Raw genomic sequence first — 71822 nt, forward strand, 5'->3', positions numbered from 1 at the left:
AGGTTAGATGGGGAGCGTCGCTGCACAGCTATTTTCAGGTCTCTCCAGTGATGTTCGATCGGGTTCAAGTCCGGGCTCTGGCTGGGCCACTCAAGGACATTCAGAGACTTGTCCCGAAGCCACTCCTGTGTTGTCTTGACTGTGTGCTTACGGTCATTGTCCTGTTGGAAGGTGAACCTTTGCCCAAGTCTGTCCCTGCCACTGAAAAACATCCCGACAGCATGATGCTGCCACCACCATGCTTCACCGTAGGGATGGTGTCAGGTTCCTCCAGACGTGATGCTTGGCATTCAGGCCAGAGAGTTCAATGTTGGTTTCATCAGACTAGAGAATCTTGTTTCTCATGTTCTGAGAGTTCTTTAGGTGATTTTTGGCAAACTCCAAGCGGGCTTCCATCTGGCAACTCTACCTTACAGACCTGATTGGTTGAGTGCTGCAGACATGGTTGTCCTTCTGGAAGGTTCTATCTCCCCAGAGGAGCTCTGGAGCTCTGTCAGAGTGACCGTCGGGTTCTTGGTCACCTCCCTGACCAAGGCCCTTCTCCCCCGATTTCTCAGTTTGGCCGGGTGGCCAGCTCTAGGAAGAGTCTTGGTGGTTCCAAACTTCTTCCGTTTAAGAATGATGGAGGCCACTATGTTCCTGGGGTCCTTCAATGCTGCAGAAATGTTTTGGTACCCTTCCCCAGATCTGTGCCTCAACACAATCCTGTCTCAGAGTTCTAAGGACAATTCCTTCGACCTCATGGCATGGTTTTTGCGCTGACATGCACTGTCAACTGTGGGACCTTATAGACAGGTGTGTGCCTTTCCAAATCATGTCCAATCAATTGAAAGTCCACATGTGGACTCCAATCAAGTTGTAGAAACACCTCAATGATGATCAATGGAAACAGAATGCTCCTGAGCTCAATTTCGAGTCTCATAGCAAAGGGTCTGAATACTTATGTGAATAGGGTATTTGTTTTTTAATACATTTGCCAAAAAATTCAAAAAATCTGTTTTCGCTTCGTCATTATGGGGTGTTGTGTGCAGATTAAGGAAAAACGTTTTAAACATTTTGTTACGTTACAGACTTATTCTAAAATGTATTTAAAAAGGGAAGGTGTCTGAATACTTTCTGAATGTATTGCGCCGTACCTTGATACATACATACAGTCTACTCCGCAATGGGGAGGGCATGAACGGCAACAACATGGCCACATCAGCAGGACACAGTGCCCTTCGCTCCCGTTTGACAAGCTCTACTGTCCGACAATGGCGTGGGAAGTAGTTACCTACTAGCCAATTTCAATACACCCATTCAATACACAGTACACCCATCATCAATACTTGTTATAAAAAAGAATCGTCAGTTTTATAACTGAAAATATACAATTATGTTGCGAAACGCAGCATTATATGATGCAGGGATGATTTCTGTATTTTGAAAGTATCTTGAAAACTTAATTGCTGATAGGCAAAACATTTTTGGACTATGACAACGATGGACTTATTTAAAAAATACCAAAATATAGTTTTAGGGTGGAGTTTTCCTTTAAGTATACACCACAGGAGTTTTTATTTTTTACATTTTATTTACCTTCTGTGTAGGCGAAGGTTATAATGCCTGTATTGAAACAACCACAACCGATTCACCACATTATAACAAAAACATGAACAACAACATAAATCAAGTAATATCTTATAGAAATACTTGTAACTATTCTTTCTATGAAAAGCAGCAGACAATATATGAATAACTGTACACATTTTACATAATTTTTGCCCTAATTATTTACAAAGTATACAGGATGGGACACTTATTCTGAAAGATATACCAAATCCGTGACCCGGAAGTACTTCATTATTCTTGCTTGTGTCATAGAAGTCTTTGTTTTTATTTTGCATTCAAGCTTGTGTGGAGTAAAGACTTACTGACTGGACTGACTAGGCTACCCAACTCTTATTCGACTGAAAATGTTTAAACTACAGTTGTTGCGTGTGTTTTTAAATGAGCGTTTAACGGCGGCTGCTGTGGAGATTTTTGGGGCAGTTGAGAAAACGGTAATGGAGTACCAGGAGGAGAATGATCGGCTACGGAGACTGCTGCGGATCACACCGGAGCTCATTACACCAGAGATACAACTATGTCGAACTGGTGCGTTCAGTTCTACTCAATTCCTAATTTGTGCTGTACGTTTGATACCGGAGCATCGAGGCATGCGTCAAAACCGCAAAGCAGTGTACCGATGCGTGTATCACTTGATCAGAAGGACGTCATCGATGACGTCCGAAGCTTCGTTTGATCACGTACTTTTTGAAACCGTGCGCTTTCTTCGATTCCAAGATCAAATCAAATGTATTTATAAAGCCCTTCTTACATCAGCTGATATCTCAAAGTGCTGTACAGAAACCCAGCCTAAAACCCCAAACAATGCAGGTGTAGAAGCACGGTGGCTAGGAAAAACTCCCTAGAAAGGCCAAAACCTAGGAAGAAACCTAGAGAGGAACCAGACTATGAGGAGTGGCCAGTCCTCTTCTGGCTGTGCCGGGTGGAGATTATAACAGAACATGGCCAAGATGTTAAAATGTTCATAAATGACCAGTATGGTAATTTTAAATACTTACCTCTACTGGACACCGTACTTACAAGTATAGTTAGGATTTTGTAATAAAACGTTTCACCTGACTGGTATCATAGCAGGTACAGTAGGGAACTCTGGAACAGTCGGCGATGTTAGGGTATGCGGTCAAATCCCTATATTAAAACACATTTATAAATAATCTATGCGAAATCACACTATGTACTGTTTTTCAAGTATTTTATTTAGTATAGTGTAAGCTTCTGTCTTAAGCATCCTATATAATGCCATAGATTCCGTTTTCGAAGACATAAAAGGGAAGCATAATGTAACATTTGAACCTGGTATTCCAACTGATTTATGAGCTACTAAAGCCAACGACTTACCACTGGCTATGGAGTTTAAGAAAACAATTTGAGAAAAAAGGCGTTGTAGGAGGACGGGCTCATTGTAATGGCTGGAATGGAATAAATGGAACGGTATTGAACAAAGCAAACATATGGAAACCACATGTTTGACTCCGTTCCATAAATTATATTCCAGCCATTACAATGAGCCTGCCCTTCTATAGCACCTCCCACCATCCTCCACTGTTGTGAACAGGTAATGGAGCTCTGAGAAATTAATCGTTTTCCGGAACAATTTGGTGAAAGTGCCGAAGCCTTCAGAAATCCTCGGTTTCCCATCACTATTAATAATACACTGTTTTTAGGGATTCAGTGATCACTATTCAAACACATACGTCATTATTTACTTTTCCGTGCATGGATAAAAACATTGTCTGCGTCACTAAAACCAGGAAGTGATTTGATTGTTAATTTTTTATCCACAGTAATTCCATTTACAACAATACGCACAATAGTTTCACAATATCAAAAGATTTGAATGTAGCTATAATTCTGTTGTGGTTTTACCAAAGATTATTATATTTCCCCTTTCATCTGTGATTTTACTGTAAAGTTAAATGTTGAGCTATTAGCTAGCTTGCTTGTAGGCTAGGTTGGGCCAAACTAGCAACCCATTTTTAATTCTCACAGGAGGTGTAGAACAAATAGCATACGACAACAACTGGCGTCAATTCGTTTTCACTTTGGATATTCTGAGTTCTCTTGTCAATGGCTCTCTGAGTCCGACGGAATGTGTCTAGAATCAGATGACCCCCCGCCCACCTCAGCCATGCTACATTCAGGTGATTCCTCACAAAACTAGAACAAAACAGGACCCTGATCTTTTGAATTTTTACAACAACAACAAAAAATATCCAAAGAAGGATCATTTGGAGGAAGGATTGTTTACATATATTCTACATGTGTATCTTAAAGCATAATTGAGAAATAATTAATTGAAGTTTGAACATGTGTGAGATTTGGACCATGCCCAGGCCTCCTTTAAGACACCATAATGTTTCATCTTTTGGTGTCATATAATGCTTTACCACTTGCTCTGTGATATGAGTAGTATTTTTACTTCAATTTATAAAAATTGAAAAATATAAACATGGATATTGAAAATGTCTTATTTGGCTATATTTTCTATAGATTGTTGAACATAGTATACTCAACCGGCATGTCAAAATTCCAGAATGGGATCTCTAAAAGTTTTAGAGCTAAACATCTTAAATTCATGTTGAAAGGAATTCAAACGAGGAATTTTGCCAAAGTAGAGGGAACAGTACTTGTCAGTAGATCTTTTGCACATGTAGATATTAAGCTATTAAAAAACATCATTATTTCCCAAAATATTAATTTAAAATCAGTGAACTTTAAATGAGGAATTATTATTATTATTATTTTTCTTCCAATTTCGTGGTATCCAATTGGTAGTAGTTACAGTCTTGTCTCATCGCTGCAACTCCCGTATGGACTCGGGAGAGGCGAAGGTCGAGAGCCATGCGTCCTCCGAAACACAACCCAACCAAGCCGCACTGCTTCTTGACACAATGCCCATCCAACCCGGAAGCCAGCCGCACCAATGTGTCGGAGGAAACACCGTACACCTGGCGACCGTGTTAGCGTGCACTGAGCCCGGCCCGCCACAGGAGTCGCTAGTGCACGATGAGACAAGGATATCCCTACCGGCCAAACCCTCCCTAACCTGTGCACCACCCCATGGGCCTCCCAGTCGCGGCCAGCTGCGACAGAGCCTGGACTCGAACCCAGAATCTCTAGTGGCACAGCTAGACCACTGCGCCACTCGGGAGGCCCTTAAATTAGGAATTCTAATGGATGTTTCATGAATTAGGTACATCAGTGACCTTGCTTCGAGTGATTTTTATCTCTCTATGTAATGCAAGTGGCTGCAGTAGATTGTATCCAAGTTAGAAGATGGGTGTATTCATATTTTCTTTACCTCGTAATTTTTTTACACAAATCCTTTAAAAAATAAACAATATCAAATTTCATAATGTAATTGTTGTGGGAAAAACAACATAAAATTGGTTTAAGATCTCAAGATCATTCAATTGAGACCACAGGAGGCTGCTAAGGGGTGGACAGCTCATAATAATGGCCGGAACTGAGCGAATTGAATATCATTAAACACATATAAACCATGTAGTTGATGTATGTGATACCATTCCACTTATTCCGCAGCAGTCATTACCACGAGCCCGTCCTCCCCAATTAAGGTGCCACCAACCTCCTGTGATTAAGACAAACATTTTTTTCCTGTAAACACCAGGTTCTGCAGATGGCACTTTTAAGACAGTCCCTTAGAGTGCAAACATTCCCCCATTGAAACCAATGAAAAGTCACTTTATGAATACAGAACTTAACTTAAAAACAAAGGGTGTAGCTTGCTCTCTACCATCTTCTGATTCTAGACATATCACTTTCATCATCCTAGGATCTCCCGTCAAAGAGAGGTTGACAAGGGAAATCCAAATATGAAACCAATATCCAAAGTGGAAACACATTTATGGCCGTGACAATGTAGAATAACTGTCTGGAGTATCTGGTTTATTGTTCACCCTTGGTTGTACAGGCAGTTGCTCTAGCACAATGGGAAATTATCCACCGTAATGCAGAGCCATGCCACAATCATTTTACCATTATACAACTGGGTATTCAAGTCACCAACAGACTGGACACAGCAGGTTATAAACCCACAATAACACACATTATTGAACCAATTCAAACATTTTTTTGTTTATTTTTTACAAAAAATCTTCTCTTCACATTATAAAGGAAGTAATTGAAAATTGATTCTAGTCTTACAATCATAGAATTTGAATTTCAGTTCACCTTTTGAAATGACCCCAACAATGATGTCTAAAGGCTTTATAAATAACTTATGCTGCTCTCCTTCCCTCCAGACTCCCTGCAGCTCTCTCTCTCTGTCTCTGAAGAGCAGGTTCCCCCTGAGCAGCAGCACTGTGAGCAGGAGTGGAGCCCCAGTCTGTGGCAGGAGGACTTAGAGACCACACAGATTAAAGAGGAACAGGAGGAAGTCAGGACCAGTCAGGAGGAAGAGCAGCTTCAAGGGTTCTTTGACACCAAAGACTCCATATTTACTCCTTCCTGTGTGAAAAGTGAATGTGATCAGGAGGAATCACTTCAGTCCCTGACTCTTCCCCAAACCCGGACTGTGGAGAACAGAGAGAGTGACTCTAAACCAATGAATCTCAAACCTTTTGGCATTGTGACCCGCCTAAAGGATCTCAACATTCTGTATGACCCTCCAGATTATCAAAACAATGCTTTCATCCTCAGCTCAGCCGTAAGCAGCGACCCAGTAGGACTTTACAGCAGCCCACCATTGGATCCCAACCCACCAATGGAGAAACAGTGTTTCATACCCAGCACATCTAGAAAAACTCACCACTGCCGTGACTGTGGTGAAACATTTGCACTGAAAGCTGACCTGCAGAGGCATGTGACTCACACCAGGAAGAGACCCAGTGAATGCCTCTTCTGCAAAAAACTCTATAACTCCACCTGTAAACTGAAGGCCCACGTCAGGCTCTGTCATGGTGGGAAACCCTGCACCTGCCCCTTTTGTGGAAAGACCTTCAAACAAAAAGGACATCTGTCCAGGCACATGAGTATTCACACAGGAGAGAAACCATTTTGCTGTGGTGACTGTTGGAAAAGCTTCAATCGTAAGGAGCACCTTACCAGGCATATACGCATTCACAGAGGAGAGAAACCTTTTAGCTGTGGTGACTGTGGGAAAAGCTTCAATCGCAAGGAGCACCTAACTGAACATAGACAGACTCACACAGGAGAAAAACAACATGGCTGCTCAGTCTGTGGTAAAAGATTCACTCGGAAGACTCATCTGCTGAAGCATGTGGATAATATCCACAAAGAGAGGAAAACAGACAGAAGAAAGAAAATCTTCAGTCAGAAGATGGGAATAAAAAGGCAGGATGTGGACAACACTCTTGGGAAAGGAAAGCAACTCCAGACCATTCATACTATGGGCCTCAGATAAATAAATCTTTGAATGTAAATTAAGTTTGATCATTACCTCATCATTCAAATCAAACAGTACAGAGTATTGTAGGAAATTCACAGGTCTGCTGTAATAATAATAATAATAAGTAATAATTCATTACATTTGTAAAGGGCTTTTAATTATACAGAATAATCTCAAAGTGCATAAAATGAAAACCCCCAAAATATATATTAATGGACACAATTACACAGGGCAACTGACAGATGACGCTACAAGGGACATGGACAAGGAGGGATATTGCCATGAATACACTGGAAAGTCAGCAGGAGGGGTTTGAATTCAGTCTGGAATGAGACGGGGAGCCAGTACAGAGATGCCAGGATGGGGGTGATGTGATGGTGTTGAGATGGGGAGCCAGTACAGAGATGCAAGGATGGAGGTGATGGTGTTGAGATGGGGAGCCAGTACAGAGATGCCAGGATGGAGGTGATGTGATGGTGTTGAGATGGGGAGCCAGTACAGAGATGCCAGGATGGAGGTGATGTGATGGTGTTGAGATGGGGAGCCAGTACAGAGATGCCAGGATGGAGGTGATGTGATGGTGTTGTGATGGGGAGCCAGTACAGAGATGCCAGGATGGAGGTGATGTGATGGTGTTGAGATGGGGAGCCAGTACAGAGATGCCAGGATGGGGGTGATGTGATGGTGTTTCGCACTCTCATCAGGATCCTGGCAGGGCTGTTCTGGATGTACTGGAGACTCCTGACAGGGATACTGGTGAAGACTGTGTTGTAGTCCTGGAGACTCCTGACAGGGATCCTGGTGAAGACTGTGTTGTAGTCCTGGAGACTCCTGACAGGGATCCTGGTGAAGACTGTGTTGTAGTCCTGGAGACTCCTGACAGGGATCCTGGTGAAGACTGTTGTAGTTCTGGAGACTCCTGACAGGGATCCAGGTGAAGACTGTGTTGTAGTTCTGGAGACTCCTGACAGGGATCCTGGTGAAGACTGTGTTGTAGTCCTGGAGACTCCTGACAGGGATCCTGGTGAAGACTGTGTTGTAGTTCTGGAGACTCCTGACAGGGATCCAGGTGAAGACTGTGTTGTAGTTCTGGAGACTCCTGAGAGGGATCCTGGTGAAGACTGTGTTGTAGTCCTGGAGACTCCTGACAGGGATCCTGGTGAAGACTGTGTTGTAGTTCTGGAGACTCCTGACAGGGATCCTGGTGAAGACTGTGTTGTAGTCCTGGAGACTCCTGCGAGGGATCCTGGTGAAGACTGTGTTGTAGTTCTGGAGACTCCTGACAGGGATCCTGGTGAAGAGTACGTTGCAGTAGTCCAGCCTTGCAGAGATAAAGGCATGGACAAGCTGTACAAAGTCTTTATCATGTTTTTATATCATTACAAATAGGAATATCTGGTCGTTTGATTCAGAATGTCTCTCAGGGTGATGAGATAATAGTCGGATGGATGTTATCGATACATGAAATGAAATAAAATTCCAGAAAAGGTCTCCTTGCATTTGTCCAAGAGTATTTCTCATCAATTCTGACATAATGCTGCTCATTCATGATTATTGATGTAATGCTGTGTAGAGTAATGATAAACAGTCGACTCCTGATGAATCATTGATTATGTAGGCTGCCTTCCACAGTAGTAAACTCCCATCCAGCTGGCGGCGCTGTTATGTGTTTCTGGGTTCGCCAGCCAATAACACAACGGATTTTCTAAGATTCCTTGACTAAAACACGGAAGTAGAATTGGAGTAAAGAAATACCCACTGACAGATCTGACTAGGCTACCCAACTCTCATTCGACTGAAAATGTATAAACTACAGTTGTTGAGTGTGTTTTTAAATGATCGTTTAACGGCGGCTGCTGTGGAGATTTTCGGGGAAGTAGAGAAAATGTTAGTGGAGTACCAGGAGGAGAATAATCGTCTACGGAGCCTGCTGCGGATCACACCGGACATAAAACTATGTAGAATAGGTTCGTATGTGGATCTACCGATAGCTTGCTTCGTCCCCAAATGAGCGATACACACTGAGGGGGTTCGATTAATCCCGCCGGACGCCTGTGTACGCGTGTTTTGCATCGGCTGAAAGTTGATTACATTCGATTTGGAACTGGGCTGCCTCCCGGTGTTGTGCCGAAAGCTCCCCACTGCCAGAATCCTAACAAGCAAGTTGCAGCAATGAAGAATTGAGTGCGTGCCCGTTCACGCGAAGGGAGGGGGGGGCTTTTCGGCACAACACCGGGCGTGAGCCAGGTGCCCAGTTCAAAGGGCACAGCGTAAAGTTGTGGCTCAACAACAACAAAAAGGGACTTAATTAAGCACGTGTAGTAATTACTAGGATTCTGTGAAAACACCAAATACTACTCAGTGTATGTAGATTAACCAGCCAAATAGAAAAAGGAACCAGCCAGGCCTTCCTGGTTCAACATTTTTGCTTAATGAGCTTTATATTGGTGGCCTCTGGCATAGCCTGCCGATTGCTGCAGCCCCCTTACTTTTTCTTTGCAACTTAAGTGCGACTCGAGTTTCCATCTTCTCTGAGAAAGACTTTACAATATAATTGTCTGAATATTTAGGAATTCAGTGTATTGTTTCGTTGTTTTGGATATGATCTAGGCCTATACGATCCAGACAATCTTCTAAGTGGAGAACATGACACCTTTTAATGTTTAAACATCTTCTCTTGAGAAGAGAACTTATTTACAGTTTACTGCAAGATATTAATTGCCACAATGATTTGTCCTCCAAATTATGTATTTTATTAAAACAAACAAACTTATTAAACAACTAATTGACTGACGGTTCATTAACTTAATTTCCATTTAGTGAGCTCAACGTGCCATTTCTCTAGAGAGAAATCAAATCATTCAGGAGAGAAATGAAGTCACGACCTATGTCGATTGGAAGTTGTAGTTTTCCTTAGGCAAATGTTCAACCTAGTCGAAGATTATCTATTATATTGACAAGATAGTTGAGTGAATGCTCTAACAATGGAAATACGTGGCCTCAAAGATGGAAGGCAGGCGGGAGGAGGCGAGATCGGGTGGGACCATTCTAGCCAGAATCTCTAGTTCTCGTCCACTTATATCTTTTTTTTTTTTTTTTTACCCATTTTTCTCTCCAATTTTGTGGTATCCAATTGGTAGTTACAGTCTTGTCTCATCGCTGCAACTCCTGTATGGACTCGGGAGAGGCGGAGGTCGAGAGCCAGCTAGTGCGCGATGAGACAAGGATATCCCTGCCGGCCAAACCCTCCCTAACCCGAATGACGCTGGTCCAATTGTGCGCCACCCCATGGGCCTCCCGGTTGCGACAGAGCCTGGACTCGAACCCAGAATCTCTGGTGGCACAGCTAGCACTGCGATGCAGTGCCTTAGACCACTGCGCCACCCGGGAGGCCCGTCCACTTATATTACTGCATTTGTAACATAACCATCACACAACTTCTATTAGATCAAATAAAAGTCACGTATCAAAATAGAAATTCAATCTGTAGTTGACCAAATTCGACACTCATTGACCTCAAAACAAAAATTCCTCACTTCGTGTTCTTATGTTTGTGGACAAATTTTGGGCGGAGTAAACCCTCTCACTTCGCCTCTTCATCTCTGACCTAGTTCAGTGCAGAAATGTGGTAATTAACTACAATGACCATAATCCATTGTGCCTGTTCTTTCCGGCCAGAGGCGGATAAACCCACAGATCATATGAAACCGCATGAGAGAGAAATGTAGTCTACACAACGACGAGAGGGATAGAGATAGTTTGTGAGGTAGCTCTGCCTTATTGATAGTTGAAGTAGTTGCTAATAGTGGTGAGGAGGAGGAGTCTCGTGTCCGGAAGCGACTTCAGTATTCATATTCAGGGTTCATCCAAACACCGTTTTAAGCTTTGTTTGACTATTTATTGACAGTTACAGTTGATTTCGGGATTGTATATCTATTAGAGGTCGACCGATTATGATTTTTCAACGCCGATACCGATTATGGAGGACCAAAAAAAGCCGATACCGATTTTTTGACAATTGCAACAATACTGAATGAACAATACTGAATGAACAATACTGAATGAACAATGAACACTTATTTTAACTTAATATAATACATCAATAAAATCAATTTAGTCTCAAATAAATAATGAAACATGTTAAATTTGGTTTAAGTAATGCAAAAATAAAGAGTTGGAGAAGAAAGTAAAAGTGCAATATGTGCCATGTAAAAAAGCTAATGTTTAAGTTCCTTGCTCAGAACATGAGAACATATGAAAGCTGGTGGTTCCTTTTAACATGAGTCTTCAATATTCCCAGGTAAGAAGTTTTAGGTTGTAGTTATTATAGGACTATTTCTCTCTATACCATTTGTATTTCATATACCTTTGACTATTGGATGTTGTAATAGGTACATTAGTATTGCCAGCCTAATCTCAGGAGTTGATAGGCTTGAAGTCCTTAAACAGCGCAATGCTTGAAGCACAGCGAAGAGCTGCTAGCAAACGCAGGAAAGTGCTGTTTGAATGAATGCTTACGAGCCTGCTGCTGCCTACCACCGCTCAGTCAGACTGCTCTATCAAATCATAGACTTAATTATAATAACACACAGAAATACGAGCCTTAGGCCATTAATATGGTCAAATCCGGAAACTATAATTTCGAAAAACAAAACGTTTATTCTTTCAGTGAAATACTGAACCGTTCCGTATTTTATCTAACGGGTGGTAACCCTAAGTCTAAATATTCCTGTTACATTGCAAAACCTTCATAATACGTCATAATTACGTAAAATTCTGTCAAATTAGTTCGCAACGAGCCAGGCGGCCCAAACTGTTGCATATACCCTGACTCTGCATGCAATGAACGCAAGAGAAGTGACACAATTTCCCTAGTTTAATATTGCCTGCTGACGTAAATTTCTTTTAACTAAATATGCAGGTTAAAAAATATATACTTCTGTGTATTGATTTTAAGAAAGGCATTGATGTTTATGGTTAGGTACATTCGTGTAACGATTGTGCTTTTTTCGCAAATGCACTTTTGTTAAATCATCCCCCGTTGGCTGTCTTTGTTAGGAAGAAATGGTCTTCACACAGTTCGCAACGAGCCAGGCGGCCCAAACTGCTGCATATACTGACTCTGTTGCACAGAACGCAAGAGAAGTTACACAATTTCCCTAGTTAAAAGGAATTCATGTTAGCAGGCAATATTAACTAAATATGCAGGTTTAAAATATATATACTTGAGAATTGATTTTAAGAAAGGCGTTGATGTTTATGGTTAGGTACACATTGGTGCAACGACAGTGCTTTTTTCGCGAATGCGCTTGTTAAATCACATGTTTGGCGAAGTAGGCTGTGATTCGATGATAAATTAACAGGCACCGCATCGATTATATGCAACGCAGGACAAGCTAGATAAACTAGTAATATCATCAACCATGTGTAGTTAACTAGTGATTATGTTAAGATTGATTGTTTTTATAAGATACGTTTAATGCTAGCTAGCACCTTACCTTGGCTCCTTGCTGCACTCGCATAACAGGTAGTCAGCCTGCCATGCAGTCTCCTCGTGGAGTGCAATGTAATCGGCCATGATCGGTGTCCAAAAATGCAGATTACCGATTGTTATGAAAACTTGAAATCGGCCCCAATTAAATCGGCCATTCCGATTAATCGGTCGACCTCTAATATCTATTTTCTCTCCTTAAATAAAGTAATCGGATTTATTTGTTCGTCTATGAATTTTTTTATTTAACATTTCCATGCCAGCTCCTGATATCAGGGCATAAAAACTACAATCTCTCCTGAATTAGTCTAGTGCACGTGTGCGCCCAGCTATATCATGTCCCAAGGTTGTTTTCCCTGGGTTTCCCTGGCTAAACTAGCTGGCTAGCTGAACTATGCTAGTTTTCGTCCTCATTGCCAAACTTCATAAATACTGCACCCTCAACTTCAAAACTAATTTGCTAGTTATACAATAAGACATTCGCTGTAAAAAAAACTTGAAAACTATGTTTTGTTTTGTTGAATAGTCACGACTGGTTTGAGATATCTGTCTTAAGACAATGGTGGCGAAGGATATCATAATTGCTACTTAACACGGATCCAAGTTTAGTTTTGAGATCCACCGGCTCGTTGGGATATGTAGTGATTTTGCCAACACAGCCAGATATGTACACAGTCGTGTACCCTTTAAGCTTTTTTAAACTCACTATTGTATTTGTTGGTTAAATTAATATAATATGTAATGCAGGAATGTCACGAGTTAATTGACATGAGAAAACTCGAGAAAATAGCAACTCTACAGAGCGCAGTGACTAATGACATCTGGACATGGAAAAAAACACTCCAAAAGGCAAATTAGGGAGACAAATTAACATCTCTCTCAACGATGCGATTCGTTAGGCTACACTGACGAGTCACTCACTTTAGCGTCACTGTCTGGCAAGTCCCGACATGGGCTTCATATCCTAGGAAAATACAAAAGAGATCTTTGGTTATTTGAGCTGTTCTTGCCACAATATGGACTTGGTCTTTTACCAAATAGGGCCATCTTCTGTACACCACCCCTACCTTGTCACAACACAACTCATTGGCTCAAACGCATTAGTCAGGAAATAAATTCCACAAATACACTTTTAACAAGGCACACCTGTTATTTGGAATGTATTCCAGGTGACTACCTCATGAAGCTGGTTGAGAGAATGCCAAGAGTGTGCAAAGCTGTCATCAAGGAAAAGGGTGGCTACTTTTAAAAATCTAAAATATATTTTGATTTGTTTAACACATGTTTTGGTTACTACATTATTCCATATATGTTATTTCATAGTTTTGATGTCTTGACTATTACTCTACAATCTAGAAAATAGTAAAAATACAAATAAACTTTGAATGAGTAGGTGTGTGTGTGTGTGTGTGTGTGTGTGTGTGTGTGTGTGTGTTAGGTTTTGAATTGGAGGGGGGGGTGGTGGCATCTAATAATTGGATTGAATAATTTCCTTGGCACCAATCGGCAATGCAAACTAAGCATTATTATCAGAACTGTCCACTGACCACTGATATACCCTCCAATGTGGGAAAAGCATTGCCAAACGGGCACAGGCGGTATATACTTCACACAGTGGGTTAGTTTTATACTGCTAGACCGAGATACAATGTCTGTCTAGAAACGGGCCCTAGCTGAACTCAGGGCACATCTAAAGAGATACAGTCTCTGTCTAAAGGCTGTTTAGATCGTAGAAATCTATCATTCAAATGTATGATTCAAGTGTCTGCACCTCCTCTCCTCCTCTCCAGACTCCCTGCAAGTCTCTCTCGCTGACTCTGAAGAGGAGGTTCCCCCTGAACAGCAGCACTGTGAGCAGGAGTGGAGTAACAGTCTGGGGCAGGAGGACCCTGAGTCCACGCAGATTAAAGAGGAACAGGAGGAACTCAGGACCAGTCAGGAGGAAGAGCAGCGTCAAGGGCTGGAGGCTGATATCATAGAGTTCAATTTCACTCCATCCTTTGTGAAAAGTGAATGTGATCATGAGGACCCACTTCAGTCCTTGACTCTTCCCCAAACCCAGACTGTGGAGAACAGAGACAGAGACTCTAAACCAGTAGATACTGAACCTTTTGGCACTGTGACCCACCTAAAAGGTTTCAAAATTCCTTGTGGCCCTCCAGATAATCAGAACATTGCCTACTGCCACAGTTCAGCCATATGCAGCGACCCAGTAGGACTTGACAACAGCCCACCATTGGATCCCAACCCACAATTGGATCTTAATCCACCAATGGGGGAACTCTGCACCTGCCCCTTTTGTGGCAAGACCTTCAAACAAAAAGGAAATCTGTCCATGCACATGAGGATTCACACAGGAGAGAAACCATTTAGCTGTGGTGACTGTGGGAAAAGCTTTATTCAGAAGGGGGACCTAAGGAGACATATACTGACTCACACAGGAGAGAAACCATTCAGTTGTAATTTTTGCTGTAAAAGCTTCAATCAGAAAGGGGACCTAAGGAGACATATCCTGACTCACACAGGAGAGAAACCATTTAGCTGTGATTACTGTGGTAAAGGATTCATTCGCAAGGAGCACCTAACTGCACATATACGGACTCACACAGGAGACGTGTCGGTCTCAAGCAGAACCTAACCACGCAGAAACTGATAAATAGATCTATGATCGATTTTAATGTTGTAAAACATTGTATGTAAATAAAGTTTGATTTGAATGATGAGGTACTTATCAAGCAGTACAGAGTATTGTAGGACATTCACAGGTCTGCTGTTCAAAGTCTGTAGAATCGTTGTCTTTGTTAGAAACAGGAATATCTGATCGTTTGATTAGGATCTCGTGCTGATAAAGGGGCAGGCTGATGTTATTGATGTCATGAAATACAATTCCAGAAAATATCTCCTTCCGTTTTGTCCCAAATAGTTTTTTCTCATCAATTCAGACCTAATGCTGCTCATTCACTATCTGTATTGCGATTCGATATTGTGATGTTATTGCTATTTGATGTACATAAACATATTACTCCCTATATGTCTCCTGCAGAGAGACGAGAGAGCATCAGAAAATGTGTTTTGATCATGGAAATAAAAGTGATGAAAATATGTTGGCTCACTATTTTAAAAAGTAGATGGAGAACGAGCTATAGGTTGAAAAATACTTGAGTTTTGGTGCTGGTACAGCTGACTAGCGGTAGCTAACGCCATCTAGCAAAACACATATATATACTTGATACATTTTTTACAAATCGATACTTGGAGTCAGAGTATCAATATAATATCGTCCCCAAAAAATATTGCGATATGTATCTGGATAGACAGCTCCTCTGTGGCTGCAGGAGCCTAGGACTGGGTTGACGGAGACTGTACTATATTGCACAATGTAGTGTTCTTACACCGCCATCTAGTGGTCACTTGAAGCTATTACCATAGATGGATAGGGGCTTATTTATTGGTACAGCTAGCTATACAGCATTTGCTATTACTGCACTGATACAGTAAATTGAGAAATAGATCTGAAAGCAGAAGCAGGTGAAGAGGAGTTTTATTAGGAACATGCTAAAGGGGCAGTCTGCAATTGGAACATCAATGTTTTGGACATTTAAATGAATCATGTACACTGAGTATACAAAACATTGACAACACCTGCTCTTTCCATGACATAGACTGACCAGGTGAATCCAGGTGAAAGTTATGATCCCTTATTGATGTCACTTGTTAAATCCACTTCAATCAGTGCAGATGAAGGGGAGGAGACGGGTTAAAGAGGGATTTCTTAAGCCTTGAGACTATTGATACATGGATTGTGTATGTGTGACATTCAGAGGGTGAATGGGAAAGACAAAATACTGAAGTGTCTTTGAACAGAGTATGGTAGTAGGTGCCAGGCACACCGGCATCAAATCAAATTTTATTGGTAACATACACATATTTAGCAGGATGTTATTGCGGGTGTAGCAAAATGCTTGGTCTACCAATATTTGTTTTAGTAGGGGACAGCCCTAGAGAGTAATGTTATGAGTAAAGTAGGAAGCATACTTTATAAATGTGCCATAAAAGAAGTGTGTATCTGGCGACACTGTTTTATGTGTTGACTGAACAGAAGTTGATGATTGCGTTTACTCAGCTGGTCTCGGGAAGAAATTACGAGACCGCATTGTCTAAGACCGAGACAAGACCGAGTCAAAATGTATCTGAACTCGAGACAAGACCGAGTCACTCAATACATGGTCTTGAGACCACAATCCAGTACTACAACACTGTATTTTGTATACTCTCATAACAGTACTGCAACACTGGTATTTTGTATAGTTTCATAACAGTACTGCAACACTGGTATTTTGTATACTCTCATGACAGTACTACAACACTGGTATTTTGTATACTCTCATGACAGTACTACAACACTGGTATTTTGTATACTCTCATAACAGTACTACAACACTGGTATTTTGTAACAACACTGGTATTTTGTATACTCTCATAACAGTACTGCAACACTGGTATTTTGTATACTCTCATGACAGTACTGCAACACTGGTATTTTGTATACTCTCATGACAGTACTACAACACTGGTATTTTGTATACTCTCATGACAGTACTACAACACTGGTATTTTGTATACTCTCATAACAGTACTGCAACACTGGTATTTTGTATACTCTCATGACAGTACTGCAACACTGGTATTTTGTATACTCTCATTACATATTCCAACATCTGTGTGAAAACTGTGCGGTCACACAGATACCAAACAACATATGCCTACTTTTCCTCAGACAAGTGAGGGTAATGCCTGTTAATTAGTGAGGATAATACCGGTTAATTAGTGAGGGTAATACCTGTTAATTAGTGAGGGTAATACCTGTTAATTAGTGAGGGTAATGCCTGTTAATTAGTGAGGGTAATACCTGTTAATTAGTGAGGGTAAAGCCTGTTAATTAGTGAGGGTAATACCTGTTAATTAGTGAGGGTAATACTTGTTAATTAGTCAGGGTAATACCTGTTAATTAGTGAGGGTAATGCCTGCTAATTAGTGAGGTTAACACCTGCTAATTAGTGAGGGTAATGCCTGTTAATTAGTGAGGGTAATACCTGTTAATTAGTGATGGTATTGCCTGTTAATTAGTGAGGGTATAACCTGTTAATTAGTGAGGGTAATACCTGTTAATTAGTGAGGGTAATACCTGTTAATTAGTGAGGGTAATGCCTGTTAATTAGTGAGGGTAATACTTGTTAATTAGTGAGGGTAATACCTGTTAATTAGTGAGGGTAATACTTGTTAATTAGTGAGGGTAATACCTGTTAATTAGTGAGGGTAATCCCTGTTAATTAGTGAGGGTAATGCCTGTTAATTAGTGAGGGTAATACCTGTTAATTAGTGATGGTAATGCCTGTTAATTAGTGAGGGTCATATATCATTCACATTCTAAATACAAAATCCTATTACACACACCTCGACACTTTAACAATATAATGTTCAGTTCATTTAAGCGGTTTGCTTGAGGAAATAAGAGAGTTTGACGCAGTTCCTTGACTGAGCTGTAGTCATCCGCAGTCTTCATCGGAACCCTGCTGTGCCCATGTCTCCAGCAGGCCATCTGAGCACCATATGGTTAGAATGGCCGCCCTTGATGCTGATTAGGAGAGGCTTTGAAGTAGACAGGCGATGTGAGAGAAGGTGTAGGGGATTAGGGTTTACACTCATCTCGTTGCAAAGTTAGCTTTCAGTTTATCTAAAATCTCACGGGAGTGGTCTGTACTGATGATGACTGAACATAGTTGAGCAGTGTAGGGAAATTACTGTTTTATCCCTCCCCTGTAGACCCAAATGAAGTCCATTCAACTGATTGAAGATGTCACTTAAAAACAAAAAATAATCAGATAGGAACGGACCTCATCAAGACATTTTCGCTAGATGTGTTGGATTTCTTTTGGCAGCAATCACGGAGAAAAGCATCCACGTCCTCCCTCAGCTCACATAGGCTGCTCTCCAGAGGACTCTGTGCGCAATAATGGTGATTAACATGACTTTTGAATGACTTCTGTATCCCACACATACAGATAATTGTAAGGTCCCTCAGTCGAGCAGTGAATTTCAAGCAGAGATTCAACGACAAAGACCAGGGAGGTTTTCCAATGCCTCGCAAAGAAGGGCACCTATTGGTAGATGGGTCAAAAAAAAAAAAAAAAGCAGACAATGAATATCCCTTTGAGCATGGTGAAGTTATTCATTACACTTCGAATAGTGTATTAATACACCCAGTCACTACAAAGATACAGGCGTCCTTTCTAACTCAGTTGCCGGAGAGGAAGGAAACCACTCAGTGATTTCACCATGAGGCCAATGGTGATTTTAAACCAGTTACATAGTTAAAATGGCTGTGATAGGAGAAAACTGAGCCTGGATCAACAACATTAGTTACTCCACAATACTCAATCTAAACTAGATGGTAACTATGTATTATTTTTGCGATAGTCAAAGAAGTTCAAAAAGTTGTACTTTGTATTATTCAAATAGTGAAATAATTTTAAATTCCCATCGATAGTCAGTAGATTTGATCAGAAGGTGTGGTCAGTAGTTATGTGGTTCAGTAGTTGTGGTCAGTCGTGTGGTTGTGGTCAAAAGTTGTGTATATGGTCAGTATTTAGATGTGTGATCAGAAGTTGTGTGGTTGTGTTCAGTAGTTGTGTGGTTGTGTTCAGTAGTTGTGTGGTTATGGTCACTAGTAGGGATGCACGCTATAAAATCGGTAAGCATATCGGAATCGGCTGATATTAGCTAAAAATGCCAACATTGGCGTCGGCCCGATGTCTAGTTTAACGCCGATGTCAAAGCTGACGTGCATACCTATATAACATTTAATAGGTGACGTAATGACGCCACGAAAAATACAGCGCTACACGTGCAACACAGCATTCCTAACCTGGCCCACAATGTCTGCTGTGTGGATGTATTTGGAAGTTTCAAAGGAAGATAACAAAAAGGCCATATGTCATATGCAACGTTTGTGCTGCTATTATTTCCTGAGGGGAGAAAGTGAAACCTTTCAATACCACAAACCTAATGACTCATTTGAAAGTGCATCACTCCCAGACGTTCAGCGACTACTTAGAACAAAAGCAGTAAAAACAACTAAGCAAGTTCAAGTCCAGCAGTCATTTGAAAGAGTAAGAACATTTCAGCGAGACAACTCAAAAGGTGAAATCCATTAAAAAAACACCAGGATAATGGAATTCATTGCCCTTGACAATCAACCGTTCTCTGTCGTGGATGATGTTGGCTTTCGCCGACTGGTGCTAGGTACAAGGACCGCTACCTCAATGCAGACAAAGAAACAGGGTTTACATGAAATGTTACAGACACAGCTGGACAAGATGGAAACGGACACAGTGGGCACTGAGGAGGACCCACGACAGAAGAGGCCACGGACAGACAGAGCTGAAACTTCCCTGCTTGACATGTAGGCCCTCGGAGTGCGGTGTCAGGAAAATAACCTCTCACTCAACGTCAACAAAGGAGATGATCGTGGACTTCAGGAACAGCAGAGGGAGCACCCCCCTATCCACATCGACAGGACAGTAGTGGAGAAGGTGGAAAGTTTTAAGTTCCTCGGCGTACACATCACGGACAAACTGAAATGGTCCACCCACACAGACAGCGTGGTGAAGAAGGCGCAGCAGCGCCTCTTCAACCTCAGGAGGCTGAAGAAATTCAGCTTGTCACCTAAAACAATCAAACTTTTACAGATGAACAATCAAGAGCATCCTGTCGGGCTGTATCACAGCCTGGTACGGCAACTGCTCCGCCCACAACCGCAAGGCACTCCAGAGGGTAGTGAGGTCTGCACAACGCATCACCGGGGGCAAACTACCTGCCCTCCAGGACACCTACAGCACCCGATGTCACAGGAAGGCCAAAAAGATCATCAAGGACAACAACCACTCGAGCCACTGCCTGTTCACCCCGCTATCATCCAGAAGGCGAGGTCAGTACAGGTGTATCAAAGCTGGGACCGAGAGACTGAAAAACAGCTTCTATCTCAAGGCCATCAGACTGTTAAACAGCCATCACTAACTCAGAGAGGCTGCTGCCAACATACAGACTCAAATCTCTGGCCACTTTAATAATGGACTTAATAAAGGTATCACTAGTCACTTTAATAATGTTTACATACCCTACATTACTCATCTCATATGTATATACTGTATTCTATACCATCTACTGCATCTTGCCTATGGCGCACGGCCATCGCTCATCCATATATTTATATGTACATATTCTTATTAATCCCTTTACATATGTGTGTATAAGGTAGTCGTTGTGAATTTGTTAGATTACTTGTTAGATATTACTGCACGGTCGGAACTAGAAGCACAAGCATTTCGCTACACTCGCATTAACCTCTGCTAACCATGTGTATGTGACCAATAAAATTTGATGAAATCCTGGTTGAGAAAGAAACGACTGAACGAAACAGCACAGCAAGTAAGTGAAAGAAATTGGTTTTGATTATGTTGTACTGGTACGTACGTAAATTTACATACGTAAATGCCAACAAAATAACTTTTTGGTCAGTGTGTGTGTGTGTAAGTGTTTCAACTATTTCACTGTACTAGAATGTTTAAAAGGCCGCAATTTTTTTAAATTTTGGTATTGAGTTTTTTGGCAAGGAAAATATTGGATATCGGTATCGGCCAAAAATGTCATATCGGTGCATCCCTCGTCACTAGATGTGGTAAACAGTTGTGTGGTTGTGGTCAGTTGTTTTGGTCACTCTCCTCATAATTCAAGCCGTTGCTATAAGAGAACAGGCAATGGGTTACTAAAACAGCTCTAGTTACAGATTGGTACACAACGTTTCCAATCCATTTTCGGGTTTGACAAGCAGAGAAGTAGGGCTGACTGGTGAAAACAGCAGTTATTTGGGAAAAGTTGGAAGATTTTTTTTTTTTTTTACCTTTATTTAACTAGGCAAGTCAGTTAAGAACAAATTCTTATTTTCAATGACGGCCTAGGAACAGTGGGTTAACTGCCTTGTTCAGGGGCAGAACGACAGATTTGTACCTTGTCAGCTCGGGGATTTGAACTTGCAACCTTTCAGTTACTAGTCCAACGCTCTAACCACTAGGCTACCCTGCCGCCCCGGCATGTGGTAATGCAGTTACTCAAACAGCTGTACCATAAGATCCGTGGTGAATATGTTGATTATGCTAACAAATACGAATATCAGAGAAGTAGCCAAATATCCCATAAGCTCTAACGGTTTGTCTAACTTGTTGGGGTAGTGGTCAAAACGGACATTGTTTGCAAAAATGTTACATAAAATGTTGTTGATGCAGTTACTTAAACTGCTCTAACTTTTTCCCCAAAATGCCGAAAAGTAGACGAATGCTTGAACTTTTTGTCTAAGTTGTTGCAAAGTGGAATAATTAGCTAATTTGCGTCAAAAGTCACATGATTTCACTGTTGGACGTGATGATGTCACAATGGGGAGCCTTAGAATGTTGAAGAAATGCCATAAAAGCCAACGGAGGACAACAACAAAAAAGAGGACAAACAAATGTAGAACGTAAACAGTATAACAGATTTCAAAAAGTTGTATACAAGCAACTCGAGTGAGACCATTCCGCACGTTTTGAAGTTTGTGAACAGCGTTTCTAGCTTAAACGGTGTAGGAGGTGTAGCGAGCTAAAGAATAACAAGTAGTATGTTGAATATATAAGATTGGGTCTCTTGCCGTGCAAGCCCCACAATGACTGAGTAAAAAGAAGGAAGCCTGTGCAGAGCAAAAATATTACAAAACATGCATCCTGTTTGCAATAAGGCACTCAAGTAAATACTTAAAAAAATATGGCAAAGAAATGTACTTTTTTTGTCCTGAATACAAAGCATTATGTTTGGGGTAAATCCAACACAACACATCACTGAGTACCAGAGGAAAACCTGGTTCAGTCTGCTTTCCAACAGACACTGGGAGACAAATTCACCTTTCAGCAGGACAATTACCTAAAACACAAGGGCAAATATACACTGGAAATTACTTACCAAGACGACATTGAATGTTCCTGAGTGGCCGAGTTACCTTTTTTTACTTAAATTGGTTTGAAAATCTATGGCAAGACTTAAAAATGGCTCTCTAGCGATGATCAACAACCAACTTGACAGAGCTTGAAGAATTTTAAAAAGAATAATGAGCAAATATTGTACAATCCAGGTGTGCAAAGCTCTTAGAGACTTACTCAGAAAGACTCAAAGCTGTAATCACTGCCAAAGGTGATTCTAACATGTATTGACTCAGGGGGTTGAGCACAGTTGAAGTCGGAAGTTTACATACACTTAGGTTGGAGTCATTAAATCCACTCCACAAATTTCTTGTTAACAAACTATAGTTTTGGCAAGTCGGTTAGGACATCTACTTTGTGCATGACACAAGTAATTTTTCCAACAATTGTTTACAGATTATTTAACTTATAACTCACTGTATCACAATTCCAGTGGGTCAGAAGTTTACATACACTAAGTTGACTGTGCCTTTAAACAGCTTGGGAAATTCCAGAAAATTATGTCATGGCTTTAGAAGCTTCTGATAGGCTTATTGACATCATTTGAGTCAATTGGAGGTGTACCTGTGGATATATTTCAAGGCCTACCTTCAAACTCACTACTTCTTTGCTTCACATCATGGGAAAAATCAAAAGAAATCAGCCAAGACCTCAGAAAAAAAATTGTAGACCTCCACAAGTCTGGTGCATCCTTGGGAGCAATTTCCAAACACCTGAAGGTACCACGTTCATCTGTACAAACAATAGTACGCAAGTATAAACACCATGGGACCACACAGCCGTCATACCGCTCAGGAAGGAGACACGTTCTGTTTCTTAGAGATGAACGTACTTTGGTGCGAAAAGTGCAAATCAATCCCAGAACAACAGCAAAAAGGACCATTTTGAAGATGCTGGAGGGAACAGGTACAAAAGTATCTATATCCACAGTAAAACGAGTCCTATATCGACATAACCTGAAAGGCTGCTCAGCAAGGAAGAAGCCACTGCTCCAAAACCGGTTTGCAACTGCACATGGGAATACGGTTTGCAACTGCACATGGGGACAAAGATTGTACTTTTTGGAGAAATGTCCTCTGGTCTGATGAAACAAAAATAGAACTGTTTGGCCATAATGACCATCGTTATGTTTGGAGGAAAAAGGGGGAGGCTTGCAAGCCGAAGAACACCATCCCAACCGTGAAGCACGGGGGTGGCAGCATCATGTTGTGGGGTTGCTTTGCTGCAGGAAGGACTGGTGCAAACTCCAAGCGGTCTGTCATGTAACTTTTACTGAGGAGTGGCTTCAGTCTGGTCACTAACATAAATGCCTGATTGGTGGAGTGCTGCAGAGATGGGAGAACGTTCCAGAAGGACAACCATCTCCACAGAGTAACTTTGGAGCTCTGTCAGAGTGACCATCGGGTTCTTGGTAACCTCCCTGACCAAGGCCCTTCTCCCCCGATTGCTGTTTGGCCAGGTGGCCAGCTCTAGGAAGAGTCTTGGTGGTTCCAAAGTTCTTCCATTTAAGAATGATGGAGGCCACTGTGTTCTTGGAGACCTTCAATGCTGCAGAAATGCTTTGCTCCCCTTCCCCAGATCTGTGCCTCGACACAATCCAGTCTTGCTCTACAGACAATTCCTTCGAACCCATGGATTGGTTTTTGCTCTGACATGCACTGTCAACAGTGGGACCATTATAGACAGGTGTGTGCCTTCCCAAATCCTGTCATTTGAATTTACCACAGGTGGACTCCAATCAAGTTGTAGAAACATCTCAAGGATGGTCAATGGAAACAGGAAGCACCTGAGCTCAATTTTGAGTCTCATATCAAAGGGTCTGAATGCTTTTGTAAATAAGGTATTTCTTATTTATTTAGCAAAAAATTCAAAAAAACTGTTTTTGCTATGTCATTATGGGGTATTGTGTGTAGATTGAGGACTTATTTTTATTCAAACCATTTTAGAATAAGGCTGTAACGTAACAAAATGTCGAAAAAGTCAATTTTATGGGGGATTGGAAATTATGTAGACAATTACATTGATGGAAGCCACTGTACAATCTGCAATATTAAAGCTGAAATAAATAAATAAATAAATAATAAATAAACAATTCACTGGCTAACTTGACAAATATTGAATTGTAGTTCACAATTTACAAGTTTCCGATTGCCCCTTTAATGAAGAAAGTAGCAACAGGCAACTCAATAGATCAGTCTATTTAATATGAGTGTTTACAATTCTCCAACCCTATCCCTCAGTTGTTTATAAAAAACACTTTGTTGTCTGAACTGCAGATTGCCCCTTTAATTAACAAAGTAGCAACAGCCAACAGAGGTACATTATATCATTACTGTGACATTGGACTGAGCAGGATCAGCAGGACCAGTTGGTCCACGGGGGATCTTGGGTGTATCTCAATACTCTCGTAGTCCCCTCTCTGTGTCCTCATTTACTTTCTTTGTTCCTTTGTCTTTCTTTGTGGTTGTTTTTCACATATTTCAACAGATTAGTTTTACGAGTGAAGCTTTTCCCCACAGTCACCACAGCTAAATGGTTTCTCTCTTGTGAGTCAGTATGTGCCTCCCTAGGTCTCCCTTCTGACTGAAGCTTTTCCCACAATCACCACAGCTAAATGGTTTCTCTCCGGTGTGAGTCAGTTTATGCCTGGTTAGGTCCTTCTTGATACTAAAGCTTTTCTCACAGTCACGGCAGCTGTGAGTTGTTTTAGATGTGGTGCTGTGTTTGGAATGGTGTTTCCTCAATGGTGGGCTGGGATCCAATGGTGGACTGGGATTCAATGGTGGGCTGCTGTCAAGTCCTACTGGGTCGCTGCTTACGGCTGAGCTGAGGATGAAAGCATTGTTTTGATAATCTGGAGGGTCATACAGAATGTTGAGATCCTTTAGGCGGGTCACAGTGCCAAAAGGTTTGAGATCCACTGGTTTAGAGTCACTCTCTGTTCTCCACAGTCTTGGTTTGGGGAAGAGTCAAGGACCAAAGTGGGTCCTCCAGATCACATTCACTTTTCACACAGGAAGTAGTGAATATGGAGTCTTTGGTATCAAAGAGCCTTTGAAGCTGCTCTTCCTCCTGACTGGTCCTCAGTTCCTCTTTAATCTGTATGGTCTCTGGGTCCTCCTGCCCCAGACTGGGGCTCCACTCCTGCTCACAGTGCTGCTGCTCAGGGGGAACCTCCTCTTCAGAGACAGAGAGCTGCAGGGAGTCTGGAGGGAAGGAGAGGAGGAGCAGAGGTTACCATCAATACACCACATAATTAAATAAAACACTTGAATCATACACATGAACTATAGATCTCTGTGATCCCTGCAGGCTCAAACCTCCAGTGGCATAGTTAAAGCTTTTGCCTGATGTCAAGAAGAGGTTCCATTGCCAATAAAAGGTACAACAACTATCAACCAGCCATACTTGGCGATACTTACTACATTCTAGTTTTGGAAGGCAACAGTGTCTTAAAAACATCTGTCTTTTTAGTTACACAATGTTAGCTGCTGGACTTCTCACATTTCCCAACATCTTTGCTCGGATTAGTCATTTCAAGCGATGCGGCCATTATGTAGAAGAAGACGACAGCGTCACTCAGCACGACCCAAACAAGACACATGAAGAGTTACACACGAGAGGCCATTTTTCACTTGATACAAGTGATTAAGGGGATTCGATTAAGATCGCCTGGTTGAGCAGGTTTTGGGTGAAAAGTGACTGCATTTGTTTTGGAACTGGGCTGCAGCCCGGACGTGAGCCAGGTGCCCGGGTCTGGTCGACGGCGAAGTCGTCTCAAAACAAGTGACGTAGAGCAGGTGGGTTAAAGCAGAGTCTAAAGTACGATGGCCCATTGTGACATACGTCCGTGGGTGATGCACAGCCAGTGGTGTGTATATACACAGTATACACACAGTATATACACTCACTTCTTAATCATAGCAGAGTAGTGGAGGTATAGGCCGAATCAATTAATCAATTGATCAATCAATTAATAAGGCTGATGGAACAGATCAGAATGTTTAGCTTAAAAATGTTGATCGACTATTATTTCTTCACTTTCTAGGCGCAGCAATGTGAACACGGCGGCAGGCCGACGCACAAATATAGGCCTAACCTTCTAAATTCAATGTAAACTAGCTACAAAGTAGCCTATGCCTACCAGGTAGAATGATGGCATGATTATTTGAGTCAATCCAGTGACCATTTCTTTTGCAAACTCCAGTTCATGTGCGCTACAGAAACACCACTAACCAAACAGTGCTAAGTGCCTACGCAGTTGAATTAATGGGTAACTACACTAAAAAAATATATATATACAGTGAATTCGGAAAGCATTCAGACCCCCTTGACTTGTTCCATATTCTGTTACGTTACAGCCTTATTCTTAATAAAAAATATATAAAATCATTAATCTACACACAACACCCCATAATGACAAAGCGTAAACAGGTTTCTAGAAATTTTGGCAAACGTATTAAAAATAACAACGAAAACAGCTTATTTACATAATTATTCAGACCCTTTGCTATGAGACACGAAATGATATCAACATAACCTGAAAGGCCGCTCAGCAAGGAAGAAGCCACTGCTCCAAAACCGCCATAAAAAAAGCCAGACTACGGTTTGCAACTGCATATGGTGACAAAGATTGTACTTTTTGGAGAAATGTCCTCTGGTCTGATGAAACAAAAATAGAACTGTTTGGCCATAATGACCATCGTTATGTTTGGAGGAAAAAGGGGGACGCTTGCAAGCTGAAGAACACCATCCCAACCGTGAAGCATGGGGGTGGCAGCATCATGTTGTGGGCATGCTTTTCTGCAGGAGGGACTGGTGCACTTCACAAAATAGATGACATCATGAGGATGGAAAATTATGTGGATATATTGAAGCAACATCTCAAGACATCAGTCAGGAAGTTAAAGCTTGGTCGCAAATGGGTCTTCCAAATGGACAATGACCCCAAGCATGCTTCCAAAGTTGTGGCAAAATGGCTTAAGGACAACAAAGTCAAGGTATTGGAGTGGCCATCACAAAGCCCTGACCTCAATCCTATAGAACATTTGTGGGCAGAACTGAAAAAGTGTGTGCGAGCAAGGAGGCCTACAAACCTGACTCAGTTACACCAGCTCTGTCAGGAGGAATGAGCCAAAATTCACCCAACTTATTGTGGGAAGCTTGTGGAAGGCTACCCGAAACGTTTGATCCAAGTTAAACAATTTAAAGGCAATGTTACCAAATACTAATTGAGTGTATGTAAACTTCTGACCCACTGGGAATGTGATGAAAGAAATACAAGCTGAAATAAATCATTCTCTCTACTATTATTCTGACATTTCACATTCTTAAAATAAAGTGGTGATCCTAAATGACCTAAGTCAGGGAATGTTTACTTGGATTAAATGTCAGGAATTGTGAAAAAAATGAGTTTAAATGTATTTGCCTAAGGTGTATGTAAACTTCCGACTTCAACTGTATGTATGGATGCAGACAATTCCATTGATGGAAGCTACAATCTATCCGCAATATTAAAATACAAAACAAAAATAAATGATTATCCAACTTGAAGGATGAGGAGCAGTGGTGAAGTCTACGGCGATACGGATATCACTTATCATTGATATCTACATAGCGCATTGGGCAGGTGAATCACACTGCTGCTCTCTCATTTAGCTATTTGCGCCTTACGGATTGTGGTTGTTGTGGATGGCTGTTCACAAATCTAAATGTGTATTTGAACCCAATAATGGTTGAATTCCAGAAGTTTAAGCTGCCTATCAATCATTGTTTTTGAAACCAGTGGACAGACAGCCAGTGAAAAATGCACTCTTGCAACAACTGCATAGTGTGGATACTAGCCTATGGAATAAACGTGGGGCTTTTATTGCTCAATCTAATTCATGCTGGGGAAAAAATAAAATAATCCTTAGGCCTAATGGACACACGTTCAAACTTGCACACTTTTGATAGACTTACAAAGGGGCAATCTGTAGTTGCTACATCCATTTTTGGACTTACACACACACACACAGATAGTATTAAAAAAAATACTATTTTCCACGTTGTAGAATAATAGAAGACATCAAAACTATGAAATAACACATATGGAATCATGTAGTAACCAAAAGTGTTAAACAAATCAAAATATATTTCTTCAAGATTCTTCAAAGTAGCCACCCTTACTACACGGTTATCAAAACATCACGCCAATGTAAGGCTACACCAAACACATATTTTATTTTAAGTGTTTGTACAATTCACGCTGTGAAAAATGTATGTCGAAAAAACTATTTACAGCCATTTCCGTGTTTTACCGCTAGCTTTTATGGGTATTATGACGCGTCCACTGTGACAGACTATAAATTAGTTTGATGCAAACGTCTCAGTTGGGAAAATGCGCATATTATCTTATGCATATTTTTAAAAATATTCGCATGAAAACTGTCTCAAATTTAATGCAAACCTTGCTACAGGTTTTGTTGTTGTTGATGTGACGTCATTACGTCCAGCTGTTTTTATCGTCACAAGATAGTTAAATGGAAATGCACTGCAGCAGACAGTTGCCGCATCTATTTTCTATATGACTTTTCTAAATGTCGACAAAAAAAATTCACTGTACAAGTTCATTGAAACATAGCTTATTTTGCATGAGAACCGAGAATCCTACTCATTAAGCTCCACGTGCTTAATTAACCTATGTCACTTTTGTTTTGAGCGGATTCGCCATCGCTCACGCCAGGGAGGCAGCCTGGTTCCAAAACGTATGCAGTAATTTTTCACCTGGCGCAAACTGCCCTCAGAGGCAGCTCGGGCTATAGCTTAGCGCAACACGACAGAAGACTGCTGTCAGACTGAGTGATCTACAACTCACCTTGCATACTAAATAACTATTTTTATTTTATTTAACTATGCAAGTCAGTTAAGAACAAATTATTATTTACAATGATGGCCTACCTCGGCCAAACCCAGACGACACTGGGCCAATTGTGCACTGCCCTACGGGACTCCCAATCACAGCCGGATGTGATACAGCCTGGATTCAAACCAGGGACTGTAGTGACACCTCTTGCACCGAGATGCAATGCCTTAGACTACTGTGCCACTCGGGAGCCCAAATAGCTACTCATTATTATATGTTATTATTACTAAATTATACGATTTTGGTTTTAGATGTTTTTTTGTCTGTATAACTTCCAAAAAGTGGAGAGAGGAAATCAGATCATAAAACTACACTTTAGAGTCTACTTATTTTTTGTATTTTCATTTAACCTTTATTTTTAACTAGGCAAATCAGCTAAGAACACATTCTTATTCTTCAATTTACCGACTGAATATAATTTATAGACTTAAAGATACAACTCAACCAACCATAACATTTACAGCTTCAAGAGCAGAACTTAAAATTCTGAACAGTTCTTTAATTTGGAGACCGTTCAATGTTCTTGAACACAGAAATCTGAATATCCCGCCTATGGAATGCCTCAGTGGGCCGGAGACCATTTCTTCATCCCGACGCTGCGGATCCCAGCCGTCTGATTGGCTTACACAGAAGGTGTCAAACTTCGAGAACTGGCGCGGGTTTTGTATTTTATATACTACGGTGGCGGGAGATGAGAAGTTGGACAAGGAGACATTTGATTAGTATCTCCACTACTTTTGAACATTAATCAAAATTAGCTTAATGTTTTGAGTTTATTTCTGTCTCCAAATATCAAGTTTGCTTCGGGAGGAGAAGGACAACGCACATGGATGATTTTGGGGTCTACGTTGTTTTGGGAGAGAACGATGCGCCCCTAAAGCTCCTATGGTAAATTACCTAACGTTAGCTAGCCAACCGTGTAACGATAGTTTGATGTTTCTTATTCGATACTAGATGGCTATTTATCGCTTTTTTAACTTATTTTTGTTTGTTACTCGATAACACGAATGTGTGAGTTGCATGTTTTTATAAATGCATTTAGCTAGCTATGCTATCACAAAATTCCATAATCACGCATGGTGCAGCAGTCAAAGCTAGATTCTGGTATGGTTACCCCAACACATGTCTTGTCAAAGTGTAGGAAAATGCATGATATAAAGTAGCTCAAGTGTAAATGTTTTTTTGCACCAGCTAGCTAGTTACGTTAATAGGTAACGTTAAGTAGTTTAATATTTAACTCTCCTTTTATAGCGCAAACGGGTCAGCCCAGTTTTCCGTTGCAGTACCACCGAGTTCCCAGCAGGTGGTGCTGTTTTCCAGGGGGCGATGGGGAGACCGGATATGCGTCAACGCAGAACTCAACGACGTCGACAGAGTTCCAATCACCATAGGAAAACTGACACCTTATAACAGGTAACGTTCCTATATTTCCAGGGCCAGGACACGTTCACAAAAACACAACATCGAGGAAATGTCATGAAGAACAAAAAATGCCTCGCTGACATGTAGCACAAGGAATCACTCTATTCGTGATATTGCTATCTGAAAACGTTCCGCAACATTTGCTTACTGAACGTGGCCCAGCGAGCTATGATGTAGACAAATACATGGAAGGATATTTTTGGGATGTCCCACAAGAAGGCACACACACACTGACTGACTTGTCCCAAGTTAAAGTTTATTTTGCATGTCTCCTAGACCAGTATTTGTCAATCCTGGTCCTAAGGAAAAAACTGAAATGTGCACCCTTTGTGTTGCCAGGATCAGTATTGAGAACCACTGTCTTAGACGGTAATAATGGGATGTAAAGTGTTGTAGTGTGATTGTCACATTATCTTGTTCCTGGTTCAGGTGTTTAACATGGGAGCAGTGGGAAGAGGAGAGCTGGACTGAGGGAGTGATGTTGACTGTCAGCTTGGAAGGAGGACACCTGGTGAGTGGACAGATGGGACAGAGGGAGTTGTTGACTGTCAGCTTGGAAGGAGGACACCTGGCTACTTTTTGTAAGGATTACTGTGGTTTTTAGCGACTTCAAACTAAAAATGACTTCGCAATTCCTACTAAATATAATGAACAAAGGTATAAACGCAACAATTTAAAAGATTTTAGAGTTACAGTTCATAGAAAGAAATCAGTTGATTGAAATCATTTCATTAGGCCCTAATCTATGGATTTCACATGACTGGGCAGAGGTGCAGCTATGGGTGGGCCTTCAAGGGCATAGGCCCACCCACTTGGCAGTCAGGCCCACCCACTTGGCAGTCAGGCCCACCCACTTGGCAGTCAGGCCCAGCCAATCAGAATATGTTTTTCCCCACAAAGTCTTTATTTCAGGAGTATGAGGAGTATTTATGTCTGAAATAAAGACCTTGTGGGGAAAAACTTATTCCACTTGGCTGGGCCTGGCTCTACATTGGCTGGCTCTACATTGGCTGGGCCTGGCTCTACATTGGCTGGGCCTGGCTCTACACTGGCTGGGCCTGGCTCTACACTGGGTGGGCCTATGATCCCACCGGTGGAGAAGCTGGTTATCGAGGTCCTGGGTCGGCGTGGTTACACGTGGTCTGCGGTTGTGAGGCTTGTTCGACCGACTGCCAAATTCTCTGAAACGATGTTGGAGGCAGCTTATAGTAGAGAAATTAACATTCAATTCTCTGGCAACAGCTCTAGTGGACATTCCTGCAGTCAGCATGCCAATTGCACACTCCCTCAAATTGAGACATCTGTGGCCTTGTGTTGTGTGACACAACTGCACGTTTTAGTGGCATTTTATTGTCCCCAGCACAAGGTGCACCTGTGTAATGATCATGCTGTTAAATAAGCTTTTTGATATGCCACAACTGTGAGGTGGATGGATCATCTTGGAAAAGAAGAAATGCTCACTAACAAGGATGTAAACAACATTTTACAGAAATAAGATTTTTGTGCATATGGAACATTTCTGGGATTAAAAAATAATAATAATCAGCTCATGAAACATGGGACCAACACTTTACATGTTGCCTTTATACTTTTGTTCAGTTTTAAAAAAATCTACATCCAGTTGATTTATTGTTAGCGGCAGTTTAAACAGACACTTCCGTTCGCTGCACGCTACCTTCTCCGACTGTTCGCTAACGTTAACGGTCACCGCTAACAAAATAACTAATGGACTATGTTAGCCAACGTTCACTAACTTTTCCCCTTGTTGGAACGCACCTCTGGGGAGTACTGCCTAAACTACTACGGTATCTATAGAGATGGAGAAAGTGGGATGGTTAGATACAGATAAATAATTCCTGGTTTAATATATTTTCTAGACTGGCAGGAATACCATCTCTAAAGCAGATATACAGAACTGTGTATTACATTTGAGACGATCCAAACAACGATGGACTTGACTCTGTTTGTTCTACAGGCCAAAGGGGATATGATGGACCTTGACCTCACCTTGTCCATGAAGGAATACACCCCGGAGGTGAGATCAACACGCCTGGCTCGTCACAGTCCTTCTAGGGCAGTGTTTCTTAAAGGGTACACATTGTAGTTGTTGCCCTAGCGCTAACACACCCGAGTCCACTAATTAAAGGTTTGATGATGAGTGGATGAAGGTGTGTAGTGCTAGAGTTTAAAATCTAAAATGGAGAGACGGAAGTTCTTCTACACCAGTGAATGTTGGGGACAGGAGAGGACGCCATCTTGTAATTCAAAAGAGATAAGCCCATTGTTACTTTAGAACCTCGTTAAATGATGTCACTCAAAGGTAGAGTCAGTATTGCACGAAGTAGACTGCAATATCGGGCTCAAGTCCAAAGTATCTGCAGTACATCCTGCTTGTGACGTCATTGCTGAGTCACAGTTTAACTTCTTCCATTCCGCCCTCTCTGTCCTCCCTCTCTTTCTCCTCCCCCTCTCTGTCTGCTTTCTCCTCCCCCTCTTTCCTCCCTCTCTCCTCTTCTATTCCAGAGCGCCATGGCCCCTTCCCCTGTTAGGGAGGGGAAGAGAAAGAGGGGACAAACGGGGGTAGAAGACGAGGAAGAGAACAGAGGGAAGGAGAACACGTGTCCCATCGAAGCGGTGTCGTCATTTTCAGAGAAGTCAACCCCCCTCAGAAAGGTCAGAGGTCAGAGCAGAGGAGGTCAGACCAGACTGTTCCTCCAGGGCGAGGGGCAGGGAGGCGCGGCTCTCACCCCTCAGAACACTCCTCCACAGAGAGGCAAGGGTCGACCGGCCAAGACACCCACTACACAGACTGGTGAGTTAACGTGTGTGTGTGTGGGTGGAAAGGATACATTATTGTGTAGACTACCAACCAGTGTATTGACCCTGCTGCCTCCTCATCGATGCAGCCCCATTGGTCAACCCGTCAGGTCGCTGGGGTCAGAGCCTGTGCCCCATTGACCCCCAGACAGCCATTCTGATTGGAGGGCAGGGATCCAGGATGCAGTTCTGCAAGGACCCCATGTGGAAGCTGTGCACTGGTGGGTTCACCTTAAGACATGATGTACAGTTGAAGTCAGAAGTTTACATACACCTTAGCCAAATACATTTAAACTCAGTTTTTCACAATTCCTTGACATTTAATCCTAGTACAAATTCCCTGTCTTAGGTCAGTTAGGATCACCACTTTATTTTGAGAATGTGAAATGTCAATAATAGTAGAGAGAATTATTTATTTCAGCTTTTATTTATTTCATCACATTCACAGTGGGTCAGAAGTTTACACACACTCAATTAGTATTTGGTAGCATTGCCTTTAAATTGTTTAACTTGGGTCAAATGTTTCGGGTAGCCTTCCACAATCTTCCCACAATAAGGTAGGTGAATTTTGGCCCATTCCTCCTGACAGAGCTGGTGTAACTGAGTCAGGTTTGTTGGCCTCCTTGCTCGCACACGCTTTTTCAGTTCTGCCCACACATTTTCTATAGGATTGAGGTCAGGGCTTTGTGATGGCCACTCCAATACCTTGACTTTGTTGTCCTTAAGCCATTTTGCCACAACTTTGGAAGTATGCTTGGGGTCATTGTCCATTTGGAAGACCCATTTGCGACCAAGCTTGAACTTCCTGACTGATGTCTTGAGATGTTGCTTCAATATATCCACATAATTTTCCATCCTCATGATGCCATCTATTTTGTGAAGTGCACCAGTCCCTCCTGCAGCAAAGCACCCCACAACATGATGCTGCCACCCCCGTGCTTCACGGTTGGGATGGTGTTCTTCGGCTTGCAAGCATCCCCCTTTTTCCTCCAAACATAACGATGGTCATTATGGCCAAGCAATTCTATTTTTGTTTCATCAGACCAGAGGACATTTCTCCAAAAAGTACGATCTTTGTCCCCATGTGCAGTTGCAAACCGTAGTCTGGCTTTTTTATGGCAGTTTTGGAGCAGTGGCTTCTTCCTTGCTCGGGGCAAATCCAACACAATACATCACTGAGTACCACTCTTCATATTTTCAAGCTTGGTGGTGGCTGCATCATGTTATGGGAATGCTTGTGATCGGCAAGGACTAGGGACTTTTTTTTTAGGATAAGAAGAAACTGGATAGTGTTTAGCACAAGCAAAATCCTAGAGGAAGACCTGGTTCAGTCTGCTTTCCAACAGACGCTGGGAGACAAATTCACCTTTCAGCAGGACAGTAACCTAAAACACAAGGCCAAATATACACTGGAGATGCTCACCAAGACGACATTGAATGTTCCTGAGTGGCCTAGTTACAGTTTTGAATTAAATCGGCTTAATTCTATAGCAAGACTTAAAAATAGCTGTATAATAATGATCAACAACCCACTTGACAGCATTTTACGTTTAAAAATAAATAATTAACAAATATTGAGCAAAGCTCTCCCTAAAGAGTCACAGATGATTCTAACGTGTTTTGACCTGGGTGGTTGAATACTTATCTATTCAAGAGCTATTTGTGTTTTTATTAATCACTATTTTTTTTTTTAGATGTTTTGAATTTCTTTCACTGACAGAGTATTTTGTTTAGGTTGTTGACAAAAAAATTACAATTAAATCCATTTTAATCCCACTTCGTAACACAACAAAATGTCAAGGGGTGTGAATACTTTCTGAAGGCACTTTAGCTAGCTGTGTTTTTCATGTACTTTGGATCTTCGTTTTTACTTGGTTCACATGACACCCTCACTTCCTTGCTTGTCGACCCTTCAGAGGACATGTCATGGGTTCCCGCGGAGACGCTGGCAGAAGGCCCCACCCCCGAGGCCCGGATTGGCCATACTGCGACCTACGACCCTGATTCCAAGAGAATCTTTGTGTTCGGGGGTTCTAAGAACAAAAAGTGGTTCAATGACGTTCACATCCTGGATACACAGAGCTGGAAGTGGAGCACAGTGGAGGTGAGACTGGACACACACACACCTAATAATCCGGGACTGGATCGGTGTAAGCTTCCATCTGTGCAAATGTAAGAACATGAATGATCTTTCTACCCTCCTCTCCTTCTCTGCACCCCCCTTCTCCCTCCCTCTCCAGGCCCAGGGAAAAGTACCTCCATTAGCCTATCACAGCTGCAGCATGTTTCGGGGTGAGCTATTTGTCCTGGGAGGGGTGTTCCCTTGCCCTCACCCTGAACCTGACGGCTGCAGTGACTCCCTCTACATCTTCGACCCACATCTCTCCATTTGGTACCAGCCCATCGTCACAGGCGACAGGCCCGCCCCCCGCTCAGGGTGAGATGGACCGATCCAAACCGAAAAAGCTTCAGACCATAAGTTAGAAAGAGCGGTCCTCTTTCTAACTCTTGATTCACATCCACATGAGTAGCCTGGGCCCAGATCTGTTTGGCCTCTTGTCAAAATCCATTGCCTATTGTCAAACCAAACATGACAATAGGAAGTAGGTATGATGGCACAAACAGACTGGCAGCTAATACCTGGGTTGATTTTTATCAAGTTAAAGCACAGATTAGTTGTACAAATAACTAACTTCTATAGTACATATCAGAGGATTACCAGATCAGTCTTTTTGGGGGGGGGGGGGCTGTCTGATTTCTCTTCTTCGATTCCCTCATTTTCTCTCCCTCTTGCCTCCTTCGCTCCCTTTTTTTCTCTCTCTCTCTCTCTCTTTCTCTGTCTCCCTATGTCTCTCTCTGTCTCTCTCTCTGTCTCTCTCCCTATGTCTCTCTGTCTCTTTCTCCGTCTCTCTCTCTGTCTCCCTATGTCTCTGTCTCTCTGTCTCTCTCTGTCTCCCCGTCTCCAGTCACTCTGCCTGCGTTATCCAGGGGAAGATCTATGTGTTCGGAGGCTGGGACACTCCACTGTGCTTCAACGACATGTACATGCTTGACCTGGGTAAGAGACACAGGCTTGTTTGTCCAGTAGGTCTATGTGTGGTGAGACTTCGTCCCTAACTGCCATTCAGTTTACTCTTCATGGCTCTCCAGCTTGTCTGAGGGTCTGCAATACAATTGGCCGGTTAGTTATTAGAGGGACGGCATTGGAGGACCTAACATTTTTAAATGATTGTCTTTGTTTATTTAATATTAGTCACTGTTTATTTAATATTAGTCACTGTATCTTTATTGATTTATGGATCCCAACACTCCCTGGAAAACTGGCAAGTGTTGCTGAGTGGACTATCCTGACTAAATAAATGGATTGTTTTCAGGACTGATGGAGTTTTCGTCTGTTCAGACCAATGGATCACCCCCTTCTCCTCGCAGGTAGGACTAAAGGCTGTACACAAGAATGCAGGTTACAGAAACAAACAGTTTAAAGACTCAATGAGTCTCTCATAATTCAGACAGCCATCTTTTATCCATCCTTTAAGGTAAGTTGAACCTTTTTAACCCAGGAAGTGCCATTGAATCGCTCCCTTTTTAATATAAGGGAGAACCTGTAATCGATACAATGCTTTGTCTGTCTTCATAAATGTTTGTGCTTTTGGATACTGCTGCTCCTCACTATGAAAACTGTAACAGAACAGGACACGTTACATGGATGGATGTGTGTGTTACAGCTGGCATGGTTGTGTGCTACTCTCTGACTCTACGTTTGTGGTCCACGGGGGATACAACGGGAACCAGGCCCTCAATGACACCTTTACCTTCAACACAGGTCAGACACACACACACACACACACACCCTGCTTCTCGCCACACACACTCCTCCAGAACCAGGCACTCAACACTGTGTGTGTGTGTGTGTGTTGCAGACACCAACATCTGGACTGAGCTGGTTCACCCACAGCTCTCCGTGCCCAGAGCTGGACATTCCATCATCACCATGGCGCTAGCCAATCAAAACCTTTCATTCAAGGATGACGGCAACGAACGGAACTCCGACCGCACCCCCAAAACCCTGCTGGTATTTGGAGGGGGCGACAACGAGGGGACCTTCTATTCCGACCTGACGACCCTGACTGTCGCTGAACTGCTGGACCAGAACTAATGCTGTGTTCAATAACCAAGTGGGAATTTACCGCGTACACCTGGGGAGAAATCCACTTGAATGCCTCTCCTAATGGTCATTACTGATGGGACACTTGTATATTATCCCTGAGCTCCGACTTCTCTCACATTCTGACCTCCCTTAAGTAAGGAAATGACCCCAATAACCGCATTTTCGGCAGCTAAATGCAATAACAAACCATTATTCATGTTTTTTTTTTTTTATACTATAATTTGTTTGTGAGCATGATAACATTACTTCTAGTTTTATGGTTGACGCAGCTCGTTTTTCCATTAGCCAATCTGCGTTAATCAACAAGTTAAAAGCACGTGAATAAATCCAACTGGTATTTACTTCCCACTTGGTTATGAACACAACATAAACCACATGAGTGGAATCCTAAATGGCACCCTATTCCCTATATAGTGCACTACTTTGGACCAGGGCTCTGGCCACATACACAGCCCCTATGGGTGTATTAGAGGAATCTCACAGATCTGCTGTAAAGTCTGATGTTTTCACGTCATTCGAAACAGGAAGTGCTAGTCGTTTTGTTTTCAACTGTCTCTCAGGGTGCTGAGAGAATGGTCAGAGTGATGTTATTGATACATTAAAACATGTATACATTCCAGGAAATATATATTTCTGTGGTGCACTGCTTTTGACCAGAGCCCTATGTAGGGAATGGGTTGCCGTTTCGGAACTCAAGCTGTCTGGGTCGTGTTCATCAGTGCACACTGTAGCAAAACTGCAACGGGAAATGATGAGGGTTCCTTATTGGACAAATGAAGGTAGTTGTTCTATTTCGGACAGTTTTGGTTCCTAATGAATACAACCCTGGGGTTTATAAAGTGAGGATTTATGGTTTGACTGAACCCTTTTGCACATCAAGTGCAGTGTTTTTTTATTATTATTTTGGTCAGCCTAGAGATGTAATGTGTGTGTACAAGTAGTTAAAACATTTTAATTTTTTTTACTTTAGATAGTCATTAACCATAATGGAAATAAACTAAAGCATAATTTGAAGCTGGGTTGCCAGTCTGTTTCTGCTCAGTTGCCAATTGAATTCCATAACTCAATCGGACTGGAAACCAGGCAACCAGACATGTTGTAGACTAAACAAAAATGTAAAGAATTAGTTTTTTTCCTTCGTTCCAATTATTTTATATATATATATATATTTTTTTTAAAGCTACTCAAGTTCTGTGTCTCAGGTACACACGTTCTAATTAGAGCCTGGCCGATTTTTATCAGCCGATATTGGCTTTTTTAACGCTATATCGATTTGGGCTGATAAATTATGTTCAATAAATAGGATTTTTTATTTTATTTTTTATTTTTTTTTCACTTTTATTTAACCAGGTAGGCTAGTTGAGAACAAGTTCTCATTTGCAACTGCGACCTGGCCAAGATAAAGCATAGCAGTGTGAACAGACAACACAGAGTTACACATGGAGTAAACAATAAACAAGTCAATAACATGGTAGAAAAAAAGAGAATCTATATACAATGTGTGCAAAAGGCATGAGGTAGGCAATAAATCGAATAATTACAATTTAGCAGATTAACACTGGAGTGATAAATCATCAGATGATCATGTGCAAGAAGAGATACTGGTGTGCAAAAGAGCAGAAAAGTAAATAAATAAAAGCAGTATGGGGGGTGAGGTAGGTAAATTGGGTGGGTAGTTTACAGATGGACTATGTACAGCTGCAGCGATCGGTTAGCTGCTCGGATAGCAGATTTTTAAAGTTGTTGAGGGAGATAAAAGTCTCCAACTTCAGAGATTTTTGCAATTCGTTCCAGTCGCAGGCAGCAGAGAACTGGAAGGAAAGGCGTCCAAATGAGGTTTTGGCTTTAGGGATGATCAGTGAGATACACCTGCTGGAGCGCGTGCTGCGGGTGGGTGTAGCCATCGTGACCAGTGAACTGAGATAAGGCGGCACTTTACCTAGCATAGCCTTGTAGATGACCTGGAGCCAGTGGGTCTGACGACGAACATGTAGCGAGGGCCAGTCGACTAGGGCATACAGGTCGCAGTGGTGGGTCGTATAAGGTGCTTTAGTAACAAAACGAATGGCACTGTGATAAACTGCATCCAGTTTGCTGAGTAGAGTGTTGGAAGCTATTTTGTAGATGACATCGCCGAAGTCGAGGATCGGTAGGATAGTCAGTTTTACTAGGGTAAGTTTGGCGGCGTGAGTGAAGGAGGCTTTGTTGCGGAATAGAAAGCCGATTCTTGATTTGATTTTGGATTGGAGATGTTTGATATGAGTCTGGAAGGAGAGTTTGCAGTCTAGCCAGACACCTAGGTACTTATAGATGTCCACATATTCTAGGTCGGAACCGTCCAGGGTGGTGATGCTAGTCGGGCGTGCGGGTGCAGGCAGCGAACGGTTGAAAAGCATGCATTTGGTTTTACTAGCGTTTAAGAGCAGTTGGAGGCCACGGAAGGAGTGTTGTATGGCATTGAAGCTCGTTTGGAGGTTAGATAGCACAGTGTCCAAGGAAGGGCCGGAAGTATATAGAATGGTGTCGTCTGCGTAGAGGTGGATCAGGGAATCGCCCGCAGCAAGAGCAACATCATTGATGTATACAGAGAAAAGAGTCGGCCCGAGAATTGAACCCTGTGGTACCCCCATAGAGACTGCCAGAGGACCGGACAACATGCCCTCCGATTTGACACACTGAACTCTGTCTGCAAAGTAGTTGGTGAACCAGGCAAGGCAGTCATTAGAAAAACCGAGGCTACTGAGTCTGCCGATAAGAATATGGTGATTGACAGAGTCGAAAGCCTTGGCCAGGTCGATGAAGACGGCTGCACAGTAATGTCTTTTATCGATGGCGGTTATGATGTCGTTTAGTACCTTGAGCGTGGCTGAGGTGCACCCGTGACCGGCTCGGAAACCGGATTGCACAGCGGAGAAGGTACGGTGGGATTCGAGATGGTCAGTGATCTGTTTGTTAACTTGGCTTTCGAAGACCTTAGATAGGCAGGGCAGGATGGATATAGGTCTGTAACAGTTTGGGTCCAGGGTGTCTCCCCCTTTGAAGAGGGGGATGACCGCGGCAGCTTTCCAATCCTTGGGGATCTCAGATGATACGAAGGAGAGGTTGAACAGGCTGGTAATAGGGGGTGCGACAATGGCGGCGGACAGTTTCAGAAATAGGGGGTCCAGATTGTCAAGCCCAGCTGATTTGTATGGGTCCAGGTTTTCCAGCTCTTTCAGAACATCTGCTATCTGGATTTGGGTAAAGGAGAAGCTGGGGAGGCTTGGGCGAGTAGCAGCGGGGGGGGCGGGGCTGTTGGCCAAGGTTGGAGTCGCCAGGAGGAAGGCATGGCCAGCCATTGAGAAATGCTTGTTGAAGTCTTCGATTATCACGGATTTATCGGTGGTGACCGTGTTACCTAGCCTCAGTGCAGTGGGCAGCTGGGAGGAGGTGCTCTTGTTCTCCATGGACTTTACAGTATCCCAGAACTTTTTGGAGTTAGAGCTACAGGATGCGAATTTCTGCTTGAAAAAGCTGGCCTTTGCTTTCCTGACTGACTGCGTGTATTGGTTCCTGACTTCCCTGAACAGTTGCATATCGCGGGGGCTCTTCGATGCTATTGCAGTTCGCCACAGGATGTTTTTGTGCTGGTCGAGGGCAGTCAGGTCTGGAGTGAACCAAGGGCTATATCTGTTCTTGGTTCTGCATTTTTTGAACGGAGCATGCTTGTCTAATATGGTGAGGAAGTAACATTTAAAGAATGACCAGGCATCCTCAACTGACGGGATGAGGTCAATATCCTTCCAGGGTACCCGGGCCAGGTCGATTAGAAAGGCCTGCTCGCAGAAGTGTTTTAGGGAGCGTTTGACAGTGATGAGGGGTGGTCGTTTGACCGCGGACCCGTGGCGGATACAGGCAATGAGGCAGTGATCGCTGAGATCTTGATTGAAGACAGCAGAGGTGTATTTGGAGGGCAGGTTGGTCAGGATAATGTCTATTAGGGTGCCCATGTTTACGGATTTAGGGTTGTACCTGGTGGGTTCCTTGATGATTTGTGTGAGATTGAGGGCATCAAGCTTGGATTGTAGGACTGCCGGGGTGTTAAGCATATCCCAGTTTAGGTCACCTAACAGAACAAACTCTGAAGCTAGATGGGGAGCGATCAATTCACAGATGGTGTCCAGGGCACAGCTGGGAGCTGAGGGGGGTCGGTAGCAGGCGGCAACAGTGAGAGACTTATTTCTGGAGAGATTAATTTTTAAAATTAGAAGTTCGAACTGTTTGGGCATAGACCTGGAAAGTATGACAGAACTTTGCAGGCTATCTCTGCAGTAGATTGCAACTCCTCCCCCTTTGGCAGTTCTATCTTGACGGAAAGTGTTATAGTTGGGTATGGAAATCTCAGAATTTTTGGTGGCCTTCCTAAGCCAGGATTCGGACACGGCAAGGACATCAGGATTGGCAGAGTGTGCTAAAGCGGTGAGTAAGGCAAACTTAGGGAGGAGGCTTCTGATGTTGACATGCATGAGGCCAAGGCTTTTTCGATCGCAGAAGTCAACAAATGAGGGTGACTGGGGACATGCAGGGCCTGGGTTTACCTCCACATCACCCGAGGAACAGAGGAGTAGTAGGATGAGGGTGCGGCTAAAGGCTATCAAAACTGGTCGCCTAGAGCGTTGGGGACAAAGAATAAAAGGAGCAGATTTATGGGCGTGGTAGAATAGATTCTGGGCATAATGTGCAGACAGGGGTATGGAGGGGCGCGGGTACAGCGGAGGCAAGCCCAGGCACTGGGTGATGATAAGAGAGGTTGTATCTCTGGACATGCTGGTCTCAATGGGTGAGGTCACCGCATGTGTGGGGGGTGGGACAAAGGGGGTATCAGAGGTACGGAGAGTGGAACTACAGGGTCCATTGCAAACCAAAACAATGACAATGAAAACTAGCCTGAACAACAGTATGCAAGGCATATTGATATTTGAGAGAGACATACAATAAGGCATAAAGTGATTGCAGGTCTTGATTGGGAGAGCTAGCTAAAACAACAGGTAAGATAACAGCAGCAATAACAGGGTGCTAGTCTAACACAGCAACAACAGGTAAAAATGGCGACGACTAGGCAGAGAGGGTCGGATTAACTACACACAGATCCTGAGTTAAAGCACAGAGCCGACAGATAAGACACAAATAAACAGAATGGAGTACCGTGAATTAATGGACAGTCAAGCATGCATCAGCTATGTAGCCAAGTGATCATAGTGTCCAGGGGGCAGCCGTAGATGGAGCAGAGGAGGCCTCCACTAAGCTAGCACGCGGCGTGTAAAGTTAGTAGCCCGGGGGGTGGTCTGCTCAGACGGAGGGGGTCTGCTCAGACGTGGTTGTGTCGACAGAGAATCCAAGCCAGATGGCGATGGCGAAAGAGAGGTTGTGAATTGTAGAATAGTGTTTGCTAACTGGTGCTAGCTTCGTGGCAGTGGCACTAGCTCTTCAGCTAGCTGGCAGATGGGCCTAGCTCGAGGCTAGCTCAAGGCTAACTGGTGCTTGCTTCGGGACATGGGGGGGGGGAGGATGGGGGGAATCTCGTGCTTATCTGGACACTTGTGACCATTCTCATGATGTCATTGTCACAATGTATGAAATCAAAATTTTGGAGCATAATTATTTGACAATTGCTCTTTTTGAATGACAATTCTGTGATTTTTTTTTTTTTTTTACAATTATTTTTTCATTTTCCCCATTTGTAAAACAAATATTTCGGCAGGTTTATTGGTATGGATCTTGTTTCAGAATAGTGTTGTTCATTTCTTAGGCAGATTTTGTTTTTGTACATGCATGCTGAATAAACTGAAAGATACTAAAAGATACTCCCTTGTATAGTCTAAAGAGAATGGCGCATAGCAGGCTGATTCGTGTAGCCTAGACTTGAGATAGCAGAGGCCGTTGTAATAGATCTATAGCTGAGAGACTAGTCAATAGCTATCATGTTTTTCCTCTCTCCTTTTGTAGGAGAAGGTGGTCCAAGTTCCTTCCCCTCTGACATTTTTTTTCAATGGGTTTTGAGAAAGTGGTGAGTTGAGGAGATGCACGGAATTGAGGAAAGATGAGTTGAGAAAGTCTGTTTGGAGACATCTTAGTTATGGGTGAGTAGGTAGCTATATGAAAGCTGTGGTATCTTAGCTATGGGTGGGTAGCTATATGAAAGCTGTGGTATCTTGGCTATGGGTGAGTAGGTAGCTATATGAAAGCTGTGGTATCTTGGCTATGGGTGGGTAGGTAGCTATATGAAAGCTGTGGTATCTTAGCTATGGGTGAGTAGGTAGCTATATGAAACCTGTGGTATCTTGGCTATGGGTGAGTAGGTAGCTATATGAAAGCTGTGGTATCTTGGCTATGGGTGAGTAGGTAGCTATATGACAGCTGTGGTATCTTAGCTATGGGTGAGTAGGTAGCTATATGAAAGCTGTGGTATCTTGGCTATGGGTGGGTAGGTAGCTATATGAAAGCTATGGTATCTTAGCTATGGGTGAGTAGGTAGCTATATGAAAGCTGTGGTGTCTTAGTTATGGGTGGGTAGGTCGCTATATGAAAGCTGTGGTATCTTAGCTATGGGTGGGTAGGTAGCTATATGAAAGCTGTGGTATCTTGGCTATGGGTGGGTAGGTAGCTATATGAAAGCTGTGGTATCTTAGTTATGGGTGAGTAGGTAGCTATATGAAAGCTGTGGTATCTTGGCTATGGGTGGGTAGGTAGCTATATGAAAGCTGTGGTATCTTAGCTATGGGTGAGTAGGTAGCTATATGAAAGCTGTGGTATCTTAGCTATGGGTGGGTAGGTAGCTATATGAAAGCTGTGGTATCTTAGCTAAGGGTGAGTAGGTAGCTATATGAAAGCTGTGGTATCTTAGCTATGGGTGAGTAGGTAGCTATATGAAAGCTGTGGTATATTAGCTATGGGTGGGTAGGTAGCTATATGAAAGCTGTGGTATCTTGGCTATGGGTGAGTAGGTAGCTATATGAAAGCTGTGGTATCTTGGCTATGGGTGAGTAGGTAGCTATATGAAATCTGTGGTATCTTGGCTATGGGTGAGTAGGTAGCTATATGAAAGCTGTGGTATCTTGGCTATGGGTGGGTAGGTAGCTATATGAAAGCTGTGGTATCTTGGCTATGGGTGAGTAGGTAGCTATATGAAAGCTGTGGTATCTTGGCTATGGGTAGGTAGGTAGCTATATGAAAGCTGTGGTATCTTGGCTATGGGTGAGTAGGTAGCTATATGAAAGCTGTGGTATCTTAGCTAAGGGTGAGTAGGTAGCTATATGAAAGCTGTGGTATCTTGGCTATGGGTAGGTAGGTAGCTATATGAAAGCTGTGGTATCTTGGCTATGGGTGAGTAGGTAGCTATATGAAAGCTGTGGTATCTTGGCTATGGGTAGGTAGGTAGCTATATGAAAGCTGTGGTATCTTAGCTAAGGGTGAGTAGGTAGCTATATGAAAGCTGTGGTATCTTGGCTATGGGTGGGTAGCTATATGAAAGCTGTGGTATCTTAGCTATGGGTGAGTAGGTAGCTATATGAAAGCTGTGGTATCTTGGCTATGGGTGAGTAGGTAGCTATATGAAAGCTGTGGTATCTTAGCTATGGGTGAGTAGGTAGCTATATGAAAGCTGTGGTATCTTGGCTATGGGTGGGTAGGTAGCTATATGACAGCTGTGGTATCTTGTCTATGGGTAGGTAGGTAGCTATATGAAAGCTGTGGTATCTTAGCTATGGGTGAGTAGGTAGCTATATGAAAGCTGTGGTATCTTGGCTATGGGTGGGTAGGTAGCTATATGAAAGCTGTGGTATCTTAGCTATGGGTGAGTAGGTAGCTATATGAAAGCTGTGGTATCTTAGCTATGGGTGGGTAGGTAGCTATATGAAAGCTGTGGTATCTTAGCTAAGGGTGAGTAGGTAGCTATATGAAAGCTGTGGTATCTTAGCTATGGGTGAGTAGGTAGCTATATGAAAGCTGTGGTATATTAGCTATGGGTGGGTAGGTAGCTATATGAAAGCTGTGGTATCTTGGCTATGGGTGAGTAGGTAGCTATATGAAAGCTGTGGTATCTTGGCTATGGGTGAGTAGGTAGCTATATGAAATCTGTGGTATCTTGGCTATGGGTGAGTAGGTAGCTATATGAAAGCTGTGGTATCTTGGCTATGGGTGGGTAGGTAGCTATATGAAAGCTGTGGTATCTTGGCTATGGGTGAGTAGGTAGCTATATGAAAGCTGTGGTATCTTGGCTATGGGTAGGTAGGTAGCTATATGAAAGCTGTGGTATCTTGGCTATGGGTGAGTAGGTAGCTATATGAAAGCTGTGGTATCTTAGCTAAGGGTGAGTAGGTAGCTATATGAAAGCTGTGGTATCTTGGCTATGGGTAGGTAGGTAGCTATATGAAAGCTGTGGTATCTTGGCTATGGGTGAGTAGGTAGCTATATGAAAGCTGTGGTATCTTGGCTATGGGTAGGTAGGTAGCTATATGAAAGCTGTGGTATCTTAGCTAAGGGTGAGTAGGTAGCTATATGAAAGCTGTGGTATCTTGGCTATGGGTGGGTAGCTATATGAAAGCTGTGGTATCTTAGCTATGGGTGAGTAGGTAGCTATATGAAACCTGTGGTATCTTGGCTATGGGTGAGTAGGTAGCTATATGAAAGCTGTGGTATCTTAGCTATGGGTGGGTAGCTATATGAAAGCTGTGGTATCTTGGCTATGGGTGAGTAGGTAGCTATATGAAAGCTGTGGTATCTTGGCTATGGGTGGGTAGGTAGCTATATGAAAGCTGTGGTATCTTAGCTATGGGTGAGTAGGTAGCTATATGAAACCTGTGGTATCTTGGCTATGGGTGAGTAGGTAGCTATATGAAAGCTGTGGTATCTTGGCTATGGGTGAGTAGGTAGCTATATGAAAGCTGTGGTATCTTAGCTATGGGTGAGTAGGTAGCTATATGAAAGCTGTGGTATCTTAGCTATGGGTGGGTAGGTAGCTATATGAAAGCTGTGGTATCTTAGCTATGGGTGAGTAGGTAGCTATATGAAAGCTGTGGTATCTTAGCTATGGGTGAGTAGGTAGCTATATGAAAGCTGTGGTATCTTAGCTATGGGTGAGTAGGTAGCTATATGAAAGCTGTGGTATCTTGGCTATGGGTGGGTAGGTAGCTATATGAAAGCTGTGGTATCTTGGCTATGGGTGAGTAGGTAGCTATATGAAAGCTGTGGTATCTTGGCTATGGGTGGGTAGGTAGCTATATGAAAGCTGTGGTATCTTAGCTATGGGTGAGTAGGTAGCTATATGAAAGCTGTGGTATCTTGGCTATGGGTAGGTAGCCAAATGACAGCTGTGGTATCTTAGCTATGGGTGGGTAGCTATATGAAAGCTGTGGTATCTTGGCTATGGGTGGGTAGGTAGCTATATGACAGCTGTGGTATCTTGGCTATGGGTGGGTAGGTAGCTATATGAAAGCTGTGGTATCTTGGCTATGGGTGAGTAGGTACCTATATGAAAGCTGTGGTATCTTAGCTATGGGTGAGTAGGTAGCTATATGAAAGCTGTGGTATCTTAGCTATATGAAAGCTGTGGTATCTTGGCTATGGGTGGGTAGGTAGCTATATGAAAGCTGTGGTATCTTGGCTATGGGTGAGTAGGTAGCTATATGAAAGCTGTGGTATCTTAGTTATGGGTGGGTAGGTAGCTATATGAAAGCTGTGGTATCTTAGCTATGGGTGAGTAGGTAGCTATATGAAAGCTGTGGTATCTTGGCTATGGGTAGGTAGCTATATGACAGCTGTGGTATCTTGGCTATGGGTGGGTAGGTAGCTATATGAAAGCTGTGGTATCTTGGCTATGGGTGAGTAGGTAGCTATATGAAAGCTGTGGTATCTTGGCTATGGGTGGGTAGGTAGCTATATGAAAGCTGTGGTATCTTAGCTATGGGTGAGTAGGTAGCTATATGAAAGCTGTGGTATCTTGGCTATGGGTGAGTAGGTAGCTATATGAAAGCTGTGGTATCTTGGCTATGGGTGAGTAGGTAGCTATATGAAACCTGTGGTATCTTGGCTATGGGTGAGTAGGTAGCTATATGAAAGCTGTGGTATCTTAGCTATGGGTGGGTAGCTATATGAAAGCTGTGGTATCTTGGCTATGGGTGAGTAGGTAGCTGTGAGTAGGTAGCTATATGAAAGCTGTGGTATCTTGGCTATGGGTGGGTAGGTAGCTATATGAAAGCTGTGGTATCTTAGCTATGGGTGAGTAGGTAGCTATATGAAACCTGTGGTATCTTGGCTATGGGTGAGTAGGTAGCTATATGAAAGCTGTGGTATCTTAGCTATGGGTGAGTAGGTAGCTATATGAAAAATGTGGTATCTTGGCTATGGGTGGGTAGGTAGCTATATGAAAGCTGTGGTATCTTAGCTATGGGTGAGTAGGTAGCTATATGAAAGCTGTGGTATCTTAGCTATGGGTGAGTAGGTAGCTATATGAAAGCTGTGGTATCTTGGCTATGGGTAGGTAGCCAAATGACAGCTGTGGTATCTTAGCTATGGGTGGGTAGCTATATGAAAGCTGTGGTATCTTGGCTATGGGTGGGTAGGTAGCTATATGACAGCTGTGGTATCTTGGCTATGGGTGGGTAGGTAGCTATATGAAAGCTGTGGTATCTTGGCTATGGGTGAGTAGGTAGCTATATGAAAGCTGTGGTATCTTAGCTATGGGTGAGTAGGTAGCTATATGAAAGCTGTGGTATCTTGGCTATGGGTGGGTAGGTAGCTATATGAAAGCTGTGGTATCTTAGCTATGGGTGAGTAGGTAGCTATATGAAAGCTGTGGTATCTTGGCTATGGGTGAGTAGGTAGCTATATGAAAGCTGTGGTATCTTGGCTATGGGTGGGTAGGTAGCTATATGAAAGCTGTGGTATCTTGGCTATGGGTGGGTAGGTAGCTATATGAAAGCTGTGGTATCTTGGCTATGGGTGAGTAGGTAGCTATATGAAAGCTGTGGTATCTTAGTTATGGGTGGGTAGGTAGCTATATGAAAGCTGTGGTATCTTAGCTATGGGTGAGTAGGTAGCTATATGAAAGCTGTGGTATCTTGGCTATGGGTAGGTAGCTATATGACAGCTGTGGTATCTTGGCTATGGGTGGGTAGGTAGCTATATGAAAGCTGTGGTATCTTGGCTATGGGTGAGTAGGTAGCTATATGAAAGCTGTGGTATCTTAGTTATGGGTGGGTAGGTAGCTATATGAAAGCTGTGGTATCTTAGTTATGGGTAGGTAGGTAGCTATATGAAAGCTGTGGTATCTTAGCTATGGGTAGGTAGCTATATGAAAGCTGTGGTATCTTAGCTATGGGTAGGTAGCTATATTTTGAAGAGAACCTACAGCAATCCACTCTTCCTTATAAATCAGACTTTGATTATTGGTATACAGTCTGAAACGAGGCACTGCAAAAGGAAAGTTTCCTTACAAGCCAGAATGTGGAATACAATTACATTTAGACTCTACCGGTTATCTGTGTGGTTGGTCCTTCAGATGAAATTTAAAACAATCTACAGGACAGTATTATTTACTTGACTTTTTAGAGTGCATGTACTGAAGTAGACATTTCTATCACCTGGCACATATGTAAAAACACCTGCAAGATATTGGTTAGTATGCATGGTTCGCAGAGTAAGTAAAAGTATAATTTTATTCAACATTCATGACAGATCAGGGATGTTAAGGTTTATTTCTATGTAAATGTGCGTTGCCTACACAATTGAATATTCTGGTTGCAGCTGTATCCAACACCTGTACGGTGTATACTTTCCGTAATGTACCGAGTTTACCCGAAGTCAGAGAGCGCCCCCCCTTCCTCCAGTCGTGGTTCAAGCGGCCATGTTCGCTCGGTCGTCACTTGTAACCACAGCCACAAAGTCATCAATTCTGGCTAAACCCCGCCCATTTCTACAATTCATCTTCTTAAAATCCCATTTTAAACCTAACGTTAACCCTAGCCTGAACCACACTGCTAACCTTATGCAAACCTTAAATTTAAGACCAAAAAACAAATGTTTGTTATACATTTTTATGATAGCCATTTTGACATTGTGGCTGTGATAACTAGTAACAACCTGTTCGCTCGGGCTTTTTCCGGTATCGGGCTCGATTGTGTGCATAGGCTCCATTTGCTAGTGCCACTCGGGCGCAGCTCACTCGCTCGCTCGTTGACACGCAAAAACACTGTTGCCAATTTAATCGATTTTACAACTTGAGGATTTCTTCAGCCGCTCTCACGGAAATAAACACCGTATGCAGGGATCGGACAGCGCAGGGCTGCAGTGCAGCATTTGAAACGACCGTATTCAAATCACGCAATCGGGAAGAGATTTCCGTGGATTTTAAATTTTGGAGAATGTTCAGTTGCTAGCTAGCTGGCTCCAGCTCGAAAGCACAAATCCACAAGTATACATGGGCTAATCAACAGTTTTGATTTCCTTGCTAGCTAGCACACTAACGTTTTAATAGGCACGGTGGTGGTTTAGTTACCCGGGTATTGGAGAATAACGTCGAGTTTCTATTTTTATAATCAACGGTGCTGGCTAGCTATTCCGAAAGCTTTATTTATATATATAACGTTATATACGTCAACGAAGGTCAGGGTTCGAGCGTGGGTCTAACTTGGCCTGAAGTTGAAGTCCTCGGATTTTATTTTAACACTTCCATAACGTTACCTGTGAGATTTCCGCTAACGTTAGTTGTCATTGAATGAAAACCGAGCTAACTAGGTTATTAGCTAGCTGGCTGTAGCCTTGACACTGCACTGATAACTTTCGCTTAGAATGTGTGCTTCCTCAATCGTAGCCACTACTAGCCGAGGTTAATGTGTATTTTTTGGGGGACTTTGCATTTATTAATGCTTACTGTAGCTAACTAGACAACTCATAGCTAACGTTAATGCTGGTGGCTAGCCATCTGAGACATATTTGCTAGCTTGTGTTGCCGGCAGAAATAGTATTACCCAGTGAGTTCAAACGGTTGAACTCTGGACCCCCCTATTTTCCACGCCTGTGTTGACATGGGAAACATACTTGTACGCTAGCTGTCTGGCTAGCTAATTTAGCGGCTAATGAAGGAATCAACTTGTTGATCACACAGCGTGTGTGTCTAACACAGCTAGCTAGTAGACGGTGGTTTTACCACTGCTAGCTAAATGAAAACAAGATCCTGAAACTATTTTTATTCGTCTTCCCCTCTACACTTATTTTCTACAACATCCCTGAAAATGTCGGCCAGGACGCCATTGTTGGCCGTCATTGAAAATTCGTCAGGTGGCCAGGTAAGATTTTTGCTAATGCTAGCTATCTACCCAGAACAATCGGTGTTAAACTGTCTAACTAAATGTTTTCTTGTCAACTAACATTAGCTAGAAAACTATCCTCTCCAGCTAACGTCACACACAGTAGTTTGTTTCTTTATGTTCCTTGCTTGGCAATGAACTGCGTGTGACCAGCACTGTGTGAGTGCCGTTCTGTGACTAGCCAAGCCAACTGGCATTGATCCAGACTGATTGTTTTGGCTATGTAAACTTGTTTTATTTTACCATCAACTGAGTAATCAAACTAAATTGGTTTTAAACTCCTACACTCACTCATTATGGTGTTCCCAACCTGAAACCCAATTGAGGTTTCTGTTTAGATTGTCATGTCATTTCCTTCCTACCTAGCTATATATATATATTTATCATTGTCATTTCATGTCCTTTTGTACTGGCACAGAAATAGAATAACAAACTAGACTAGTATGTGGACACCCCTTCAAATTTAGTAGATTTTGATATTTCAGTCATACCTTTTGCTGACAGGTGTATAAAATCGAGCACACAGCCATGCAATCTCCATAGACAAACATTGACAGTAGAATGGCCTTACTGAAGAGCTCTTTGACTTTCAACGTGGCACCGTTATAGGATGCCGTCGTTCCAACAAGTCAGTTTGTCAAATTTCTGTCCTGCTAGAGCTGCCCCGGTCATCTGTAAGTGCTGTTATTATGAAGTGGAAGCGTCTAGGAGCAACAGCTGCGAAGTGGTAGACCACACAAGCTCACAGAACGGGACCACAGAGTGCTGGAGCATGTAACGTCCTTGATTACAATACTCACTACCGAGTTCCAAACTGCCTCTGGGAGCAACGTCAGCACAATAACTATTAGTTGGGAGCTTCATAAAACTTGTTTTCACGGTTTGGGCAAGGCCCCATAGGAAAACACAGCATTATAATGACATTCTAGATGATTCTGTGCTTCCAATTGTTTGGGGGAGGCTCTTTCCTGTTTCAGCATGAAAATACCCCCGTGCACAAAGCGAGGTCCATACACTAATGGTTTGTCGAGATCAGTGTGGAAGACTTGACTGGCCTGCACAGCCCTGACCTCAACCCCATCAAACATCTTTGGGATAAATCTGAATGCTCTTGTGGCTGAATGGAAGCAAGTCCCCCACATCAAGCCTTCCCAGAAGAGGTGGTTGCTGTTATAGTTACAAAGAGTAGACCAACTCCATATTAATGCCCATGATTTTGGAGTGAGATCTTCGAGCATTTGTCCACATACTTTTAGTCATGTAGTGTATGTAATTCTAGTTCTATGGGTATTGGTATGTCATTGTATATTCCATATTGTTTCGGTGAAACTCTTAATTATAGGAATACTGTGTTGTAAACCTCCTAGCTAGGCGTACCTGTTTACTTTGTGATTATTGTCCTAGACTGTTGATCATGACTGAATATTGATCTTTACAACTAATGTTCCAACTGACCAAACCCCATTTTAGCTAGCTATCTGTCATAATCAAATTACAGTATGTTCATGTATTATTATTATTATAGGTTGTCATAACAACACACCGAGCTACTTTCAGTTGGCATTGACAGTTGTCTGTTTTTTCTGTGCCTTCCAGTTCCCCTGGCTGTGTGTTCAGAGGCTAGTTTAAACCAGTAAGCTGGGTCATATTCATCAGTGTACACCATTTTCAAAACGTTTTTTTTTTTCCTAATGGAAAAGGGGAAGTCCAGAAGGATTCCTCCCTGTTTTCAGTCTGTTTCTTCTGTTTGGTGCCTGATGAATACTACCCTGGTCCTTGGATTTCTGCTTCTGGTGTTGTGGGGACTTGCCCTGTTGTGATGTCACTCCCTCCCACTGGCCCACCTGGCTCAGGTGACTCGAGCTGCAGAGAACACTGGCTGCCTGGGCTGGAAATGGCACGAAGCTGCATTGTCAGCTCAGCCGATGAACTCACTCAACACGAGCGCTCACAGGTTCAAATTCCATCCAGGAAGGAAGGAGATTTTGAATTTGAGCCGTCGGTTGGCCACGTCTGAAACAAACCACACATCATTTTAGTATGGAAGGGACAGCCATGTCCTCAATATTACAGGCTCTGTCCCAATGCCCACTGTATTTCCTATATAATGTACTATATTTCCTATACAATGTACTATATTTCCTATGTACTGCTTTTGTGCAGGGTTGATAAGACTTTTGCCAAGTAGTGCACCATATATCAAATCACATTTTATTGGTCACATACACGTGTTTAGAAGATGTTATTGCGAGTGTAGCGAAATGCTTGTCTTTCTAGCTCCAACAGTGCAGTAATATCTAACAATTTCACAATACACACAAATTCTTAATTCCTTTCCTTCACTTTAGATATCTAAATTCTTTGGACGAGCGATGTTGGCGGGTGCCTTTTGGGACGTAACCAGGAAGTTGGGCTGATGGTGGTGGGGTCATGGAGGGGTTTAGCACGCTAGAATCAGGCTTTCTTTAGTAGCTATACAAACAGATGAACAGTGTGTGTCACTGGTTCTCTCATCGTTTCCGGGCGACGTGATTTGTCATTTAATCATAGCACTCAGTGATTGGCTTGGCATCCAGGGTGTGTTACACAAAAAACAGGTCATGTCTTCCTGGGTGGAATTTGAACGTGTGTGTGTGTCGCTCTTTCCGTCTGTGTGTGTGTGTATTGATTGATGTAGGTGCGATGACTAGCACAAAGGTAAAGTGAATGCAGATGTCTGTAAAGGTCGAAGTCCGAATAGTGAAACCCATATCAGCGTCTTAGTGTCATGACCAAACTAAGCTTGTTTTCTCAGGGCAGCCATTGATAGCAATTGGTGGTGGTGGGAGGGGGGCAGCCTGAATAGCAGAGTAAACACACATAGTTTCAGTCTCAAATGGCACCCTATTCCTTATATAGGGCACTACGTTTTGACCAGAGCATTGTGGGCCTTGCTCTAAAGTAGTGCTCTAAAGTAGTGCTCTATCGGGGGGGTCGTGTTAACGTAGAATTCTGCGTTTTTCATGAGAACAAAATATATACAATTCTCAAGATACTGTATCTTGCTTAGTTTTGTACACGCAGAACATAAAAAGCTTTGTTTTGTAAATGCGGAACCTAAAATGCTTGGTTTTGTATTTCACGCTCGCCATCGGATTAATTTTGTGCTTCAGTTCCACTGATCTACTCGGATGACAGTTCACGAAAAGGGCATGACTGATGTGTCGTGACTTTTCTCTGCTACTTTTCTCAGTGTAGCCTCCAAAAAATACCTTTTTTACTTATAAAACGCAGGTTAAAATGGTTTAAAACGCAGGTTGAAATGGTTTAAAACGCAGGTTAAAATGGTTTAAAACGCAGGTTTTTTAGTTGATGGTTTGTTTTGAAAATGCAGATTGCTGAACTGTAACGTGACCCCTGGCTCTATATAGGGAATAGGGTCCCATTTGGGACACGGGCTGTCTATACAAGTGAGTGATTCTAGCCAATCATGTCTGAGGAAAATGATGCAATGTTTTAAGCTTTGTATCAGGCTGCATAATGGGTTCCCCCCCTCATACACACTTGGGGTTATTCTCTTTCTGGCTGTGGTCTCTATTTAGAGATGGCCCTCTGAGCTCACAGGTCGGACACACTGGAGCCCTGCAGTGTGACACATGCTATGACATCGTGTCACACAGGGTACTAAGTGTCAGCACCTGGTGTACGGTGCATTCAGAAAGTATTCAGACCCCTCCCCCTTTTTCCCCACATTTTGTTACGTTACAGCCTTATTCTAAAAGTATTTTTTCCCCCTCATCAGTCTACACACAATGACAAAGTGAAAAAGAAAAAAAGATAAAAATTGCAATTGATTACTTTTAAGTGTAGAGTGCTGGCCGCTAGACTAACCAATCAAAACAGTTGTTTGCTGACGTAGGCTTATTGAGTGACATGAGAGAACTGCTGATGCACAACCATGTTTAGAAATTGTACTGTGCTAACACACACACACACACACACACACTGAACAGTCAGTTCAGGCTCCGACTGAGTAAAAACAGGTGTTTTTAATTTTATTTATTTATCCATCCCTGCTTTACAGTGTGTGTGTGTGTGTGTTAGGGATGGACATCTGACATTATTTCACCATTTTTAATAATATTTTTGTATGTGTATATAGTAAAAAAATAAATAAAAAAAAACATGCCTTTGACTCTAATCAGAATGACGCAAATGCACATGGCAGAGGTTGACAACAGAAAGAGAAGTCAGATTTTTCACCATGATAGAACAAATTCTGTTACCAGAAGTGTTTTGCATTGTTCTGTGTCAGGTCTTGTTGAAACTGTTCGGTGCAAGCCTGTAATTGCTTTTTGAAGTGGGGGGAAATAATGTACCCTTCTTATAAAAAAACTTTTTATTGTCGAAATAGGTCTCCCCCCCCAACAATGAACAAGCATTTGAATACTAACCTCAGTTTGATATCTGGATATTTTATTAACTGTGCCCATCCCTACTGTGAGTCTTCATGTCCATTCGTGCCCTTTCACCTACAAACCCAGTTTAGGGCTAACCCTGACCCCTCCACAGCATCACATAACACACGGGCTAGGGGCTGTAGTGAGTCTGCTTGGGAAACACTTCACATCAGATGACATGACGCTGGCTTGTAATACACCCTTCGCTAAGCCACGGCCCTGAAGTTTCAGCAACCAATCGCAGTGCTCCAATGGATAGCAGCTGTCGTTGGGTCGGATGAGCTCACATTTAAATCGCTTGAAGGGCAATGTGGAAATACAGCGTTTATTAAAAAAATACATGTTTAACAGTATTACATGGTTAACAGTATTACATGGTTAACAGTATTACATGGTTAACAGTATTACATGGTTAACAGTATTACATGGTTAACAGTATTACATGGTTAACAGTATTACATGGTTAACAGTATTACATGGTTAACAGTATTACATGGTTAACAGTATTACATGGTTAACAGTATTACATGGTTAACAGTATTACATGGTTAACAGTATTACATGGTTAACAGTATTACATGGTTAACAGTATTACATGGTTAACAGTATTACATGGTTAACAGTATTACATGTTTAACAGTATTACATGGTTAACAGTATTACATGGTTAACAGTATTACATGGTTAACAGTATTACATGGTTAACAGTATTACATGGTTAACAGTATTACATGGTTAACAGTATTACATGGTTAACAGTATTACATGGTTAACAGTATTACATGGTTAACAGTATTACATGGTTAACAGTATTACATGGTTAACAGTATTACATGGTTAACAGTATTACATGGTTAACAGTTCTTTCTACTGTGATTCCTGAAATACAGAGCCTGTTGCTGGAGTCATTTTTTAATCTGAAATTATACTTTTGTTAGCTAGCTCTGTCTGCTAACGCTGGCTAGCTAGCCACTTAGTAGAACTTATTTCCTCAATGTATATTAGGTAGTTAAGTTAGCAATGACCACGTTTACATGCGCACACTATTCCGGGTATTAGCTCATATGCCACTTAAGGTCTTATTCAGGATAAGCTTTGTACATGTACCTTTGATATCCCGCTCACGAGTATCCCTGTGTCATTAATAAATGTATTATTCCAAATTTGAAATTCATATGGGTTAAATTAAATAGTAAATGAAGTATGGACACTGAGTATAGACCTATAACCTCTCACATGGGGGCGGCAGGGTAGCCTCGTGGTTAGAGTGTAGGGGTGGCAGGTAGCCTAGTGGTTAGAGTGTAGGGGTGACAGGTAGCCTAGTGGTTAGAGTGTAGGGGTGGCAGGTAGCCTAGTGGTTAGAGTGTAGGGGTGGCAGGTAGCCTAGTGGTTAGAGTGTAGGGGTGGCAGGTAGCCTCGTGGTTAGAGTGTAGGGGTGGCAGGTAGCCTAGTGGTTAGAGTGTAGGGGTGGCAGGTAGCCTAGTGGTTAGAGTGTAGGGGTGGCAGGTAGCCTCGTGGTTAGAGTGTAGGGGTGGCAGGTAGCCTAGTGGTTAGAGTGTAGGGGTGGCAGGTAGCCTAGTGGTTAGAGTGTAGGGGTGGCAGGTAGCCTAGTGGTTAGAGTGTAGGGGTGGCAGGGTAGCCTAGTGGTTAGAGTGTAGGGGTGGCAGGGTAGCCTAGTGGTTAGAGTGTAGGGGTGGCAGGGTAGCCTAGTGGTTAGAGTGTAGGGGTGGCAGGGTAGCCTAGTGGTTAGAGTGTAGGGGTGGCAGGTAGCCTAGTGGTTAGAGTGTAGGGGTGGCAGGTAGCCTAGTGGTTAGAGTGTAGGGGTGGCAGGTAGCCTAGTGGTTAGAGTGTTGGACTAGTAACTGAAAGGTTGCAAGATCGAGCTGACAAGGTAAAAATCTGCCCCTGAACAAGGCAGTTAACCCACTGTTCCCCGGTAGGCCGTCATTGTAAATAAGAACTTGTTCTTAACTGACTTGCCTAGTTAAATGAAGGTAAAATAAAGGTAAAATAAAAAAAACATGTAGAGTTATGTAATATTAACTCATGCAGAATTATGCATTTTTTGCAGTAAAATGATACAACCGATGTTAATTTTTGTCTTGGTAACAGGAGTGGCAATTATTTATTTCAGCGTCTCTTGAGAAAATGTGACTACGTGTGTAATGTGTTATCTTCAACACTTGTTTTGCAAGCAAGTATTTTCCACTGTTCCTAGGCTGTCATTGAAAATAAGAATTTGTTCTTAACTGACTTGCCTAGTTAAATAAAGGTAAAATACAATTTCAACCACATAACACTTCACAGTTGGTCTCGTTTTATCAGAGAAAACTTTTTATTTCCTTAAAACTGGTCAAACTGATGACATTATGCCGTTTTTGCACTGGACTTCCCACTTGTGTTTTCTCCCCGGTCCCTAAACGAAACAGACAACTGGACTTATCTTCCCACTGTTGTGTTTTCTCCCCGGTCCCTAAACGAAACAGACAACTGGACTTATCTTTCCACTGTTGTGGTTTCTCCCCGGTCCCTAAACGAAACAGACAACTGGACTTATCTTCCCACTGTTGTGTTTTCTCCCCGGTCCCTAAACGAAACAGACAACTGGACTTATCTTCCCACTGTTGTGTTTTCTCCCCGGTCCCTAAACGAAACAGACAACTTAACCAGAGTTAACTAGATTACTAATGCGTTGGTTCTATTGATGGAAGACATTTATTCTGATGAGCACTACTTTATTTAGCCATCTAGGACAACAAGCTATGACACAAGATAAGCTGCATGTATCTAACTATAGTAACTATTGAGTATCCCAGAATAATAACGGGATATTGGTGTTGTAACCATGGTCACTGTTATCAATACAACTCCCATCAGCTGTCGACATCATTCAGGATCCAATTTGAGAGCACTAGTTAGCTCCAAAAGTGGTGGTGGTTTTGACTGCATGCTGACAGTGAATTCAGAGCCATATTCAGTGGCTAGCTACTCTACAAAACACAATTTTCCCAGATTTCCATGAAGTAATTGTAATGACAGTCCACCACAACATACGCCAAAGTTTCCTGATTAGCAAGGGGTAGGGCTGTGTTTTTAAATTCATTGTGTATTAGGAACTGTTTTGAGATCCTTGTGAGATGATTTCTCCAGTGGTTGAATTGGGTTTCTGGGGGAAAATGTTTGTTGTAACCGTAAGAGGGGGTGACAAGTCAAATAATAGGACTAAGTCTGTTATTTGTTTGGCATTTTGTTTGTATGTTTACTTATTCTAATATGAGACACAATGGCCAGACTCGAGCAAAGGTTTTCAAACAGAAATGGTAATCGAGACCTACTCCCTATTGGGGGTAAAGAAATATACAGTTTATTCAGACCCCTTCCATTTTTCAACATTTTGTTACGTTAAAGCCTTATTCCAAAAAATTGATTAAATATTCTTGACCCCTAATCAATCTACAGCTTAACACAATAATCCATAATGACAAAGTGGAAAGGCACACCTGGCATCATTCCCATGGTGATGGCAACATTATGCCGTGGGGATGTTTTTCAGCAGCAGGGACTGGGAGACTAGTCAGGATTGAGGGAAAGATGAACGGAGCAAAGTACAGAGAAATCCTTGATAATCTGCTTCAGAGCGCTCAGGACCTCAGACTGGGGTGAAGATTCACCTTCCAACAGGACAACGACCCTAAGCACACAGCCAAGACAACGCAGGAGTAGCTTCGGGACAAGTCTCTGTCCTTGAGTGGCCCAGACAGAGCCTGGACTTGAACCCGATTTGTCATTTCTGGAGGGACCTGAAAATAGCTGTGCAGCGACGCTCCCCATCCCACCTGACAGCGCTTGAAAGGATCTGCAGAGAAGAATGGGAGACACTTTGTAGCGTCATATCCAAGAAGAATCACGACTTTAATCACTGCCAAAGGTGCTTCAACAAAGTACTGAGTAAAGGGTCTGAATACTTTTTTATAAAAAATAAAAAAATAAATTTACAAAAATGTCTTAACCTGTTTTTGCTTTGTCATTATGGGGTATTGTGTGTGTAGGTTGAGGGGGGAACAATTTAATCAATTTTAGAATAAGGCTGTAATGTAACAAAATGAGGAAAAAGTCAGGGGGTCTGAATACTTTCTGAAAGCACTATAAAACTCAACTCTGCAGCTTCCTAGTCTGCTTTGGCTAGGACAGACACACACACACAGCCACATGTATTTATTCACAAACAGACAATATTCATTTTAAATAGCGCTTTTCATTACAATTAGAATCTAAGTCGCTTCAAAATCCACAAACAATTTAACAAAACAAATGTAGGAATCTGGCAGATCTTGGGCGATTGGTTTGCCACAGCTTTGGATGATAAGCAGTTCAGAAAGGTAGTATTGATCTTGAGAGGGCGTGTAGATGGTACCGCCAGGCGGGAAAGTCCAGACATCAGATAGACGAGCCACGGAGCTCTTTATCGGGCACCTCGTCGTCTTCGATGCTCACAGCTCACAGCTCAGGTAGGCTGGATCGTCCACTACTGAAATGTAGCACCCACCTGAGTGATGCTTCGGCGACTGGAGAAGCATCAGTAAGATCGGCACACCTGGGGAGTGGTTCAGAAAAGCTCCCTACAAGGCGAGCCTCTGCATCCCCTCACGCTGCAGTCCACTTCCCTTTAGGAACTGGGGCAGGGGGCCCAAAAGCCTTGAATAGAACGGACATCCCCATTCAAGTTGGTAACGATGTCATAATGGGTGGACTGGTGGCCATAGCGACTGTACCCATAGGAGCAAAATTGGTGCTTACATTTTGTGCTGTGGTTTGTTGACTCAACTGACATCATAAATGACATTCCATTGCATGAGCCACATCAGTTAACATTATACATCAGGGATCCCCTCCCTGGCAAACCCTCGACCCAGGGACCACTGTCATACATTAGCAAAAATAAATAAAAATGAATCCCAATGTCTTGTTTTATCATCAGGTGAATGATAATGGCAAGGAAAAATTATCAACAATGAATAGATTTGGTAGCTTGTTTTTTTTCTCCATCATTTTCACCTCTCTACATTATAATTGGAAGAGGAAGTGTAAACTGGAACAGCCTATTAGCTAGAAGGCTAACTGTAAACACGTTTTCACTGAGAGCAGCTGTTGAGCTGGTTAAACAAAGGTGTTTATTTCCAAGTCAAAAAAGCTTACCAGCAGCACTTGTCACAATGGATACCTGGTGCTTTTTCAAAGCCTGTCAGATACTGATACTCAACCAGGAGTTGAGATTTAATTTGACATCATTAAAGATGCAGTACCGTCGCGGACCCCTAGGTGGCTTCGGACCCCTGGTTGAGTACTCTGACCTGTTCTACATTACCATGGTGACCCAATGCCAGGCAGCCATTGCAAGTGTACCCATGACTTTACCATTCAAATTGCCAGTGTTAGAGGTTCCAATCCCTTTCTATTCATTCTATTTCTATGTGCTGCTGCTGCATTGTGGGGTGTGTTACCAAGACGACAGAATACTAATTTGCTTGTTTTTTTAGCAAGGAGCAACAAAGTTTAAAACACATTAAGAGTCAACCTCTCGATTTGCCCGGCCGTCCCGTCTCCAGTCAGCTGTTCTATTTTTATAGTTATGACTTATTTTGTTTTCTTGATCAAATCAAATGTTTTTTTGTCACGTGTGCCAAATACAACAGGTAGACCTTACAGTGAAATTATTACTTACAAGCCCTTAACCAACAATGCAGTTTTAAGAAAAATACCATAAATAATTGTGCCAGCCCTAGAATCATGGACATTTTCTGCACGTTTTCATTTTCTGTTGCAAAGCGTTTTGCTACGGTCTGCACTAATGAATAGGACCCAGCCCTTGTCGTCTGTTGTGCAAAGCATTGTGTTATTGTTCAGCACAGAATGACCTCTGGTCTAGAAGGTTGTAACAGCAAGGTGTGTTCCTTTTAACTGTCAGTCTTTCGAAAGGGCTGCCAAGTCCAGTTACCTGTCTGTCTTACATGTCTGTTTTCTCCTGTATAGTTAATCAGCTATTCCAAAGGTCAGTTTTCTCTGAGCGGCCGTGGTGTTCCCCACTTGTGACAGTCAGGAAGGAGGGATAATAAAAATCCATCTTTAAGACATTACAATGTCTATAAAACGCTTACGTAGGGTTCAACTTTTAGTTGATAAAGATTGCGTGCCAAATGGCATCGCACATTATCTCACCCTATATAGGGCACTACTTTTGACCAGGGCGGCAGGCCAGTAACCAAAATGACGCAGGTTCGAATCCTCGAGCCGACTAGGTGAAAAATCTGTGCCCTTGGGCTCCTGTAAGTCGGTCTGGTTATACACCTAGATTGCATGCTAGCTGGCAGCTACAAACTCTGGCTTAAGTGTGTGTGTGTGTGTGTGTGAGAGAGAGAGATAGAGAGAGAACTGGCCTTCCCAGTTGAGCTGTGTGTTGCCCTTAATTGTGTGTTGGATTAGTTTGAAGTTTTACTGTCACATGATGCACCAGTTAAAGTGGATGAAATGGATGTGTTCCAACCATCTACACACAATACCCCCATAATGACATCACAATACCCCATAATGACATCACAGTACCCCCATAATGACATCACAATATCCCCATAATGACACCACAATACCCCCATAATGACAAAGTCAAAACATGTTTTTAGAAATGTTAGCACATTTTATTAAAAGTTAAATACAGAAATATCTAATTTACATAAGTATTCACACCCTGGAGTCAATACTTTGTAGAAGCACCTTTGGCAGCGATTACAGCTGTGAGTCTTTCTGGGTAAATCTCAAAGAGCTTTCCATACCTGGATTATTTTCAAAATTCTTCAAGCTCTATCAAATTGGTTGTTGATCATTGCTCGACAACCATTTTCCGGTCTTGCCATAGATTTTCAAAACTAACTTGGCAACTCGGGAACATTCAATGTCTTCTTGGTAAACAACTCCAGTGTAGAGTTGGCCTTGTGTTTTAGGTTATTGTCCTGCTGAAAGTGAATTCATCTCCCAGTGTCTGTTGGAAAGCAGACTGAACCAGGTTTTCCTCCTAGGATTTTGTCTGTGCTTAGCACCATTTAAAAATATATATATTTTATCATCCTGAAAACTCCCCAGTCCTTAACGATTACAAGCATACCCATCACATGATACAGCTACCGCCATGCTTGAAAATATGGAGAGTGGTACTCAGTAATGTGTTGTATTGGATTTTCCCCAAACATAACACTTTGTATTCAGGACAAAAAGTTAATTGCGTTGCACATTTTTTTTCATTATTACTTTACTGCCTTGTGTCAAACAGGATGCATGTTTCTGAATATTTTTTATTCTGTACCAGCTTCCTTTTCACTCTGTCAATTAGGTTAGTATTGTGGAGTAACTACACTGTTGTTGATCCATCCTCAGTTTTCTCCTATTATAGCCATTAAAGCTGTAGCTGTTTTAAAGTCAGCATTGGCCTCATGGTGAAATCCCTGACTAGTTTCCTTTCTCCCCGGCCACTGAGTTAGGAAGGACGCCTGTATCTTAGTAGCGACTGGGTATATTGCTTTACCATCCAAAGTGTAATTAATAACTTCACCATGCTCAAAGGAATATTCAATGTCTGCTTTTGATTATTTATTTTTTCCCATCAACCAATAGGTGCCCTTCTTTGCGAGGCATTGGAAAACCTCCCTTTTCTTTGGGGTTGAGCCTGTTTGACATTCACTGCTCGACTGAGGGACCTTCTTCTTTTTTTAAGATAATTGTATGTGTGGGGTACAGATATGAGGTAGTCATTCAAAAACCATTACTGCACACAGAGTGAGTCCATACAACTTTATATGACTTGAACATTTTTACTCTTGAACTTATTTAGGCTTCACATAACAAAGGGTTTGAATTCATTTTTAATTCATTTGTAAAAATGTCCACTGACATGGGGTATGTGTGTGTGTGTGTGTAGGCCAGTGACTCAAATCTAAATTGAATACATTTTTTAAATTCAGGCTCTAACACGAACACAACAAAATGTGGAAAAAGTCAAGGAGTGTAAATACTTTCTGAAGACACTAAGTTTTGTGTGTGTGTGTCTGAGTAAGTGTGTGGCAGGGTTTTCATTAGCCATTAATAGCTGTGTTTTGGCCGATTTAACAAAACAAAAATGAAGAGCCAATTTTTAAACTAAATTGTCTAGGAGGGAAAAAAATTCCCATTTGCAAAATAATTATTTTCAGCCTATTCGCTGATAGAAATACCAGTCGCTGTAAATACATTTGATCACTCATGCTTATTGGTCTGTAGGGCAATTTTGCATAATTTAGTGGAATGAAATAGTTTATTTTCATTAGTCGTTATGTTTATCACGTGTACAGATACAGAAGCTATGTTGTTAAAGTCTGTCAGATGGCACGAGAGCTTCTGCTTCTCATTGTTGCTGGAGTGAACCGTGTTTTTAGAAACCCCAATCATTGCATAACAATTCTAATTCGCATGTTTAAAAAAAACAACAACAAAAAACACTTCTGTTGGCCACGATTTATTTTTTTAAATAGTTATTTTTATTTCTCAAGTGGTAATTGAAGTACGCTTCCCATTCACCCTCAAGTGCATAAGGGCCGCAGTAGACAGGCTTCAGCACGTCACACCTCACTTTGCAATGAACTGGAGGCACTATGCATTTTGAAAACACAGCCTATCCTTAAAGGGTAGTAGCTATGTAGGTAGAAACATAGCCACGTGTAACATGTCTATACTAATGCAAATCCATATCAAAAGTTCTAATGCAAAGTTACACCTCACTTGTTATTTTTTTTTGGGGGGGGGGGGGGGGGTATTACATAAAACAGATCAGAATGCCTAAAGGCGTATTTTTCCGGGGTGTGATGTACTATGGAGGACCAAGCCAGCCAATCCCCTAGACATACTTCACAGAGAGTATTCCGGCAAGTCAGTTGAGAACACATTCTTATTTACAAGGACGGCCTAGGAACAGTGGGTTAAGTGCCTTGTTCAGGGGCAGAACGACAGAGTTTTACCTTGCGAGCTCAGGGATTCGATCTAGCAACCTATGGGTTACTGGCCCAGCGTGTCTAACCACTAGGCTACCTGTCACCCCAAACAAAACAAAAACAGGAGAACAGATAAGGTAGTACACAATTAGAGCAGGTATGATTTTTCTCTTTCGTTTGAGCCCACGTCACAAAGTCTGAATAGCCTGAGGTGTACCTAACATAGCATACGAAATCTGTAGCACAGAGGAGGTCCTCCATATGACCTTGAGAAATAGTGCATTGTGGGTAGTGTAGACGTTTAACTTGGAAATAAGTGTGTAAATATGTAACGACTTTCTTTTGTACTGATAGGTAACCAGATTGTGACTGCAACAAGTTACTGAGTCGTGCTTCCTACTAGAGGTCTTCACGGATCTACCCGATTACCTGGGATCTGGCCGGATCATATCACTAATTTTGTAGTTAACCCTCGGATCCTGGGTCAGATCCCGCTCGGTAACCACGGAACTCGGATCTGTGTGAAAATATGTGAAATACCGACCGGCTCCGTATTTTGGAAGAGTTTTACACACACAAAAAAAAAAAGGTATTCTCTTAAATGACTGTCAGAGGGGTCCCCCTTTCATCAAGCCAAATGTGTCAATCTAATTTTGACAAAACGGTCTATTCGCTTTATGAAAATGAGCCACTGCACGTGATTCAGGGTAGAATAGGCTACTTGATTTGGGACAGGAGGAGGAAGCAGCAGAATAGAGGGATAGAGCCCCTAGTCTATATAAAGTGAGATTCTGAAACCTGTCGTTTATTTGCTGATGTGAAGAAGAAACTGAGTAAAAGATTCCGTACAGGGAGGGGGGAAAAATGACAGGCAACTCATCTGTATTTGCCTCATTTATGTACATTGTGGATACGGAGGGGGAAAATGTTGCCTATATTTTCAAGACCTGAGCTATTTAATTGAATTGCTTGATTTATTTAGGCCCCCCATACACAACTGGGGGTCTGTATCCGGACCCAGAACGGGGTCAATACACACAGTCCCGACTACAAAAACAAAACAACAATTTTTTTTTTGGGGGGGGTGACTCGGTTGGGTTTGGATGCCTCGTATCATTTAAACACACAAGACTTGGAACATTTTGTAGAATTGCAGGAGATTAGCATTAAAACAGCAAAAAAAAATGCTTGATGTTGCTAGAAGTGGTGTTGGAGGGCAAGTAGGAGGCACTCTTTCCTCTGGTCTAAATTAATAGGGTGCCGTCTTTCTGGTGGGACGTTAAAAAGGTGTCTTGACTCTCTGTGGTCACTAAAGATCCCATGGGACTTATTGTAGGAGTAGGGGGTGTTAACCCCGGTGTCCTGGCTAAAGTTCCAAGCTGTCCCTCATAACATCATGGACACCTAATCATCCCCAGCTTCCAATTGGCTCATTCATCCCCCTTCCTCTGCCCTGTAACTATCCCCCAGGGTCATTGCTGTAAATGAGAATGTGTTCTCAGTCAACTTATCTGGTAAAATCAGGGTAAACAAATATATTAGTTAGGCTTGGCCTATTTAGTAGGCTATTTTCTTTTCTTTAGTTAACGAAGTGTTATTTTAAACATTGAATGACTTGAGTCAAGTGTGATATTCTGTTAGGTCCTGATCTGGCTATGCCATATGGCTGTTAGGTCCTGATCTGGCTATGCCATATGGCTGTTAGGTCCTGATCTGGCTATGCCATATGGCTGTTAGGTCCTGATCTGGCTAGGCCATATGGCTGTTAGGTCCTGATCTGGCTATGGCTGTGGGCTACACTAGTTAATTTAGCAGACAAGATTTGCTTAGAATTCCATGGCATTATTTTTAGATTATTTTATAGTATGAAGAATACAATTGAACATAGCTGAATAAAATGAGATTTTCTGCCATCGATTTCCGAGGGACCGCACACATGATCGGTTAACAAAGAAACAGGTGTTCCTATATGCTTAATTAAGTTATTTATGTGACTTTAGTTCTTCAAACTTTGGGCTATAATGTTTTGATATTTATACATTCTAAGGCTGCATGATGCGAATCTCATGCAACTTTTTTCTGATCATCATAATAGGCATGAGCTCTGCTTTGTTTCTTGTACAGACTGTACACACTTCATCAGTCTCTCATTCACAATTTGTCAAGCACTTGATAATATTCTCACCAGACCTCGAATTTCCCGGTGACATCCCCCTTGTGTTAAAAAAAATTTAATAATCCATTCCTTTTGCAGCCAAAGGGGCCGTTGTGCCCTTGGGCTGAATATAATAATAATAATTCCCTTCTCCCGGCTGTCAATAGCCGTGCTCTGAAGCACCTCACTCACATGGCTATCTCAGATATATCAGTTCTTATTAGCCAATGCCCATCATGTGATCGGGTCCTTCTCACAGGCATCTCCGCTCCGAAGTAAGCTACAAGTGAAGACAGACACGTCCGGGACGCACTGCTCACGTCCTTCTTATCAAATTCCGAGGCGCATATTGAAGACTGTCATGGTCAAAACATGTTGATGCAACAGTAGCTAAGGTGGGGAGAAGTCTGTCCATAATAAAGCGCTGCTGTACCTTCTTAACACTATCAACAAGGCAGGTCCTACAGGCCCTAGTTTTGTCACACCTGGACTACTGTTAAGTCGTGTGGTCAGGTGCCACAGAGGGACCTAGGAAATTTACAATTGGCTCAAACCAGGGGCAGCACGGCTGGCCCTTGGATGTACACAGAGAGCTAATATTAATAACATGCATGTCAATCTCTCCTGGCTCAAAGTGGAGGAGAGATTGACTTCATCACTACTTGTATTTGTGAGAGGTATTGACATGTTGAATGCACCGAGCTGTCTGTCTAAACTATTGGCACACAGCTCAGACACCCGTGCATACCCCTCAATGCATGCCACCAGAGGTCTCTGCACAGTCCCCAAGTCCAGAACAGACGATGAAAGGAGCACAGTACTACATAGAGCCATGACTACATGGAACTCTATTCCACATCAGGTAACTGATGCAGCAGTAGAATCAGATAAAAAAAATCTGGTAAAAATACACGTTATGGAACAGCGGGCACTATGAAGAGACACACACAAAGGCACAGATATATGCATACACACACGATAACATGGATTTTGTGTTGTAGAGAAGGGGCCCGAGAGCACACAATGTGTTGTGAAATCTGTTGTGAATGTATTGTAATGTTTAAAACATATATATATATAACTGCCTTAATTTTGCTGGACCCAGGAAGAGTAGCTGCTGTCTTGGCAGTAGCTAATGGGGATCCATAATAAATACAAATAGATATAAATTGTGGATGTAACTGCAGGTTATGAGACAAACCACACATCACTAACGCTGGTATTGGTCAGCATGTAATGCATGAATGGGTATAAGAAATGTCAGGACAACATCTCTCTTTAATAATGAATATGTTGTTAACATGAAATATATATAAACATTTAAAAAAATATATAATAATAATTCTTGGCTGCTTCACTACAGGTGTTGTATGTTCTGTTAATATTAATTACCATAATCTACATGTGATTTCTGTCATTCTGAGCACTGTGGTTGGATCGCCCTAATGGGTTACTCATCCAATGCATATGGGTCTGGTACATTTCTCAAATGGCTGTTCAATCAAAGTACTGCCGGTCAAATGTACAGCGCCACATTTTCCCAACGGGGGGGTGTGTGTGTGTGTGTGAAAGGCGCATATACATGTTAACTTCTCTAGGGTATGTGGGACGGTAGCGTCAGTGAAATTGCAGGGCGCCAAATTCAAAACAACAGAAATCTCATAATTAAAATTCCTCAAACATACAAGCATTATACACCACTTTAAAGATAAACCTCTCGTTAATCCAACCAAAGTATCTGATTTCAAAACGGATTTACGTCGAAAGCACACCTTGCGATTATGTTAGGTCAGTACATAGCCACAGAAATACACAGCCATTTTTCCAGCCAAAGAGAGAAGTAACAAAAAGCAGAAATAGAGTTAAAATGAATCACTAACCTTTGATGATCTTCATCAGATGACACTCATAGGACTTCATGTTACACAATACATATTTATATCCCAAAATCTGAGTTTAGGCTGGACGCTACTGTCTCACTTGGCCAAAAGCCAGCGAAAATGCAGCGCGCCAAATTTGAATTAATTACTATAAAAATCTAACTTTCATTAAATCATAACATGAAAGATACCATATTAAAGCTACACGTGTTGTGAATCCAGCCAACATGTCAGAATTCAAATAGGCTTTTCGGCGAAAGCATGCGATGCTATTATCTGAGCATAGCACCCATAGTAAACAAAAGAGAGAGAACATTTCAACCCTGCAGGCGCGACACAAAACGCAGAAATAAAAATATAATTCATGCTTTACCTTTGACGAGCTTCTGTTGTTGGCACTCCAATATGTCCCATAAATATCACAAATGTTTTTTTTGTTCGTTTAATTCCGTCGATATATATCCAAAATGTCCATTTATTTGGCGCGTTTGATCCAGAAAAACACAGGTTCCGACTTGTGCAACGTGACGACAAAATATCTCAAAGGTTACCTGTAATACAACTTTAGGTATTTTTTAAAGTAAATAATCGATCAAATTGAAGACGGGATGATCTGTGTTCAATACAGGAAGAAAACAAACTCAAGCATGCTTTCTGGTCTTGCGCCTCTATCAAACAGTACACATGAAGTGACACTTTTTCAAGATGGCCGTACTTCTTCATTACACAAAGGAATAACCTCAACCAATTTCTAAAGACAGGTGACATCCAGTGGAAGCGGTAGGAACTGCCAGCAAGTCCCTTAGAAATCTGGATTCCCAATGAAAACTCATTGAAAACAGGGTGACCTCAAACAAAAAAAATCTGAATGGTTTGTCCTCGGGGTTTCGCCTGCTACATAAGTTCTGTTATACTCACAGACATGATTCAAACAGTTTTAGAAACTTCAGAGTGTTTTCTATCCAAATCTACTAATAATATGCATATCTTATCTTCTGGGGATGAGTAGCTGGCAGTTTAATTTGGGCATGCTTTTCATCCAAAATTCCGAATGCTGCCCCCTACCCTAGAGAAGATAACAGGGCTGAAAAGTGACTGTTAGCAGGACGATACTAGTGGTAATATATACATGTTAACAGGAGCAATACTGAATAGTAGCAGGATAAATAGATACTAATGGTAATATATACATGTTAACAGGAGTAATACTGACTAGTAGCAGGATAAATAGATACTAATGGTAATCAATGAACAGCAGTGTAGTGGTAATACATCTAATTAATAATCATATTAGCAGCAGTGTAGGTGTGATGGGGTGTGTGTGTGTGTGTGTCTCTGAGTGGGAAGAGACCTGTGGATGAGCATAGAGTCAGTGTGGATAGTCTTATGGTCAGGGGACATCTGAGCCTTGATACGCCGGTACGGTCTGCCAGACGGAAGCACGGAGAGCAGTCCATGTCTCGGATGGCAGGAGTCTCAGACACCACCTGGCATGTACGTCCTATAGGTGTGTGTCCTGTGTATGTTGGGTTGGGGTGTGAGAGGGGGAAAAGGACTTGGCTGCTTTCTCGTTTCTAGTGTATTTCTGTGTTTTCTCCTAACATTTCTGCTTCGTAGGATCCCCCCCCCCTCCATCTCCCTCTCGGGTCATTTCATGACACTTCAAATGGTTCTGGAAACGTTTCTGTAGTTAGAAACGGACAAGATAAACACTCAATAAAAAATATTTTGTTGAAATATAAATTAAAGTGAATTGATTGCATCCAAAATGGCCGTTTTGATTTTTTTTAAATAGAATTCATATAATATTCAATAATTGTAATACCTAACAGCTGATTTGGACGAAAACTATTTCTAACAATGAGTACGACATGAGGAATCTAAAGGGGTCAAAAGCCATCCACGGACCTCCAACACCCCAACCAAACAACAAGTATATAGTGTCCGTTCTCTATGTTTGACATGTAATATGGAGCTGTCGCTTGGAGTATTGTTTCTTCCTATGTAATGTATTCTCAGTGAATTTGGTGATGGTGTTTTCACCCTGTTCAGAGAAATTTGTAATTGAAGTTGTTGGGTTTATGTCCCATCCTGCATCCTGATATGACCAGGTTCTGAACACTAGGTCAGCCGTCATTGTAAATAAGAATTTGTTCTTAAATGACTTGCCTAGTTAAAAAAAACTATATATAAAGGTTCTGACCACTAGATGGTGCTGTTCATGCTATAAGGTGATTCTTTATTTAAATAACCCCCCTGTTGTTAACGAGCTCATAGTTTCACACACTTCAACGCAAATGCATTCTCCCTTGACAAGTACCAACACAAACCCTTTACTCTAGGGAGTTAGTATAACACACACACACATCCCTGTCCATGAGCGAGAGCGTATGAGTGTGTGTAGGTGGACATTTTATTTTTAGTTCACCCTACTCATGGCTGACTTTCTCTGTGTGCAATAGCGTCTAAGTAAAATATATACGGAGTACAGGTGTCTGTGTGTGCTTGACAGAATATCTTGCATCCATCTCCCATCATTGAATACAAAGATAGAGGTGGAAGAGAAGGGATTGAGTAGAGGTGGTGGAAGAGAAGGGATTGAGTAGAGGTGGTGGAAGAGAAGGGATTGAGTAGAGGTGGTGGAAGAGAAGGGATTGAGTAGAGGTGGTGGAAGAGAAGGGATTGAGTAGAGGTGGTGGAAGAGAAGGGATTGAGTAGAGGTGGTGGAAGAGAAGGGATTGAGTAGAGGTGGTGGAAGAGAAGGGATTGAGTAGAGGTGGTGGAAGAGAAGGGATTGAGTAGAGGTGGTGGAAGAAGGGATTGAGTAGAGGTGGTGGAAGAAGGGATTGAGTAGAGGTGGTGGAAGAAGGGATTGAGTAGAGGTGGTGGAAGAAGGGATTGAGTAGAGGTGGTGGAAGAAGGGATTGAGTAGAGGTGGTGGAAGAAGGGATTGAGTAGAGGTGGTGGAAGAGAAGGGATTGAGTAGAGGTGGTGGAAGAGAAGGGATTGAGTAGAGGTGGTGGAAGAAGGGATTGAGTAGAGGTGGTGGAAGAAGGGATTGAGTAGAGGTGGTGGAAGAAAAGGGATTGAGTAGAGGTGGTGGAAGAAGGGATTGAGTAGAGGTGGTGGAAGAAGGGATTGAGTAGAGG

The 71822-nt window shown here is 42.2% G+C and overlaps 4 protein-coding genes across 13 annotated transcripts in view; all 4 read left to right on the forward strand.

Moving 5' to 3' along the window:
* Positions 1–1848: 1848 nt before the first annotated feature.
* LOC139561448 (uncharacterized) lies at positions 1849–8467 on the forward strand. Its single transcript, XM_071378548.1, has 2 exons — positions 1849–2136; positions 5874–8467. The coding sequence occupies exons 1-2, from the start codon at positions 1956–1958 to the stop codon at positions 6992–6994; spliced, it is 1302 nt and encodes a 433-aa protein (XP_071234649.1). The 5' UTR covers positions 1849–1955; the 3' UTR covers positions 6995–8467.
* Positions 8468–8574: 107 nt separating this feature from the next.
* On the forward strand, positions 8575–15572 carry LOC139561452 (chorion transcription factor Cf2-like). 2 transcript variants are annotated; one of them, XM_071378570.1, is made up of 3 exons: positions 8575–8946; positions 13640–13705; positions 14261–15572. In XM_071378570.1, exons 1-3 carry the CDS (start codon positions 8781–8783, stop codon positions 15106–15108), a joined length of 1080 nt encoding a protein of 359 aa, XP_071234671.1. In that variant the 5' UTR covers positions 8575–8780; the 3' UTR covers positions 15109–15572. The 2 variants fall into 2 exon arrangements, with proteins under 2 accessions (XP_071234671.1, XP_071234672.1); XM_071378571.1 differs by lacking the exon at positions 13640–13705.
* Positions 15573–30015: 14443 nt separating this feature from the next.
* Positions 30016–38859, forward strand: krcp (kelch repeat-containing protein). Of its 2 annotated transcripts, none has more exons than XM_071378539.1 (12): positions 30016–30326; positions 30690–30851; positions 31290–31371; positions 32836–32895; positions 33384–33672; positions 33767–33898; positions 35594–35781; positions 35918–36114; positions 36644–36735; positions 37052–37106; positions 37403–37500; positions 37598–38859. In XM_071378539.1, exons 1-12 carry the CDS (start codon positions 30265–30267, stop codon positions 37831–37833), a joined length of 1653 nt encoding a protein of 550 aa, XP_071234640.1. In that variant the 5' UTR covers positions 30016–30264; the 3' UTR covers positions 37834–38859. The 2 variants fall into 2 exon arrangements, with proteins under 2 accessions (XP_071234640.1, XP_071234639.1); XM_071378538.1 differs by having other exon boundaries at positions 30065–30326; positions 31290–31431.
* Positions 38860–49840: 10981 nt separating this feature from the next.
* The window catches only part of mark2b (MAP/microtubule affinity-regulating kinase 2b), a 132852-nt gene continuing 110870 nt past the window's right edge, over positions 49841–71822 (forward strand). For 2 of the 8 annotated variants that reach the window (XM_071378508.1, XM_071378512.1), the window contains exon 1: positions 49841–51167. In XM_071378508.1, the coding sequence (XP_071234609.1) occupies positions 51114–51167 (54 nt within the window). In that variant the 5' untranslated portion in view covers positions 49841–51113. The remainder of the gene's footprint in view (positions 51168–71822) is intronic. The other 6 variants (XM_071378510.1, XM_071378511.1, XM_071378509.1 and 3 more) reach the window with 6 other exon arrangements.

Source organism: Salvelinus alpinus, chromosome 31 (genome assembly GCF_045679555.1).
Source record: "Salvelinus alpinus chromosome 31, SLU_Salpinus.1, whole genome shotgun sequence".
Taxonomy (NCBI): domain Eukaryota; kingdom Metazoa; phylum Chordata; class Actinopteri; order Salmoniformes; family Salmonidae; genus Salvelinus; species Salvelinus alpinus.

Coding starts and splice junctions, on each gene's coding strand:
- LOC139561452 (XM_071378570.1), top strand. CDS start 8,781: ATGTATAAACTACAGTTGTTGAGTGTGTTTTTAAATGATCGTTTAACG. Junction 8,947..13,639: donor CATAAAACTATGTAGAATAG/GTTCGTATGTGG, acceptor AATGTATTCCAG/GTGACTACCTCATGAAGCTG. Junction 13,706..14,260: donor AGCTGTCATCAAGGAAAAGG/GTGGCTACTTTT, acceptor CCTCCTCTCCAG/ACTCCCTGCAAGTCTCTCTC.
- LOC139561448 (XM_071378548.1), top strand. CDS start 1,956: ATGTTTAAACTACAGTTGTTGCGTGTGTTTTTAAATGAGCGTTTAACG. Junction 2,137..5,873: donor GATACAACTATGTCGAACTG/GTGCGTTCAGTT, acceptor CCTTCCCTCCAG/ACTCCCTGCAGCTCTCTCTC.
- krcp (XM_071378538.1), top strand. CDS start 30,265: ATGGATGATTTTGGGGTCTACGTTGTTTTGGGAGAGAACGATGCGCCC. Junction 31,432..32,835: donor GCTTGGAAGGAGGACACCTG/GCTACTTTTTGT, acceptor TTTGTTCTACAG/GCCAAAGGGGATATGATGGA. Junction 36,115..36,643: donor AGGCCCGCCCCCCGCTCAGG/GTGAGATGGACC, acceptor CCCCGTCTCCAG/TCACTCTGCCTGCGTTATCC.